This window comes from Helianthus annuus, chromosome 7 (assembly GCF_002127325.2).
Source record: "Helianthus annuus cultivar XRQ/B chromosome 7, HanXRQr2.0-SUNRISE, whole genome shotgun sequence".
NCBI lineage: Eukaryota > Viridiplantae > Streptophyta > Magnoliopsida > Asterales > Asteraceae > Helianthus > Helianthus annuus.
This window is the reverse complement of record NC_035439.2, coordinates 70,664,998-70,737,086: the sequence shown is the minus strand read 5'-3', so window position 1 is coordinate 70,737,086 and position 72,089 is coordinate 70,664,998. Positions and strand designations below refer to the sequence as shown.

Genomic DNA, 72,089 nt, shown 5'->3' with positions numbered 1-72,089 from the left:
TAAAAGAGGCAATTTTGAAGCAGGTCGACTCTCAGGTTTCATTTTTTCCATTTGATCGATTTTGTTTTTCATTTCATTAGTTTGCGATTTCAATAACGTTATTTAATGCCATTTTTTTATGTGTGTTGTGGTACTTGACGATGATTCTATTCAAATAATCTACCATTGTGTGAATTCAGTGATCTTTGGTTGGTTCATTCCATTTAGGCACATCGAGTATTCATTTTATATGTTGAATATGATGTTATTAGACTGCACATGAGTTGCTCGATAAAATGCTTAATTAAAATAAGTTAAATGTTGTAGACGCCGTAACTTTGTTTATATAGAACTTCATAATGATATACCATTTCAGTTTTAATACAAATTATTTTGTTAATGGTCGATCTGGTGACCCTGCTTCGCTTAGGAATTTCTCATATGGTGGCGGTATGTGAATAATACTAAAGTATGTGAATATGGATTGTTGCCTGACACTTTGGATATTCAAATATTTTTTTATGTTTATGATATATGGAGATCAGAGGTCGTTCACATGTGATTGTAATTCAGATTTTGTTGATTTCTGTGATGTTAACTGGCCAGACCATCTAACTATCATCAAGGTACCGTGTCCAAACATTACCATAATTGCCTTTGGTGTTAAGACACCCAATTCTTATAATAGCGAAAGTCTGAAAATTTGATGTCCAACCATTACCAAAGTGTCACAAAAGGCTTATTGGCTAGCTTTTTTGGTGGTTCAAAATGGCTACTTTATATAAAACACGAGTATGTGAAGTTGTTTCGGTCTGAGAACAACATGATGCCATTTACTTGGATTTTGATATGAATAGATGGCTCTCATTTCCACATGTATAACCATATTATGCAGAAGGGTTATATATTAATTTAAATGATCGTGTATTAAATAGTATTTTTATATAACATGTTATCAATCAAATACAAGCTCAATTGACATGTTTTCATCATATAAACGCGTTAAAATGGCCTCATCTAACAAAACTTGAACATGAAAATTAGCTACTGAACATTTTTTTTTGCACTAGATTTTTTGAGGTTCAAGGATTTGAGAAGCGTAATGATGAGCAGGCGCTGGAACTTATGAACGCATGCCGTTGCTGTCTTAAATGAGTTAACGACATTGTATTTGCATATCGAGTTAGTGATGAATACAGTTAAGGTTGTTAAACCAAATTGTTTATTTTTTAATTTTGTGACATTAATGCTATGTATAGTTACTGGTGAATTTTTTCTAATTTTCAGCTTTGTTTTGAAGAAAAAAGACCAGCTCGATCAAAGAGGTGCCAGGTCCGTCTTCCATCATTTATAAAACTTATATGATACTTGTATAGCTTTATCATTTTATTTATAGTGAATATGTTTATAATGTTGTTAATGTTTTTAATTGCATTATCCATATTTTTTGGTGCCAGCAAATATTACTGAAGAGCTGCACTAAAAATCTTAATTCCTTGGCTCACCTGGTGAGTTATTTTTTTAATCTCTACTCAAGTTAATATATTATTTTGAAACTTTCTGCATGCTTATGTTTCTTCCCTTGGTTTGATTGGGAGGTCGTTATTATTATTTACCGAAAGATATAGGCAAAATGAGATTTAGGTGACCTGTGATCATTCACTTGCAATTTGCATGTGCTTTAATGCTTTATGGTTAACTCTTTTTATTATTCTAAATCTTGTATGGTTTATATATTGACACACTTTCTCTTATTTGTAACTTTCTTTTTAAAACTCAATCTTCACTACAAGTGCTGTTGAAGGAGCTACTTTTTTCATTCGTGTACCAACAAAGGTATTTCATATATACTGCTAGAAGTGCATAAGCTATATGATGTCAAAGAAAAAAAAGGGCTTTTTGTTGTATGCGATTTAATAGTAGTAGATGGGTTGGTTGAGCAACGGGTCAAAGAGGTCGGGTTGAATTCACCTTAAATTATTTTTGTTAAAATATTATCATTTTTACTAAATTGTGAAGTGTGTTTAATTAACCCATTGATAGGTAGATTTGGGCCGGGAAACAACCAACAGGTCAAAACGGGTAACTTGGATACAACTCAAAACAGGTCACATGGGTTAATTTATGAACAACGACGACGCCGCAACTAAGAGAACATAGGTAATTCGAATGCTCTAATTTTAAATTTAAGAGTAAATTGCCATTTTAGTCCCTGAGTTTTTGTCCAACTTGCTATTTTAGTCCAAATACTTCTTTTTCTCCTTTGGGTTCCTGACTTTTCCTTTTTCTTGTCATTTTGATCACATTGCCTAACTTAGTCTAAAAACAAGGTTAAAATCAGGGGTATTTTTGGCATTAAATTATTATGAGGTTTATAAATTATGAAGTAAACTACCACTGGTTATCACTACACAACAGTTATGCCAAAAATACCCCTGGTTATAACCAGATTTTTAGACTAAAAAGGCAATGTGATCAAAATGGCAAGAAAATGGAAAAGTCAGGGACCCAGAGGAGAAAAAAAACCATTTGGACTAAAATGACAATTTGGACCAAACCTCGGGGACTAAAATGGCAATTTACTCTAAATTTAAACTTGAAGTTGACTCTGACTTTCAAGCCCGGATACTTGACTTTTCAAGGAAAATATCTAGAAATAAATATATTGTTATTTTGATGTTTAAAATCATAGGTTTGAGCCAAGTGATCAGAGGTGGCAAAATGGGTATGTTGGCTAATGGTTCAAAATGGGTTTAGATGAAAACACTAACTTTTTATATGGGTTGTGTTGACCTGAAACTTTTTAGTGTGTCAAATGTGATTACTAAACGGGTCAAAACATCTATTCAAATGTAAAATGTCTACATATTGAATAACAATATTTAAAACACTTAATTTCATCTTAGCACTCATTCATTATTATAAAACCTTAAAAGTGCACAAAAATAGTGCTGGTGGGTTGACCAAATCACTTTGATAAGAGGTTTTCAGCCTATTTTAAATATCTAACATACTATGGGTGACTTTTCACCCATCTCCTTTTAAGCTACTCAATTACCAGTTTGACCCGTAAAGATAAGACAATCTGAATTGACCCCTTGATCATAAGTTCATGGGTCGAAATTGCCACCTCTATTCGCCTACGATATTTTATGTCAGGTTCATGTTGATAAAAGAGTTCCACCTGGTGCGGGCCTTGCATTATCAAGTGTTGAACTAATTATAAATTTACTATTTATTGTAGTTCTTATCTCTACAACTTGATGTCCATTTTTTTTTTGTTGCAGCACTTTATTGTACTCATCAAGATATATATTCACCAGACATGTAAGCATACTTTTGCTAATTATTTATTTCAGTAGTTGTTTGATGATTTCTTAGCATTTTTTATATACACTGTGGGCGATTTTTTCATTTTCTTTCTTATAAGCCAATTTATTTGATTTGACATGCTTGGCCAGCTAAAAGAATAACCAAATCGACCAATTTGTGTTGAGAGTTATGTAGAATCAAGAATGGTGTACTGAATTTTGATTTGCTCGAGTCAAGATGTAAAGAAAATTAATTGTGGAAGCAAGCTGCAACTTTGTTTCTCCAATGACAACGAAGTCTCTGGTTTTAGCTTGGAAGCTACTGAAAATTAACAACATTTGTGCCTTATTACCAAGTGTTCCCTTCTTTAGGTTTGTGAGTGGAGTTTTTATTTTTATTTTTTTAAGTCAGTTTGAAGATCAATGAAAGGAAACATGGTAGGATTAGGATTTGTGTGTGGTAGTTGTTGAATGTTTAATGTAAGAAGTGTTATTTTAGGCCTCCAATTGGAAAGTCAAAAATCTCTGAATATCTTTGTAAAGTCAACTACAGTTAATGTATAGATATGGGCTTGAAGATAATTTATGATTCAAGAAATATTATTTTTTATATTATTGTTTAGTTGCAAGTGATTTGGCATATGAATTATTGTAGCAGTGTATTGTTAGGTTAAAATGTCATTGTTGACGTTGTCAAGAAGTTGAAGTTGACTTTGATTAGAAGTCAACTATACTCAAATGGGCTAAAGTGAGGTTACCATGTAGACTCAAGAATCTAATGTCTCAAGTATAATGGGGTCTTAGAATGGGTCGGGTTGATTAGCGGTGGCTTGGGCTGAATAGCGGGTCGAAACGTTATGTTTGTATTTATTTTAGAATTATACATAATTGTTAGACGAAAAAATATCGTGAAGACGACAAAAATATAACTCCTATTGCAAAAGTTAAAAATGATGACGCTAATACCATCGATGATAAAAATTGTCTACAGTTTTCTAAAAATAAAATAAACAAGCGTAAACTGGTTGATGTTTACAACTTTGATGGAGAGTTCATTGTGTCTAATTCTACAACTCAAACTAATATCAAGGATGTGGAGGATGTTAGCAACAAAGAGATTCAACTTCGTTTATTTGGTTATTTATTTTTGTTGACGTTATTGTTTGACGTTTATCTATTTTTGATACATGTATGGTAACACTGTTTTTTAATAGAAATTGTTTGTTTTCCTTACATCTATCAACTTTAACATTTTAGGTTATCGAGTCATGTTTAATGTTAATAAACAATCTTCAATATTTGTTTCTTACAAATTGGTTTATAGGTGCCCCTCACATACCTCCATATACACAATGTTTGTGAAAAAAAATCGCATAAAAACCTAATCCAAAATGAGATGTCATAAAACTCGTGGATGATAGTTTCGTTATTACCGTCCTTCGTTGTAAATTATGTCATCCACACACGTCAATTAAATTAAAAAACAACATAAATCAATAAAGCATTTGTAAAAACATATTTTTATGTCATTTTACGACATAAATCTATTGATTAACATTAAATTTTCATACCCGCGAAGTTCGTGGTTGATAGCCTATCTATATAATATAATAAATAAGATGGATTTGGTCCACATGTCATTTTATAACTGTTTAATTTTACAGACGTTGTGATCATTGATTAATCTACCGATTTCATTATTAATATATATGTATATATTTATCTGTAATGAATATTTTTTAATATTTAAACTGATGATTAGATTTGAAATGATTACAAAGAAAACTAATTTGTAATGAATATTTTTTTTTATTAAAGATGGTATTGTTTCATCATTGCAGAAAGTTGTTTCTACCACGCCATTAGATGATGTCATAGGTGAAGTCTTGAAAGCTAAGTGGGATCATGAGAGGACTAAATTTTCCTTGCCACCATTAATGAATCTGGTGATTAAACTACAACTCTCATGCTAAAAACTGAATTGCTCCAGAAACCATATATTATATATATAACTGTATGTCGCATTATCAAGAATCAAAAGCAAAAACCGTGTTAAATTACTAATATTAGATAGTGATGGTAATGCTTGATATGCGCAAAATGCAACATATAAATTATATCAATTGTGGCATAAAACTAACCCTTTTTTAGTACTAATGTTGGAAAAAGTGTGCTTTTGTCTTCCTTTTGTATTTTCAGGATTAAATGAGCTCAAATTAACAAAAGAAGCAAAAAGACAGCTAAATCTAACATAAGTACAAGAAAAGGAACAAAAGTGGAATGCCCGACCCCTCAACAGCATCTTCCCAAGCAAAACTAAGAAAGCAGAAGACTGAACACGCCCCGTGCTCAGCGAGCACGGGGCCGTGCCCAAGAAGTAGCAGAAAAGACAAACCTATAGAAGCTTCTACTGCCCGCCACGGGGCCGTGCCCAGCGGACACGGGGGCGTGGTCAACTTGCTGCATGCGCATTTATTGTAATTGCGAATTACAATTAATGAGGAGAGAGAGTGTCAGATGGACACGGGGCCGTGCCCGAGCTTCTATTCAGCCTATAAATAGGAGTGTTTGGAGCACTTGCAACTCATCCCTTGGCACACCACCTCTCTCACACTTCACCCACCACCTACCACCACCATAACACCATCATCCACCACCATCATCCATTGTCCATCATAGAGTGTGTGAGTCGTCTCAGGATCCAAGATTGATCGTAAGAGTTCTTGACAATCAAAGGCCATGTTTGCCTAAGTCTCTTACATCACTTGGTGAAGACAAGTGTTTAGTGTAATACTTTTTATTTTTAATATTTTTCACTTTTTAATTGGTTTTGTATTAATGACTTTAATTACTAGTTTCTTATGTTGAAGGTGATTCTTCCTTATCGTTTGTCTGTGGTGTCTTGGCATTATTTTACTGTCTATATAAAATAAAAGATTTTCACCATTCATATCTCCACGGTCTATATGGAGGTATGTTGGCTACCTGGTCGGGGGTTATTGGAACGGTTTGGTAAGAGTCTTGCCATTGTTCAGTGTATAGATCCTGCAAAGGACCTGGGTCAAATTTAGTAGGACCTCCTTCAATACCCAAAGGTAATGGATGGCGGGGGTCCAAACTCTTTGATGCCCTCATAAGTTAAACTACTATTAAAACTTTAACCCAGTTTCTTAGGACTGTATCCCTGCTGACTCAAACTACTTAGCTGAGGGTAACGTCGCCTTCAAAAGAGGGGTCTTCCACATTATACATTAATAACTTAATTAATTATCTTTCAATAATCCGACCCTTTAGGATTGTATCCTTGCTGACTCAAACTACTGGGTTGAGGGTAACGTCGCCTTCAAAAGAGGGGCCTACTACAATAACTAAGATAATCTCTTAAACAAGTGCAAAAGTGCGAAAATAATCAAAGGTTACACTAACACACGAGTCGGATCCAAGTGATTCATCTTGTCTATCTGTTTTTATTTTTATTTTATTTTCAGCATTTTAGTTAGTTTTATTTTCTTAGTTTAAAAATCTTTTTCTAACATTTTGATTTGATTAGACGTTGAGGATAAACCGGTACTAAAAGCTCTTGTGTCCTTGGACGACCTCGGTATCTTACCAACACTACACTACGTCCACGGTGGGTGCACTTGCCCATATGTGTGTTTAGTGTTAGTAAATATCGTGTTTTATAAATTTAAAACTTGGCTAAAAAAAGTGTAAAAGGGCTTAAAATACATACCTAAAAATATAACACACTTCACGCACATCAATGCTACAAATAAAACCTTCAATTTTGCATACAAAGAGATATATAGAAATTCATGACATGTTTTTATTTTTTCAGGAATTTTAACATATACTAAAATTTTCAGTTTATTTAAATTAAGATGTAACCTCAATTACTTATCTCTATCAAGGGTTTGGATTGCATCTGAAATACCCAGTTTTCTCACATGGTCAACTTTGCGTTGCATTATCAAGAATTAAAAGCAGAGCCGGTGTGAAGTTGCTTATACTAGACAAAGATGAGAAGGTAACGAGTAAAACAACAAATGTAGTCAGTCTACAAGGAAGTTTTTTCCAGCATTTGAATAGTTTTCTGTTTTTTTCTTGCAATGTATGCGTTTGTACAAAATATTATATTTCAAAGTAAATAATATGGTTTTGGATGAAGCCGCGCATCGCGCGGGCATTAACCTAGTTACAATATAACTTAAATATTACAACTGATGTGCGTGCGGGTGTATATATTTTTTAGTATATTTTTTTAGCTCTTTTTACTCGCCGATTTCAAGTTTTAAATTTATAAAACACGATATTCTTCTATTACTCTACACACACGCTAGGGCAAGTTCACCCATCGCGGACGTAGTATAGTGATGGCAAGATACCGAGGTCGTCCAAGGACACAAGAGCTTTCAGTACCGGCTTATCATCAACGTCTAATCAAACCAAACTTTGAGAAAAGATTTTTAAACTAATAAAAAGATAAAAACAGAAAATAAAATAAAATAAAAACAGATAGACAAGAAAGAATCACTTGGATCCGACTTATCTTTCATGTACCCTTTTGATGATTTCCGCACTTTGGGCATTTTAAGAGATTATCTTAGTTATAGTAGTAGGTCACTCTTGTGAAGGCGACGTTACCCTCAACCTAGTGGTTTGAGTCAGCAAGGATACAGTCCCACTAAGCCGGATTATTGAAAGATAATTAAGTAAGTTATTAATGCAAAATGTGGTGGGCTAATGTGCTAAAAGTGGTCAAATAAATATAAACTAAATTAACCCCAAATTAGACATCTAAATTTAAATTTATAAAACTAATACTCTCTAATCTAGACCACACAACCGGCAAGTGTACCGGTCATTGTAGTATAGCCAAAGTAAGTCCGAGTATCGAACCCATGAGACTCTATTTAATTACGTTAACGACTCTATCTAGACTGAAACTGACACGGACTCTAATTGTTTTTATGTTTGGGGGGGTTTCTAAAAATCCTAAAAATTACAATTTAAATTAAATAAATTAACTAAATTAACTAACACGAACTAGCTTTGGACTTTTACTCAGATGGTGAAGACACTACCTAGACTGGAATCCTGGTTTGCTTTTTGTAATGATTTTTATTAGGATATAAATTATTATGGAACCGGGATCTTAGAATTCTAAACCTTTTGAGATACCGAACAAGACCTTCAACCCTTCTCAAAAGACACTTATGGCACCCTAGAGGTCGTTATGAACACCGGTTGGTTAGACGCTCTCTCAAGACATCTAAGGGGTTTGTGAAAGTACCCTAAAAGATTCACTCCCTCTCATGACATAAACCTAGGTTAGACTTGGTTTCTTGATTAGACTTGTTAGACAGCAGTCAAAAGGGTTACTCCTTTCGAAGCTCCTATCTTGCGATTTAATGACTTAGACCTAACAATAATCTCGCACCTCACAGCTATTGAGAATTAGTAGAACACTTAATTTATTTGATTACCGAATATTACTTCTAAGGTATATTGCGCAATTTAACCCTAAAGATTAAAAATTTATTACGTGATATAGACACTTACCAAAATCTAAAACCTAGCACAACTCTATTATGTGATAAAGACCGTCACCAAGATTCATGCGAAGCAATAAACAATTTTCAAACAAGTTTAAGCATGCATATACATCTAATCAATAATCAAGTCGACTACAATTCATAAACAAACCGTAAATATTAATTATCCATTATAAAAATCGAAACTTTCTATAACATCCCAAAACGCAAATTTTAAAATTCGTTAGAATGGTACCATGTTTAATTAAATAAATATAATAACTAAGTTATTAAACTTGGTTAAATGTTTAAGAAAACAATCAAGGGAAGGAAATTGTTACATTTGTGATCAAGTAACAACTAGAGGGGCCAAGGTTGTCAAAAAGGAGGAAAGTTTATGTTTAATTAAAATAAAAATTAAAACCCCAAAAATACACACTCAGTGTGTGTGGGTCGATGTTCGACCAGGAGAGAAGGGAAAATGGGGTAAAACTCTAGATCACCAAAATCCATCAAATTGAAGGAGGATTGAAGGGCTAATCGAATGCATGAACCAGGAATGTCGATCATTTAAGTGTTTCTACCATCATGTAAGTCGAATTTGGTATTTTAATGATGTTTGATCAAGTGGGTTTTATGTAATCTGTGATTATAGTGTAAGATTTAAGAATGAATGTTAGTTATAATGAATGTGTAGATGCCAAAGTATGTTTAATTTTGATTATGATGAAGATTGGGGGAAAACCCATTTGCTATAGGTAGGGTGGCGACATGGGTATACTACCCATGTCAAATCGTATGCAAATTCTGATGTGTTATGATTTATGTTATTGGTTTTTGTTAGTTAGATTTAGTATGGTGTGAAGTTATGCGATTTTTATTTAGATGTTAATGGCAAATGAGCACAAGAATTAGGAAGATGAACATGAGAATATTTGTACATTATGCTTTAAATGCGAAACCCGCCAAGTGTTCGATGAAATGGTTAAGAGAACAAGAATGTGGGTTGCTAGTAAGAATGATGTCGGATTCAAGGATAGTGATTTTGAATGATGTTGTTAGTTGTGAAATTATGAGATGAATAGTATGTAAGGAAATTGTTTAAGATGCGTGCGTATATGCTCTTGTGATTTTAAATGTGTTACTATGTGAGTATGAAATGTAAACGATGTCTGTAGTGTAAACGACTATAAAGATGTGGATGTGTGAAATTAGATCTCATTAAGTACATGCTTTATCAATATGTGCTATATGTGACGACGTGAAGAATTATGTGGAATGAAAATATGCGACTCTAGTTGTATTTTGAGTTGTTGGAAATTGACGAGTAAAGTTAAAACGAAGCCAAATGTGAAATATAATTTGACGTGATCATTCATATGTATAATTTTATATGCTAACAAGAATGTGGATGCAACGCAATGAAAGTATAGGGATCATGTCAAGATGGATGGAAGCATAAAGGGCTAACGGGTCATGAGGACGTGAGGAAATGAGAGCGGATATGGATGCGTAAGGTAAGTAAACTCCCGGACTCCCTCTTTAGTAATAAAAGAGATTAATTGTATGATAATTGTTAGAAGTTATGTTGAAATGCGTTATTGTTGATGATATCAAGTAAGTAGTATTAAGTAAGTGATTTCCGAATCACTTCTTAGTTTATTTAAGCAAAGTTATGTGCTAGTTACTTGAGCATGGTAATCGAAGCTGATTAAGATTTGGTTATTTAGAAGCGAAGCTTTTCGCTATGTAGACCAATGGGTCAAAATAAGGAAGTTTTACTAATGAAGTTCACTTACGTATAATTGATTGAAATGAATGAGTTTAGCGCATACCGGGAATCGGGTTCATAAACCCCATGTACGGAACTCCGGATAATGTAAAAGTGTTATAGTTTAATGTCATGTGAGTTTGGAGTATAAACATATGAGGTTTTTTTTATAAAAACATAAACGGTTCGAATAATTCGTAAATGAATATTAAGCTGAAAGCATATAAGTTAAGAATTTCCTTAGTTCGGGTGTTAGATTTTGAGTCCATATGATAGAGGACGAATTTACGGTCACGTGGGAAGAAACAGGAGGTTAAACGGTTAAAGGGTTTTGAAAGTTACGCAAGTTTTAGCGTAAACGGACGAAACAAAGACTCAGGTGCCGTAAATTACGGCCCAGACCGTAATTTCCGGCTTCTCCTGCATCAGAAACATGTTTGAGGCCCGTAAACAGTAGGCAGGCTGTATAACGAACTCGTTTAAACACGTGTTAAGTTACGTATGACTAATCCCTCTTATGTTTTTGAGAATTGTAAGGCTTAACCACCTGGTTACAATTGTAAATGTCTATATGTATTCCGTCAGGAAAAATAATTACCTTCTGTTAGTCGGAACTGTTAGGTAATTATGAATAGAAGAAAGAATGCCTGTAGCCTCTTACGTACATGATCTTTTCATTGGGAAGTCTTATATTTAGGGTGTCTTAGCAAACCCTTTTGGAGTGTCTTATGTAGCGTGTATGTTTGTATAGTTTGTACATTTGTTTATGTGTACATATTCATGTATTGAAGTACGTGTTTAACTTATATATATGATTGCGTCTGTGTACGAAGTGGGAATTATTGCTTACGAATGAATGGGATATGGGTATATGTTTGAGTGTTAAGTTACTAAACCGGGAACTTAAGTATGAAATGAGAATGCAGGTACGCCATAAGGACCTTGTGAAGGTTCAAAGAATTGGAATGCATTATTATACAGGAAAGCTTATTCGAAGAGACTGGCATGAGAAGAAGGAATATGGAGTGGTTATTTGATTGCATATATTTAATTTAAGAAGGACGTCACCAAATCTTAATGATGTTTATGTATGTGGTGAATGCAGGTTGGGAGGACATAATATTATTATGAAGGATAAGAGGTGTGACACCTGTGTCACTTCAACCATCAAACAAACGCCAAACCAATGAAATATTGTATTTCATACTATGGACTTGTATAAATATGTGTATCGTTTGCACATATCAACTCTTGTTCGTTTTCGAGCTCTACATCGCTTTCTGGAGAGTTATACGCAAACTGGTGTGTAAACGTACTCAGTTTAATGTGATAAATACTTCGGAACAGCAACATATACTCAACATACCGTAAATAACCTTTACATAACTTAGAAATAAGTTTTGAAGGCTTTGGTATGGCAAAAACAAGTTAATTCGCTTACAGGGACAAAACTTGACAAACTGCGAAAGTATGCCAATTTGAACTGTAACGAACATTCCGGAACATGTCCATAAGTTAGACATACCATAAATATCCTTTACATAGCTTAGGAATAGGCTTTGAGGGGTTTGGTATGCTAAAACAAACTTTTGGATCATTCAGGGGCTAAAAGTGTCAAAAAGTGCACAAGTTTGCACTTTCGCGCATAACTTACGTTCTGAATACATCCGGACATCCAAAAATTTATGTAAGGATCCTTATATTATGCCTTAGTGCATGGCATGAGAAAAATCCATTCATCGTGCAATTTGGATCGTCTTTCGCGCTTATGCGCATGCCGTCGTAATTAACCGAACATCGCGACCGTACGGCCAAACGAGCCAACATCCGGAACATTTTTGAGCATGTTTCATGTCCACAATGTTTAGGCATCATTTTAGGGCCTTAAAGTTGGCTTTACGGGCCTTAGAAGTGCCGGAAATGGCTTAAATACGCCACAGGGACCAAAACTGCCAATTTTGAAAATATGTGCAGATCAGACGGGGCCAGGCGGCCCGCGTGAGTTTGGCCTGCATATTGAGGCGGGCCGCGTGGGACTATCAGACCAGGTTCAATGCTTGCATTCAATGCAGTTGGCCTTTCGTTCGATCAAGGGGCAATGCCCTTTCACCCAATCAAGAGCCAAGGGCCAAGTTCTGACTTACCACAATATTTTGACAAGTGTACGCACAAGATCGTGGCACGATATTCGATAAACGATCCTAACGGTTATGCTTTTCCTATAAATACCCCCCCCCCCTTTGTTGCAAAAACCCACACAATCTGATCAAGAGCTCTAAGTTGGAACCTTTGTTTCATACCTGAGCCATTTTGATCTAGATTAGCATTCGGGGACCCTCCGTAAGTATTCTTTCGCTCTTTTATTCGCTTTTCGAGTCCTAAAGTCAACGTTTTCTTGACTTTCTGCATTGACCAGCCTATGGTCAACACGAAGTTCATGGAACTTCATAACGTGAGCGTGATCACGATGGTTATAGTCCGTAGTGACTATACCTACTGATTACCACGTTATCTAGGCTCAGTGACGAGTCGTAGTTTCGGCCAAAATGTGCATTCTTGCATATTTTGTAACCAAACTACTCGTGAGCATCAAAGCCGTTTGCTTTGATACCAAACCTGTTTTCTAAACTTAGTTAAGCATGTTCTAACATGCTTAGCTCGTCACTTTTAGTTTAGTGCTTATATAGGGTCGTAAGGTGAGCGATCTAAACCATCGCTTGTACTTTCGAACCCGACCCATTTGGTCGATCATTAGGATCCGACCAAACACATTAGGTGACCATAGCTATAACCTTCCGAGGTTATACCTTGTGGTCACGATGTTGGGCGTTCCAGACGCGTTCTACGCGAACGACGCGTAAGGTAGCATAAGCTACCTAAACGGGTCGTAATGGGTCGCAAGCACTTAGGTTAGGTTTCATTTTAGTATGTAGGCTTTGTTAAACCATATTTCACGAGTCTCCATACTCGTTTGGTTTACGAACCCGCATGCTATCCGATCCTTCCGATTTTGGTCCGGTATATTAATATAGCTACCTATTAGGTGCCGTTTGATATTCCGTGATCTCTAGCATTATCTGGTTATTATACAAGAACTCCAAAGCAATCTCAGGTGAGTACATTGAACCCCTCTTTTACTGTTTTCTAAACTGTTTTGGGGTGAAACACATGTGCCTATCTGTTACATTCATGCTTTCCATGTTTTCACATCATATGCCTGCTATGTTGTTAGTACATTATAGTACACGATTTCATTACATTTCATGCTATGTATGCCCATTGTGTGCGTACTTAGTACATTGATTTACATTACATTTTTGTTGCATATGTTTACTCAGCATATGGACACATTGATTTACATGAACATTTCTGCTGCATATGTTTACTCAGCATATGGGCACATTGATTTACATGAACATTTCTGCTGCATATGTTTACTCAGCATATGGGCACATTGGTTTACAAGAACATTTCTGCCGCATATGTTTACTCAGCATATGGGCACATTGATTTACATGAACATTTCTGCTTCGTATGTTTACTTAGCATACTTAGTACAATTGTTTACATCACATGCCTTCATTTTGTTATGACATTTGGTTTGTTTAACATGGGACAATACATTCATTAACATTAGCTACGCCGTTCGTTAGCAGGTAGTGGTACCATAGGAATTGACAACTCCCGTTCCTGAAATCCTGGGTTTGATAGGATTGGAAGGAATGACCGAATTCGATATACATAACTTAGATAAACCTTTAATTTGTTTAAGGGTTTATCGCCACAGTCTCAAGGCTTGGATGTATGCATAGTTTACAATACCGCATAAATGTTAATATCAATAGAGCATGCATTTTTCCACAGAACATAACGTTGATTTAAACCACGTTTTACTTCCATGACTTGTTCTGTGCATTTTACATATGGTTTAAGTTGATACATTTCGCTTACCATACATGATACATTTTGGTATACACATTACATGATTTACATTGAACATAAACACGTTGACATTAACATACACATTTGGTGATTTACATTGAACATAGACATTTGACATGGTTTACACAATAAACAATTGAGTTATACAAGAACAATCTTACATGGTGGATGGTTTGGGTAAATGATTAAGTAACGAGGCGTGTGTAATATGATACAAGCATGGTGGATACGCCGCTGGTACTTCCTATATATAAGTGTTTGTATGGTATTACATATCGTAGCGTTATTTGAATCATTTCAATTTGAGACATATGACATTTTATACAAATAACACACTTTTTACGAGACATTGTTTTACAAACGACTTATCTTATACAAACACATTTTTACATGGTTATCCGTTTAACCATACAGTGTATTCTTATTTATACATATCATCTGATTTTACCGTTTTTCAAATGATTTACAAGATAAAGCAAATTACAAGGTTCATGACCAAACATTTTCTCAAACACAAGTCATGAATTCCATTTTCATAAAACCAATGTATCTCACAGGCATTTTTATGCTGACGTACCTATTTTCACATGTGTTTTCAGGAAATGATGCATAGGACTTATCAAGACATACTTAGGCGGACCTGTGCCTTAGTGACCTAAAACAAGACAAGAACTAGTTAATTAATGTTATGTACTCTTTAGTTCTTGTTTAAACAATGTAAACTTTCATGTTTGATCAATAAAACAGAACTTCAATTGCCATGGATTTGAAACAATTAATTCTGGTACAACACTCCCCGACGTTTCCGCCACGTTTTGTATGTTCCACGTGGTCGGGGTGTGACAGAAAAGTTGGTATCAGAGCCAATGATTATAGGGAATTAGGTTATTAGTAATGCTTTGACCTAGTCTATAACCTTCCTAGGACCCTAACGCGAGTTCACTTGCGTTTAGTCATAAAACAATACCGTCACCTATCCTTAGGCGACGACCGCAACAAGAACATAAATTTCAAAACCGCTTTGAAAACCAATCATCTGTTCTAGGATGATTGATTACTAGGTTTTGAACCCTCTGTTATAAGGTTTTGAACCCCTTTGAATTTTCAAAACTCTCGTCAAAGTTTTGGGTCCTAAATAGTGTGAACACGTGCGAACTGGAAGAGTGAATGCCTGTACCCTGGGTTTTCTGTCTAAGGTTAGAATGTTCGTACAAATCCACATAATCGGACCAGTCACTCTTACCTGGGAACTCTTGGGGTGAGTGTCCACTTATAGGCGAGCATGTCTTCGCGACACACTATGAGGATCTATTTGCTTTGATTCAGCCTTGGTGTTGTTTGTTTGATTCATGATTCAAACAAATGACCATCAACCGTGATTACGGTCGGTGATTGTAACATCCTATTCTTACCCAATACCATTTTATTTGTTTCCTTTCATGTTTTCCTCTTTTAGAATGCCTCCTCAACGCGAACACCAGATAGCAACTGCCGAGCTGGAAGAAATTATTGCGCAGCAGATGGCTGCTCAATTCCCAAATCTCTTTGCTCAATGGAACCAAGCCAACAACAACAACAATGGTACATGCAGTTTCAAGAACTTTAACTCGGCTAAACCACTCAAGTTTAGTGGTTCTGAGGGAGCAACTGGGCTTCTTCAATGGTTCGAGAGCATCGAGAATACTTTTCGCCACGTGTAGTGTCCGGATAATCGCAAGGTCGAGTTTTCTTCGAGTGTGTTTCAGAAGAGGGCTCTTACATGGTGGAACGGGGTAATGAGAGACCGTGGTGCAGATGTTGCTCTAGCACAGACATGGGCTGAACTGAGAGCTCTTATGATGAGGGAGTTTTGTCCTCGTCATGAACAACGAGCATTGGAGAAGGAGTTTGATGATTCGAAACAAGATAGTGGCGAACACAGGGCATATACTGATAGGTTTGAGGAGTTGAGTCTACTTTGCCCGACTATGGTCGCCCCACTCGACAAGGCTATCGAAAGGTACATCGACGGCCTGCCTGACTCGATACAAGACATTGTCACTGGTAGCAACCCTACCACACTCCGTCAGGCCATTGAGCTATCTGCAACCTTGACTGAATCACAGATCAGATAGCATAAACTTTTACGAAAGGGTGACAAAAAGCCAATCGAGGAATCAAAGACCATGGATGAACAGACTGGATCCCCTGAGAAGTCTAAGAAGCGTAAGGCTTCGCAGAATTTTACGATTGCTGCTCAACCCAACCAAAACACCCGCAACCAACCAACTCAACCTCCTACAAAGAAACCTTATGCCGGTACTGCACCGATATGCGACAGATGTAATGCACACCACTTAGCTCACTTACAGTGTCGTTTATGTGCATCGTGTGGGTGACTCGGTCACCTGGAAAATGCTTGTCGATTTACCCCAAACCAAGGTGGTCCAAACCAACCTCAAGTAAATCCTACTCAAGCTCGTCTTCCACTAGGTCCTTGCTTCAACTGTAACGAAATGGGCCATTTCCGGAGAAATTGCCCAAAGATTGCTAATGCGAATCCAGCGCAAGGATGAGCATCGGACCAACTGGAAGACAATGTTGTTTAGAGATAATCAAGCCTTATGTAGTATTTTCTTTTGTAATCAAGGCCCATGAAACAGTTGTTGTTGTTTATAAATAAATCTTTTTTTATTTTACATTGCAATGTTCAAATGTGATGTTATGTATAAACAACGTATCCTCTTCAATACCGACAATCAAGGGACCGTATTCCTTGAAGAACAGACTACCCCGTAATTTTTTTTCCATTTTATCATCTCTTGTGTTTTCCACGAATACCCAGAGTACCACTGTAAATTCTTAATAGGGTACCTAAGGGTATTTCCGTATATTCAAAAATTATTGTACCTTAATTCGAAAATTGCGTTTTCTTGAAAACGAAATCGAATTTATAGGAGATCTTTCTATCTTCATAGTTAGATTCTTGCTAATGTTTAAAGTACCGAATGAAATCCATGAAATGGATTCCTAGTGTGCTTTAAATGCATGTACGTAATCAACAAAAGAAATTAACAAATTAAAGATCTAGATAAACAATTTTGTGGTTATGTGACTATGTGTTTATGCATCTTGTCTTTCCATTTATGCATTTTGTGTTTTTGTATACTCTGGATATTCGCTATCCAAATCCGCGTAGAATCATTCATACCTGCATATGAGGGATTCGTAGTAGGATTTTCAAAAAGGTACTATCTTAAATCCTTAATGGACTTCTACGTTGTAGTTAAGTCCCTTGGATTATAAAGTACTATTCCAAAGTTTAAGGACAATATGCGTCGATATAGTTGAAGAGATTGGTTCGACAATCTAGTTAAAGACATCCTACATCGATGTAGTTAAATATTCCCCGTGGGTAGTTTAATTAAATATTCCCCGTGGGTAGTTTAATTAAATATTCCCCGTGGGTAGTTTAGTTAAATAGATCATTCGTTGATCTAAGTTAAAGAGATTGGTTTGACAATCTAGTTGAATATATCATGCGTTGATATAGTTAAAGAGGCCCTCGGGTGGTCTAGATAAAGAGATCCTACATCGATCTAAGTTAAAGAGATTGGTTTGACAATCTAGTTGAATATATCATGCGTTGATATAGAGGCCCTCGGGTGGTCTAGTTAAAGAGATCCTACGTCGATCTAAGTTAAATAGATTGGTTCGACAATCTAGTTAAAGACATCCTACGTTGATGTAGTTAAATATTTCTCTTGAGTAGTTTAGCTGAAGAGATTGTTCGTTTGATATTTTTCCCATACGCATTATGAAATGAACTGTGGGTGACTGTGCAAGGAAGTACGTAATTATGGAGGCCTACATAATTATGGAATTCAGTGCACAGAAACCACAGGAAGTTTTGTCACGTGTTAAGACCTACAGTGACAAGAGTAATGATACGGGAAAAGTCTTGGATTTTGACCAATGTCATTTATCCTTACACTCCCCAATTCTGATTTCAAGCACACACAAGTTTCCTATGATAACTCTTCAAGGGAAACGTTCTCCTGCTCGTAGTTCGAAACCCCATGTTTTGTTACTACAAGGACTTCACTTTGTGGGTTGAAATTTTCGCTATGGATCCTAACATGGCCCAGAGTTTTACCTAAGGGTTCAATGGATTTGTCTGAAAGCGAAACCGTCACAGCTGTCTTCATAAGTTTCCTCTAAAAACTAAATTTCGGGACGAAATTTCCTAAAGTAGGGGAGACTGTGACACCTGTGTCACTTCAACCATCAAACAAACGCCAAACCAATGAAATATTGTATTTCATACTATGGACTTGTATAAATATGTGTATCGTTTGCACATATCAACTCTTGTTCGTTTTCGAGCTCTACATCGTTTTCTGGAGAGTTATACGCAAACTGGTGCGTAAACGTACTCAGTTTAATGTGACAAATACTCCGGAACAGAAACATATACTCAACATACCGTAAATAACCTTTACATAACTTAGAAATAAGTTTTGAAGGCTTTGGCAAAAACAAGTTAATTCGCTTACAGGGACTAAACTTGACAAACTGCGAAAGTATGCCAATTTGAACTGTAACGAGCATTCCGGAACATGTCCATAAGTTATACATACCATAAATATCCTTTACATAGCTTAGGAATAGGCTTTGAGGGGTTTGGTATGATAAAACAAACTTTTGGATCATTCAGGGGCTAAAAGTGTCAAAAAGTGCACAAGTTTGCACTTTTGTGCATAACTTACGTTCTGAATACATCCGGACATCCAAAAATTTATGTAAGCATCCTTATATTATGCCTTAGTGTATGGCATGAGAAAAATCCATTCGTCGCGCAATTTGGATCGTCTTTCGCGCTTATGCGCATTGCGTCGTAATTAACCGAACATCGCGACCGTACGGCCAAACGAGCCAACATCCGGAACATTTTTGAGCATGTTTCATGTCCACAATGTTTAGGAATCATTTTAGGGCCTTAAAGTTGGCTTTACGGGCCTTAGAAGTGCCGGAAATGGCTTAAATACGCAACAGGGACCAAAACTGCCAATTTTGAAAATATGTGCAGATCAGACGAGGCCAGGCGGCCTGCGTGAGTTTGGCCTGCATATTGAGGCGGGCCGCGTGGGACTATCAGACCAGGTTCAATGCTTGCATTCAATGCAGTTGGCCTTTCGTTCGATCAAGGGGCAATGCCCTTTCACCCAATCAAGAGCCAAGGGCCAAGTTCTGACTTACCACAACATTTTGACAAGTGTACGCACAAGATCGTAGCACGATATTCGATAAACGATCCTAACGGTTTTGCTTTTCCTATAAATACCCCCCCCTTTGTTGCAAAAACCCACACAATCTGATCAAGAGCTCTAAGTTGGAACCTTTGTTTCATACCTGAGCCATTTTGATCTAGATTAGCATTCGGGGACCCTCCGTAAGTATTCTTTCGCTCTTTTATTCGCTTTTCGAGTCCGAAAGTCAACGTTTTGTTGACTTTCTGCATTGACCAGCCTATGGTCAACACGAAGTTCATGGAACTTCATAATGTGAGCGTGATCACGATGGTTATAGTCCGTAGTGACTATACCTACTGATTACCACGTTATCTAGGCTCAGTGATGAGTCGTAGTTTCGGCCAAAATGTGCATTCTTGCATATTTTGTAACCAAACTACTCGTGAGCATCAAAGCCATTTGCTTTGATGCCAAACCTGTTTTCTAAACTTAGTTAAGCATGTTCTAACATGCTTAGCTCGTCACTTTTAGTTTAGTGCTTATTTAGGGTCGTAAGGTGAGCGATCTAAACCATCGCTTGTACTTTCGAACCCGACCCATTTGGTCGATCATTAGGATCCGACCAAACACATTAGGTGACCATAGCTATAACCTTCCGAGGTTATACCTTGTGGTCACGATGTTGGGCGTTCCAGACGCGTTCTACGCGAACGACGCGTAAGGTAGCATAAGCTACCTAAACGGGTCGTAATGGGTCGCAAGCACTTAGGTTAGGTTTCATTTTAGTATGTAGGCTTTGTTAAACCATATTTCATGAGTCTCCATACTCGTTTGGTTTACGAACCCGCATGCTATCCGATCCTTCCGATTTTGGTCCGGTATATTAATATAGCTACCTATTAGGTGTCGTTTGATATTCCGTGATCTCTAGCATTATCTGGTTATTATACAAGAACTCCAAAGCAATCTCAGGTGAGTACATTGAACCCCTCTTTTACTGTTTTCTAAACTGTTTTGGGGTGAAACACATGTGCCTATCTGTTACATTCATGCTTTCCATGTTTTCACATCATATGCCTGCTATGTTGTTAGTACATTATAGTACACGATTTCATTACATTTCATGCTATGTATGCCCATTGTGTGCGTACTTAGTACATTGATTTACATTACATTTCTGTTGCATATGTTTACTCAGCATATGGGCACATTGATTTACATGAACATTTCTGCTGCATATGTTTACTCAGCATATGGGCACATTGATTTACAAGAACATTTCTGCTGCATATGTTTACTCAGCATATGGGCACATTGATTTACATGAACATTTCTGCTTCGTATGTTTACTTAGCATACTTAGTACAATTGTTTACATCACATGCCTTCATTTTGTTATGACATTTGGTTTGTTTAACATGGGACAATACATTCATTAACATTAGCTACGCCGTTCGTTAGTAGGTAGTGGTACCATAGGAATTGACAACTCCCGTTCCTGAAATCCTGGGTTTGATAGGATTGGAAGGAATGACCGAATTCGATATACATAACTTAGATAAACCTTTAATTTGTTTAAGGGTTTATCGCCACAGTCTCAAGGCTTGGATGTATGCATAGTTTACAATACCGCATAAATGTTAATATCAATAGAGCATGCATTTTTCCACAGAACATAACGTTGATTTAAACCACGTTTTACTTCAACGACTTGTTTTGTGCATTTTACATATGGTTTAAGTTGATACATTTCGCTTACCATACATGATACATTTTGGTATACACATTACATGATTTACATTGAACATAAACACGTTGACATTGACATACACATTTGGTGATTTACATTGAACATAGACATTTGACATGGTTTACACAATAAACAATTGAGTTATACAAGAACAATCTTACATGGTGGATGGTTTGGGTAAATGATTAAGTAACGAGGCGTGTGTAATATGATACAAGCATGGTGGATACGCCGCTGGTACTTCCTATATATAAGTGTTTGTATGGTATTACATATCGTAGCGTTATTTGAATCATTTCAATTTGAGACATATGACATTTTATACAAATAACACACTTTTTACGAGACATTGTTTTACAAACGACTTATCTTATACAAACACAATTTTACATGGCTATCCGTTTAACCATACAGTGTCTTCTTATTTATACATATCATCTGATTTTACCGTTTTTCAAATGATTTACAAGATAAAGCAAATTACAAGGTTCATGACCAAACATTTTCTCAAACATAAGTCATGAATTCCGTTTTCATAAAACCAATGTATCTCACAGGCATTTTTATGCTGACGTACCTATTTTCACATGTGTTTTCAGGAAATGATGCATAGGACTTATCAAGACATACTTAGGCGGACCTGTGCCTTAGTGACCTAAAACGAGACAAGAACTAGTTAATTAATGTTATGTACTCTTTAGTTCTTGTTTAAACAATGTAAACTTTCATGTTTGATCAATAAAAGGGAACTTCAATTGCCATGGATTTGAAACAATTAATTTTGTTACAACACTCCCCGATGTTTCCGCCACGTTTTGTATGTTCCACGTGGTCGGGGTGTGACAAGAGGATTGAAGATCGGGTCAAGAGTAAGGATTGTACGGGAAGCATCGATCACATTGTTTGACAAATATGGATCTTGAAGCATTAATATAATGGAACGTGGTAAATCCTTTTTAATAAGTGTATGAAATTTTGTATTTGAACTTTCCTGTAAGTATTATGTCGAATAAAGAATGAAATTTTGGTCTCATATTTTCCGCTGTGTGGTATTTAAGTTATTACAAGTTAGTCTTACAGGGAATAGTTCATAATACGAACGGGTCATGTCCGAATTTTGTTAAATAATAGTATGATAATATTACATTTTGGAGTGTGAAATTTAGGCGTTACACTTTCGCAAAACCATTCATCCAATCTAGGTAGTTTAAATAAATTAATCAAGAAACATAATCTTAAATATGATAAAACAAGGTTTAAAATCTGAATTCATAGACATGGAACAAAGAAAAATAGAAAATAAGAAGAATCGGTAACAAAACCCGGTAATTCATTGCTCTTCAAGCTTCTTGTACAACTCCAATGATTCTTGACCCTTATTCCTTGCCAAAGAATTCTTAATTTCATCCTCACTGATCACGTCTAAAGCTACCTTCCAGTCAATGTATCCCACGTCTGATGTTGCCTCCTAATTCGTCCAATGTTGTGCCTAGAATAATCCTCTTCGTGCGTCTCAATAATGATATATATAATACTAGCCTAAGACCCCGCGAGCTTCGCGGGTGGCTAAACACCAACTAAACACATAAAATAATTTAAACATACAAGCGTTAAAGTGTGATTTGTTAAGTCTAATATTTTGAGAGATTTGAGCACGTCCCAATAGTACATCTACACAATTATATAACTTAAAATTGTTGAAATAATCCTTTGAAATAAATAAACGTTCAAGTAACGAAATCCATTCCTCTACCCACGGGTTCGTAATGTATCAAACGAAGTTACAAAACCAACGCACTATTTTTACAGTCCAATTAAACAAACAATACAAATACCGTCAGGCTCTTGCACATGTCCCAACGTATCTGAAAGGTAAAATAAAACACACTATTTTTACGGCCATTAATATTATATGTAAATGACTTGCTTTAATCAAATCTATTATAAAGTCAAAAGAAGAATGATTCCGTAGTCGAAAGAAGATAATTGAACTCTACATGTTTGGTGTAGTTTACATATTGGTTTTTGTATGCTTATGGTGGGTTATATTTACTTATTTTGAAAGGGCCTTTTTATTTATGTTTGTAGAGTTGTTTAGACTAATTGAAATGTTAAGGTTTAGTTGTGGTTTCAGTGTATTGGCTATTGTTTACATACAGGACCTTGTTTGTTTAAGGCACATTATTTTTGAGTTGTTTTTCACTTTTTGTGGGTAGGTGGAGGTGCTTCAACATCAGTCATCAATGATCTTATTTTAGTTAGGATGTGTTTTTCTAGTATCTTTTGGTGGTTAAATATACAAACTATTTTTTAAAGCATTTTTAAACACCTTGATCTGAAACTTGTTTTGACCTGGACCCGTTTTAACCTGAAATAAAACAACCATTTTTAGCGCATTAACTACATAAATTAAATGTCTACCAAACTTTTTTTTAAACAATTTTTCTCATCTGCAACCATTAAATAGAATTAATTTATCCTAATTGGCAAAATATCAAGCCCAAATCAGCGTTTGAAAACATAAAAATAAAAACCTCAAGAGTGTTTGAAATCTGTTTTTGCCTGTTCAAGGTGATGATGGATCAAATGAGGTTCAACTTATAAAAAAAATCACTTCATCTCCACCTTCTTAGTCTCCTCCAATTCCTTTTTATCATTTGAAGATTGTTCGACGATGTAAGTAATTACTTAGCACTTTAGCATACTTTTTCAAGCCATTGACTCACTGCTTGGCAAACCACAACTACCACTAAACATGTTGGGAATAAATAGTTTAATAACCCGCGAGCTTCGCGGGTTGGTAAAAGAAATTTTCTTCACTAATACCGCTGACATTAAATATTATAATTTTATACACGGTAAAAGACAACCGAATAGATAAGATTACGACGACAAATTGAAATACGTGAATTTTTCCCACTTGACCTGCTATAGATATGATGATGCCAGTTAACATCAACTCGTGTAAAATAATTGAAAATCAAAAGTTTTTGCACATACCGTGCTAAGTACCATTGCCGATAACTCATGTTGATTCAGCAGCATTTTAAGAAACTGAATTCACACTCTCCATCATCTTCAGTAGTGTAAAGATTCAACCGCCATACCCTTTTAAAGGTTCGACATATTCCCACATTTAAGGCTTCACGTCTTTGTCCTTGCATATCTATAAAATCACCCAAAATCATTTAAAAATATTTGAAATGAAAAAAATAATATGCATAGTCAGTAAGAGACTAACTCGCATCCGTCGAATGTTTAAGAGACCAGCGTCAGCGCTGATTATTAGCGATTGGTGTCCAACATTTACATGTTTCTCTCGTTCTTTTTGCAACTTAGGTGCCTCTAAAAACTTAAGAATACGCGTTAGCGCCACCCTTGCTTCTATAAACATGGCTGCAGTATCAGCAATAAGACGAATTAAGCTAAAGGGTCAATACGGTCTTTTCAAAAAGCATCAATTTGGTATGGGTCAAAGTAGGTTCCAAAAAAATAGGCAGCGGCCGCATTGACAAAAGTGATGATTTGTAGGTGGTGGCATTGGAATACATGAATACAAACAAAATAAATATTAATATCATAAACATATTAATAGTGTACCGACCTATCGAGTTATGCGTTTATACATTCAGATGGTGGACCGTATCAAACTGTGATTGATGGTGGTTGACTGTTGTAAGCAAGTTTATCGATGACCCGACCTGAACCATCACTAAGCACCATAATTGACTTTGTTTAATACGCCAGTTCCCAATGGCCTGTTCAATCACCGGCAACTACCATAAATTTGTAATAGAAGGTATATCAAAATATGCATGCTAGATTCATTTTGGTTTAAGCAAATGCCATGTGGCATAAGTTGGATTAATTAATGGTTTAAGCAAAAAATCTCTTGACTTCAAACTGGTCAAAATCCGGTACCTAGGACCTTTGACTGATTTATAAAAACGGTATATTAAAAGTAGAGTTTTGTTGATCGACTAATACTAAAAAAACAGTTTTAGTTAATCATTACTATATTTTGAAGCATCTCGGGCAATTTTATGTAGGTATGCCGAATGGTCTTCAAACTGTTCCTTACTTGGATGATAGACCAGGCACTTCGGCATGTTATCTGTCCAATCAAGATTCAGCTGTGTCAAACTTCTTAACATTTTGCTTTGATATGGCATATCGCCCGTATACAACACCACCAGATTGTGTTAGTGCATTCGTATTGCCGAACAATCCCATACCACAAGATAAAGAACCTCTTAAAGCATTTCCACTACTCCTCGTCATCGGGTTCATCACCTTTGCACTTTCATTTAACTTGCCTGTTTTAAGTCGTTGAAGTCATTTTATGCTTCAAAAGTTCGAGCTTTGCCTTTCTAGTGAAGCAAATCACTCCTCCCCCTCCCCCTGGAATAAATACTTTAAAAAATTTAATATTATCAAGTATAAAACACCAGCAACATTAAAATCATACAGATATAGAAAATCTAGGCACAAAATTTAAAAGTTATAAATCACATGAGTACATGACATAAAAAGTCAAAGTGATGACCAATATACTTTTTACATTCTTCTTAATTCTCCAAAAAAAGACATAAGTTGAAAAAAGGCAAAGTGCAAAAAATAGTTATTCACATAAAAGTTAGACAACGATAACGATTACAGTGCACACTGTGCACATGTTTACTTCTAAGACTGTTGACTTGACTTGCGTTATCTAGAATAGGTTACAAGTTGGTAGGTAAAAATAGCTTAAACATGTCAAAGTGCGTCCAAAGGCTTTCTATTAGGGATGAGCAAATGGTACCGAAAACAACTTAAACATGTCAAAGGTCGTATAAAGACTTTTTATTAGGGATGAGCAAATGGTACCGGTTCGGAACCGGTACCGAATTTCCCGAACCAACTCGATTTTTGGTACCAATTTGATACCGACATTTAGTGTTTTCAGTACCGGTCTGGTACCAGTAGTTACCTTCATATAGGTGTCGGTACCGGGACCAAATTTCTCGAACCGACTCAATTTTCGGTACCAATTCGATGCCGGCATTTAGTCTTTCTGGTACCACTATTTACCTTCAAAGGCCGATCCGTACCAGGTATTATTTTTTGGGATTTTTGGTACCGGTTTGTACTAAGCTCATCCCTAGTCCAACGTGTATTTTAATTGCAAATAAACTTCTAAGTCGTTTAATTCAAAGTTTTATAATATTACTGATTTTATTGATGATACAGATTTATTAAGTAAAACTAACACATTACTAATTTATTAAAACAAAACCAGATAAAATACAGTTTTGGCTGGCCTGATAAGACCGTGTGAGCTAGAATACACTTAAGTTTTATAGTAGTTGCTGAATGCATATCTAGAAAGCAAGAAACCTCTTCTGCATTCTCAAATAAAATATAAGTTGGGAGTTGATCAGGTACTCCTGCACATTATATTTTTTAAAATTAGTTAACATATAATATATTCAAAACACAACATATTAAATAACTAAACCAAGCAACAATACACACCAAGAGAGATTCCAAAATCTTGCACCAAGATCAACTTCTCCAAAAGATATATTTTTATTCGAGAAGCTGTTGTAGAAATATATATAATCAAAATGATGTATAAGAAAACATTTCTTGATTAAATGATTAATAATCAAATTTATACACTTACGTAATAGAAAGTTCAGGGAGAACACCAGAACAACACGGAATACATATGGCTGCCATTGAAAAGATCTTATATTACATTTTTGTGGCAACCGTGAGAAGAGGGAAGCAAAACCCTAATTGAGGATAAACATGAATGAGTAGGATGAAAAAGATCAAAACAAAAAAATAGAGAAACACATCACATACAGTTACCGTGATTTTAGATTCGGCGAGTAGATCTGCAAATGGCAAATTGTGAAGTCGTATGCAAATTCGAACCCTAGAACTTCAATTTTGTGTAAAAAACCACATGAGAAAGGAAGAGCAAATATGAGAGGAAGATTCCAAACCTGACCTGCTGAAATCTTAAACCAGAAAATAAGATTATGGCTGCAACAATGCGATAATTGCAAAAGATCAGACCATCATAACATTCATCAGTATAATTACACCAATACTAATTGTATTATATAACGAAAAAAACGGGATCTTACCATAGTCGTCGGCCGACACTGAAACCCTAGATAGCCACCAGAGCAAACATCTAAACCTATATTTATTATAGTCGTCTTCGTCTTCCTTTAGAATTCAGCAGCTAACTATTGTGAAGTTTCAAGCTGAGGAGATGAAACAATAATTCAAGAAGAAGGAGAAACCCTAACCTAAGAAGATGAAACGACGATCAAGAATGGGCCTGGATGAGATTTAGGGTTTTGGATGCGAGACGGATGAAAGAAACTGGGAAAAAAGGAATGTAGAAAAAGAAGCAGCAGCAGCGGCGTGAAGAGGAGAGGAAGAATGGCTGTGAAGATTATTAGGGTTTAGAACGTGAGAAGGAAAAAGAACGGAGTCATTGTGTGGTTTTGGCGCTCATATTATTTCAAGAAGAAAGGATTAGACGCCAGGTGGCAATAAGTGGTTTTAGAACATGCCATGTGGCTTAAGATTATTTTGTTTTATTAGAAGTTTAACATGAAGTTGCGTAAGAATGTTTGTATATATAGTATATACAGGCACCAGCAAATCCATCGCGATTTACAAGACCCTGAGTAAGGTCAACTGTCCCTTCACAATAGTATTTGCCTACTGGTTGATTATTAACTCACCTCCTCGCTGTTTTCATACGCAGTCTTCATAAGTTTTGAGGTTACTACTCACTTCATCCAAGAACTTAGTACAGACACAATCAATGAGAAATTGAAGATCAAATAAAAGGGTAACAATACTGAATTTACAAACCAAGATTCTGGCAAAGGCTTTTCTTGGGGGATACTTGAATACTTCACACTCTATGGAGAGACACGTACCTTTTTGGAATCGGTTAAAAAACAAATGCCGGATCTTCAAGTTTAAACAAATAAGATAATTAAGATTAAGTAAAATAGATAAATGAGACGAACTCTGCGAGGTGGTGATAGCTTCACATTCTCATCATTTCCAGCAGATCTTATATTTGTAAGTGCCTTGTTTCGTACTGGGTTAACCTGTCACAAATCCTCAAGTTATAAAAAAAAGTTATAATTTCTGAGCGAAATTAACATAGGTTTCCTCCTTACATCCAGATCTGTGTCTCGTGAGTGTTCGCCAACAATCATGCCATCATATGTCTGCATCAATCATAAAAGAACTTAGTGAACAACAAGAAAGATAAAAATTTAGCTAGATTCATTTTGGTTTAAGCAAATGCCATGTGGCATAAGTTGGTTTAAGTAATGGTTTAAGCAAAAAATCTCTTGACTTCAAACTGGTCAAAATCCGGTACCTAGGACCTTTGACTGATTTATAAAAACGGTATATTAAAAGTAGAGTTTTGTTGATCGAGTAATACTAAAAAAAACAGTTTTAGTTAATCATTACTATATTTTGAAGCATCTCGGGCAATTTTATGTAGGTATGCCGAATGGTCTTCAAACTGTTCCTTACTTGGATGATAGACCAGGCACTTCGGCATGTTATCTGTCCAATCAAGATTCAGCTGTGTCAAACTTCTTAATATTTTTCTTTGATATGGCATATCGCCCGTATACAACATCACCAGATTGTGTTAGTGCATTCATATTGCCGAACAATCCCACACCACAAGATAAAGAACCTCTTAAAGCATTTCCACTGCTCCTCGTCATCGGGTTCATCACCTTTGCACTTTCGATTAACTTGCCTGTTTTAAGTCGTTGAAGTCATTTTATGCTTCAAAAGTTCGAGCTTTGCCTTTCTAGTGAAGCAAATCACTCCTCCCCCTCCCCATGGAATAAATACTTTAAAAAATTTAATATTATCAAGTATAAAACACCAGCAACATTAAAATCATACAGATATAGAAAATCTAGGCACAAAATTTAAAAGTTATAAATCACATGAGTACATGACATAAAAAGTCAAAGTGATGACCAATATACTTTTTACATTCTTCTTAATTCTCAAAAAAAAGACATAAGTTGAAAAAAGGCAAAGTGCAAAAAATAGTTATTCACATAAAAGTTAGACAACGATAACGATTACAGTGCACTGTGCACATGTTTACTTCTAAGAGTGTTGACTTGAGTTGCGTTATCTAGAATAGGTTACAAGTTGGTAGGTAAAAATAGCTTAAACATGTCAAAGTGCGTCCAAAGGCTTTCTATTAGGGATGAGCAAATGGTACCGAAAACAACTTAAACATGTCAAAGGTCGTATAAAGACTTTTTATTAGGGATGAGCAAATGGTACCGGTTCGGAACCGGTACCGAATTTCCCGAACCAACTCGATTTTTGGTACCAATTTGATACCGACATTTAGTGTTTTCAGTACCGGTCTGGTACCAGTAGTTACGTTCATATAGGTGTCCGTACCGGTACCAAATTTCTCGAACCGAATCAATTTTCGGTACCAATTCGATGCCGGCATTTAGTCTTTCTGGTACCACTATTTACCTTCAAAGGCCGATCCGTACCAGGTATTATTTTTTGGGATTTTTGGTACCGGTTTGTACTAAGCTCATCCCTAGTCCAACGTGTATTTTAATTGCAAATAAACTTCTAAGTCGTTTAATTCAAAGTTTTATAATATTACTGATTTTATTGATGATACAGATTTATTAAGTAAAACTAACACATTACTAATTTATTAAAACAAAACCAGATAAAATACAGTTTTGGCTGGCCTGATAAGACCGTGTGAGCTAGAATACACTTAAGTTTTATAGTAGTTGCTGAATGCATATCTAGAAAGCAAGAAACCTCTTCTGCATTCTCAAATAAAATATAAGTTGGGAGTTGATCAGGTACTCCTGCACATTATATTTTTTAAAATTAGTTGACATATAATATATTCAAAACACAACATATTAAATAACTAAACCAAGCAACAATACACACCAAGAGAGATTCCAAAATCTTGCACCAAGATCAACTTCTCCAAAAGATATATTTTTATTCGAGAAGCTGTTGTAGAAATATATATAATCAAAATGATGTATAAGAAAACATTTCTTGATTAAATGATTAATAATCAAAGTTATACACTTACGTAATAGAAAGTTCAGGGAGAACACCAGAACAACACGGAATACATATGGCTGCCATTGAAAAGATCTTATATTACATTTTTGCGGCAACCGTGAGAAGAGGGAAGCAAAACCCTAATATAGGATAAACATGAATGAGTAGGATGAAAAAGATCAAAACAAAAAAATAGAGAAACGCATCACATACAGTTACCGTGATTTTAGATTCGGCGAGTAGATCTGCAAATGGCAAATTGTGAAGTCGTATGCAAATTCGAACCCTAGAACTTCAATTTTGTGTAAAAAAACAACATGAGAAAGGAAGAGCAAATATGAGAGGAAGATTCCAAACCTGACCTGCTGAAATCTTAAACCAGAAAATAAGATTATGGCTGCAACAATGCGATAATTGCAAAAGATCAGACCATCATAACATTCATCAGTATAATTACACCAATACTAATTGTATTATATAACGAAAAAAACGGGATCTTACCATAGTCGTCGGCCGACACTGAAACCCTAGATAGCCACCAGAGCAAACATCTAAACCTATATTTATTATAGTCGTCTTCGTCTTCCTTTAGAATTCAGCAGCTAACTATTGTGAAGTTTCAAGCTTAGGAGATGAAACAATAATTCAAGAAGAAGGAGAAACCCTAACCTAAGAAGATGAAACGACGATCAAGAATGGGCCTGGATGAGATTTAGGGTTTTGGATGCGAGACGGATGAAAGAAACTGGGAAAAAAGGAATGTAGAAAAAGAAGCAGCAGCAGCGGCGTGAAGAGGAGAGAAAGAATGGCTGTGAAGATTATTAGGGTTTAGAACGTGAGAAGGAAAAAGAACGGAGTCATTGTGTGGTTTTGGCGCTCATATTATTTCAAGAAGAAAGGATTAGATGCCAGGTGGCAATAAGTGGTTTTAGAACATGCCATATGGCTTAAGATTATTTTGTTTTATTAGAAGTAGTAGATATCTCTTCGTGCCTTCTTTTGTCGCATATGTATCTATCTATACTATATAATAAAAGAAACCAATAAAATGACACTTGTCATTATTTTAGACCATCTACCATTACTTAATTATAGATAATTACTATTTAATTTAAATTATTAAATTTAATATATGTTTCAAACATTTAAGAAATTACAGATAAAGTTCCATAAATTATCTTATTATTTATCTATATTAAGTACTAGGTTATTATTCTAGATCATCTAATCTTACTTAATTGTAGATAATTATTATTTTATTTAAATTATCAAATTTAATATTTGTTTCAAGTATTTAATAAATTACGGATAACGTTCCATAAATTATCTTATTATTTATTTATATTAAGTACTAGGTTAGAAATTATATCTTAATAATGAAACAAATATCGAGCATTTTTATAACGAGAGTGGGGTGAACGATTTTCTTGCTTAACAAATAATTTATTTGTTTAATATATTTAAAATACAAGAAGAAAAAGAATAATAACGACATTTATCATACTAATAAATTTATCCAAAAACAACCATTCTTTTAAGATGGAACTCAAGTCCATATATTTAAATTTTAAAGTTATATAACTTAATAATTACTAAAAATTTATACTTATCTAATTATTTTAAATATTATTTTGTAGCTATAAGTTTATCTAATTAGCTAATTGCTATATGCCTAATCTAAACATTTCAACAATATTTTTAGAACTAGTAAATTAAGACCACTGTTATTTAAATAAAATTTGGGTTCACGTTATGAGAAAGTCGATGATACAGTTTGTCTTCTAATCGATGGTTCAAATGCCTTCATATTTATAAACTTGACAAACATCACAAGTTTTGATCATACATAAAACAAAATTTTGTTCGAATATTAGAAAAGTGTCTTAAAATATCGTTTTATAATTGTTAAATATTCGTTATTAACTATTTGATATTTTATTTACTTAACCCGTGTAATACACGGGGTTATAACCTAGTGTACGTATATATTGTACGTGCGTCCCAGGGTTAATAATAAAGGCCTCCTGTTTCTTTCTTGGTCGATTAAAAACATGGTTGCAAAAGTCGCAAGGCGCTCCCTAGTCGGTCAACCGGGGAGTTGAGAGTACTCGGCCTAGGCGGAGAGTACTCGGACATGTTAAATTATAAAGAAGTTGGTTTTCGGAAATTAAATATATGTCAGATAACATAAATTTACTACTATTTATAACAAAATACGTGAAAATGATATTATTCTTTAATGTGATAGGCATAAAAATTATACTTTATTTTTTTAAGTTAAACTCGACCTGAATTGACCTACCAGATCCGATTCTAGCCGAGGTTAACCGCGTTTGATCGATTCCGAGTAATTAGGCGGAGTTAAGGAAAGTCGCATCGGCACCCAACCTTGTAGCGACCACTCGAAGAGTACTCAGCCTTGGAGACCTTATTTTACTACCATGATTAAAAATAGGGCAAATTACTTTTTGAGTCTCTGTGTTTTAGTAGTTTTAACTAGTTGAGTCCAAAAGCAAAAAGTTTAACGACCTGGGTATAAACATTTTCTTTAACCATTTGAGTCCTTTTGAGTCCAAATTTTAACCTTTTGAGTCCAATTTTTTGGACTCAAATCGTTACAAAATGAACAAGGACAAAACATTATAAAATAAATGGCTAAGGACTCAGGGCGTTAAACTTTTTGATTTTAAACTTAAATGGTTAAAACCACTAAAACATAAAGACTCAAAAACTAATTTACTTCCAAGATTCCATTAGGTTTTGATAATGTTTTATATACTTATCAACATTCAAAAAAAACCCAATATCCCACTTCAGGTAAATTTGTTGGACATCATGCCTTCCATTTGGTCCATTGAATTTCATCCATAATCATTTGGCCCATGTGGCATCAGTAGTCCACTTCAAAATTAATATCGCAGCCTCTAATATTTCGTAATAAATGGTACTCTAATAATATCGCAGCCTTTGTTAGATAAGATAGAGATAGCGGGTTCGGCCTACTCACAGAAAATAGCTGTAATTTTAATTCGGTCCCTGACGGTCTACTCTATTCAACTATTTGGATATTTCTTTATTACTCTTTTTCGCTTCATTTGCACCAGGGCCTGACAAAACACAAAATAATATAATATAATACTAAAACTAAATAAAAACAAATAAAAATTATACAATTTACACGAGACAAATACGTGTATTTTACCCCACATCATGGGCCCCCTTCCAGGCAACGGGCACTCTCAACCCGTTGGTCTGAGTCGGCAGGAATACAGTTCTCGCGGGGTTGGTTTAAAGTTTTAATAGTAGTTTATGAATAAGGGGTTCAAGCGGTTTCTTATTCTCAGTCGGGCTAGTCATTCCCGACCAATCCATGGAGTAATACTAAACTTGAACCAGGTTCTCGCAGAATCTATACACTGAACGAGACATATAATTACCCAACCACCCTTCTAACCCCCTTCCAAGTAGTTAACGTGCTTTATATAGACCGTAAAGACACGAATATGTGAATAAACGACATATGAAGAATGGTTAAGTAGATTCGCTTTCAATATAAAAAAACTAATTATTAAAGTCATTAATACATACCCAGTTAAAAAATTGCCAAAGATTGGAAATCATAAAAGAAAATACATAAAAGATATGTCTTCACTAAGTGATGCAAGAGTTTAGCCAAGCATGGCCTTTTTTTGACAAAGACTCTTACTATCAATCTTGGATCCTGAGACTACACACACACTCTAAAAGATGGAAAATGGATGATGGTGGTGAATGATGGTGGTGGATGATGGTGTTGTAGTGGTGGTGGAGTGGTGGCAAGTGAGAGAGAAGTGGTTTGACAAGGGATGAGTAGAAGTGAAACCAAGCATCCCTATTTATAGCTGAAAACAGAACGTCCACCACGGCCCGTGCCCGCCTGGCACGGCCTCATGGCCATCAGTCTCTCTCTTCTACATTAACTGCAGTGTCAGATTTGTACTAACACGGCCCCGTATGTCAATGGCACGGCCCGTGGCCAATGTACTTGTTGTACTTCTTCAGATTCTGGAAATCCAAGAGTTGACCACGCCCCATGTTGCTTTAGCACGGCCTCGTGTTGAGCTTGGAATTTGTCTTTTGTTGTTGTCTCTTTCTGCTGCAGTGAATTCTCACCGGGCACAGCACGTGCTAGATGAGCACGGCCCAGTGCCAGAGCTTCTGTTTTTGTTATTTCTGGGGTTTAGATGTGGATGGGGGTTCGGCAAGTTGCGTCAATCCTTCTTCATTTATGTTGGTTTTTGCTATCTTTTTGCTTTTTTTTGTTCATTTAAGCTCTTTTAACCCTGTTTATTAAAAAGGAACAAAGAAACGAGCTTTTTCCAACATTAGTATTGAAAAAGGGTTGATTTTATGCCGTATTTGATATAATTTATATGTTATCTTTTAAGCATATCAACAACCTAAACACGTGACATAGCATGTTGATAAAAAAAGAAAACACTTAAATATAATTTTACAAAATTTCAAACACCGAAAGGTGTTCAAGAGGCCCTGCTCGACTACGCTATGCTTTACGGGGAGGACTTTGAACACCTTTCGGTGTTTGAAATTTTGAAAAAATATATTTAAGTGTCTTCTTTTTTTTAATAACATGTTGTCACGTTTCTAGGTTGTAATATTTTATTAAGTTATGTTATAATGTTTTATGTTATATTTCTAATTTTTAAGTTATGTTGTAATGTTTTATGTTAAAATGTTATATTAAATAAATATAAATATTTGATAGAATTAAAAAGAAATGTGTGGAGTCAGTCGAGTAATGGGAAAGTCAGCCAAAATATGAGGAGTCCGCCAAGCCGTTGGGAAGAGTCAACCGAGCCAATAGGAGGAGTCTGCCAAGTATATGGGAGGAGTCTGCCAAGCCAATGGGAGGAGTCTGCCAAGTATATGGGAAGAGTCGGCCGTCGACTCATCAGCTTTGTCGGACACGTGTAAGCTCCTCAATCATGGACTCTTCAAGGTTATAAACGGACGCATCCCATGTTGCAGAAGTCTGTCCAAGAACGCATGAGGGTGACATTTTATTTATGAACTCTATTGGGACGGCAGAGTTTCAATAAGATCATAATTCTTTCGATATTAACAAAATATGATCACTGGCCATATCGAAAGTACAAATATCATAACCCTTTTTATAAGCCCTCCAACAACAACGTTGATATAAAATGAATACACCACATATGTAAAATGAAAGAAAAATAAAGGAAACAGATAAGGAAGGGATCATGGAGCAAAAGGGAGCACTTCATGGAGTTTCACTCCCGGTTCCAAATGTACAAGAACTAGCTAAGGAACCGCTTACGAGGGTTCCATCACGGTATATTCGCCCCAATCAAGACTCTCCGATCATATCATCCCTGCCGTCTTCAAGGCCTCAAGTACCAGTCATTGATATGGAGCGCTTATCATCTCAAGATTATGTTCACTTGGAAGTCGAAAAACTACACCTCGCTTGTAGAGAGTGGGGCTTCTTTCAGGTACGTGTATGGTATGGTATGGTTCGCATATACTAACTTAAACATGATTCTCTAGAAATTTTAATTAGTAATTGAACGCAACAGTTGATAAATCACGGGGTGAGTTGTTCATTGCTGGAGAAACTAAAGGAAGAAACACAGGAATTCTTTAATTTGCCGTTAGAGGAGAAACAAAAGTATGGACAAAAGCCGGGAGATCTTGAAGGATTTGGACAAGCTTTTGTTGTTTCAGAGGAGCAAAAGCTAGACTGGTCTGACATGTTTGGCATCGTCACACTTCCTTCTCATCTTCGAAAGCCACACTTGTTACCTAAGCTATCTCACCCATTCAGGTTAGGCCCCCACACCCATATATGTCTGTGTGTGAATATCTATATCCATATCTCTCGACTTCTATATGTGGTGTTACATCTCCTATACTTTCTTTGTTTAGAACTAGTGATAAACATCCGGGCGTTGCGGCGGTTTAAAAATAAGCACGACGCGATGGTAATTACAATGTTGCACAAATGAGCGTTAAAGAAACACTAAATTTTAGCATTTCAAAAGTTATTTAGTAAAACAACAAATGAACTTAGAAACATAAAAAATAGAGTAAATTACAAGTTTTGTCGTTTATCTTTACAACAAATTGCAGGCGTTGTACTTTAGCGCGAAAGTTGACGAGTTTTGTACTTTATGCTTCAAAATCTTGCACGGTTTGTCGTTTGAGCCTAACTCAGTCAGATTTTTTGGTTAAGTATGGTCATGTGCCTTGCACATGAGTACATACTTGTCATTTCACTTTTCCAGGGGTTATTTTGTAACCACTTATTATTGAGGGACTGTATTTACAAAACTGAAAAATAAAATAAAAAAATTCTAAACTCTTTCTCTTTCTTTGTTGTAATCTGAACCCACCACCAAAACCCAATCTCTCTCTAATCTCTCTCAACCCACCACCACCCCACAACCTTCACCGCCGCCACCCACCCCACCCCACCTCAGCCTTCACTGCCTCCACCCCCACCTACCGACCACCCCAACCCTACTGCACCAACCATCACCACCGTACCCACCTCCACAATACCCACCTAGTGACCATCTTTGTCAGTGACAACAACCATGTATTCAGAATCATGTAGTGAATCGAACCTAATTCCCATCAAGGTGAATATGAATATTATGTTGAATAGAAATCCCATAATCCCATTAACATTAGGCTGCATTCTGTTCGTTGTTGTAAACAAAATAGGATTTCTATTCAACATAACGCCCAGATCAAACCTAATTCGCAAACATAACTTATGAACCCTAGATCCTAATCCTAATCCCATCCAATTGAACCCGCAAATGATACTGTAAACTAAAATAGGTTTCTACCGATGGAAACCAACAAAAATGTGCATATAATTGTACCGTATTATGATGGAAACAGGTTGTTCGTTGCTTGGACGGAGTTCAAGTTTTCCGACGAAGTCCGAGTGCACATAGAGCCTTGGAAATCTCGAATTTGATCGAATTTGAATGGTGGTTTGGAGGTGATGAATGGTGCTTGAATTATCTAATGGTGACGGTGGTAGTTGGGTGTTGGTGGTGGTGGTGGGCGATGGGATGTGGCGACTGAAGGTTGGTGGAGGGAAGTTGTGGTGGCGGCTGAAGGGTAGTGGTAGGAGGTTACGGTGGTGGGTGTTGGTGGTGGGAGGTGGGAGGTGGTGGTGGTGGTGGTGGTGGTGGAAAGTGGTGGTAATGGGTGAAGAGAGAGAGAGAGAGAGAGGAGGGAGAGGAGAATGAGAAAGAGAGAAGAGAAAGGGAGAGAGAGAGAGATAGATTTCAGGTTTTTTAATATTTATATTTTTTTTTTATTTCTTACACAATAGTCCCTGGAATATTAAGTTATTTACTCAATAGTCCATAGGGAGGTAAAATGACAAGAATACTCTCATGTACATGGCACGTGACCATAATTAACTAAAAAAACTAACTGAGTTTGCCTAAAGGTTAAAACGTGCAAGATTTTGAAACATAAAGAACAAAACTTGCAAACTTTTGCACTAAAGGACAACGTCTGTAATTTGGTGTAAACTTAAAGGACAAAACTTGTAATATACTCTAAAAATATATATATTTTGTTAAATGAGCGCACACCATCAAGCCACACCTAGTTTTTTGTTTAATATTTGCCACATCTCATTCCAAGCCTATGATATAGATATAAGGTATATTTACAAATAACTAGATTGTTTTCATAAGTCGTGCGTTGCGGCGATGACGCCTTAGTTATTTATACCTGGCACACAGTATGTGATACGTTAACCATATGAAAACATGTTCTTTGACGCATCTGATCTAACTTAATTTAACTTATATAAGAATTGTGGTTACAATGTGCGATGATGACATTAACATGTGGTGCCCGCACACGACATTACGCGTTTTCTACCTTGTTACACATGTTACGTTCATGGCATTAACATCTTAGACATAGATAAAAAAGAGTATGTCTTGGTAGTTGCGGTGTACAGTCGTAAAAGTAATTTCGGCATTAACGTGGTTAGGCATAGATAAAACAAAAGTATAATATAATGTGTCGCACGTTGCGGTGTAAAGTCGTTAAGGTAATTTAAACAAAATGAAGTGTCAAGTTATTAAGTAGAAAATTTTGGAGGGTCAAAGTTGTCAGTTATCAAAAGTTGTGTAACTTAGAGAACAGGCAGTAGTTGTGAAAGTTTGGGGGTATTTTGATCCTACTATGAAAGTTTGGGGTGTTATCGTCCTATGTTGAAAGTTTAGGGATGTTTTAGTCGGTGACAAACATTTTGTTTTAGGCTCAAACTATTGGCACACCCAAGCTGCATATTTGCACACTTTAGAGTTTACGTACGCCGCGTACAGGTTCGTACGCGACGTATAGGGTTGCATCAAAATCAGTGTCCAACTTGTGTCAACTCTAGTCTGGTTGTTCCTATACGCCGCGTATAGGCCTATATGGTGCGTATATAAGAGTTTTTTTTACAAACATTTTATAAAGTATTAATCGTTTTAGCAAAGTTTTATAAAAAATAACTTTTCTATTTTAAATAAATAAAAAATAAGTATTTTTTACAAACATTTTTATACAACATGAATCATTTTTATACGTTATTACACCTATCGTATCGTATAGGTGTAGTATAACCTCATATAGGCCTATAAGTGTTATATCGTATCGTATAGTTTAGTATAGACCTCGTATAGGTCTCATATAGGCATATAGGTGTAGTATCGTATAGTATAGGTCCCGTATAGGCATTGTATAGGACTATAGGATAGGATACGACACCCGTATATGCCAATACGTGTAGTATAGGTCCCGTATAGGACTATAGGTGTAGCTTAGGTCACGTATAGGCCTATAGGCATATACGTGACCTATAGGGGACCTATACGAGACTTCTACTACACTATACAATACAATACAATACTATACTATACAACACCCGTATAGGCCTATAAGTGTAGTATTTTTCTCGTATAGGACTATAGGTGTAGTTTTGGTCCCGTATAGGCCTATAGGCTTATACAAGACCTATACGAGACTTATACTACATTATACGATATGATACTATATGATACGATGCAAAACCATATGATACTATAGGATACGATGCAACACCCGTATAGGCCTATAGGTGCAGTATAAGTCCCGTAACTATATGTGTAGTTTTGGTCTCGTATAGGCCTATACAAGACCTATAGGAGACTTATACAAGACTTATACTACACAACACCATACCATACTGTACGATACGATACTATAGGATACGATACAACACCCTTATAGGCCTATAGGTGTAGTATAAGTCCCGTAACTATATGTGTAGTTTTGGTCTCGTATAGGCCTATACAAGACCTATAGGAGACCTATACAAGACTTATACTACACAATACCATACCATACCATACCATACCATACCATACCATACCATACCATATGATACTATAGGATACGATACAACACCCGTATAGGCCTATCGGTGTAATATAGGTCCCGTATAGGACTATAGCAGTAGTTTTGATCCCGTATAGGCTTATCGACCTTCACGATATGATATGATACTATACGATATGATATTGCATCCATCGGCCTATACAAGACCTATATTATATTATACGATACGATAGTTAACTATGCTTTTTATTTATTTTTTTAAAGTACTTATAAAAAAACTTTGCTAAAACGATATATATTGTATAAAAATGATTGTAAAAAAAACCTTATATACGTCGCGTATAGCCCTATACGTGGCGTATACGTAACCCAAACCAGGGGTAAAATGGTCATTTTATACAATGTTTATCGTTTTAGCAAAGTTTTATAATAAGAACGTTTTTTTTTTAAATAAATAAAAATCATTGTTAAGTATAGTATAATATAGGTCTCGTATGGGCCTATGAATGTAGTATCATATCATATAGTGTAATATAAGTCTCGTATAGACCTATATGTGTAGTATAGTATAATATCTTGTCTTATCTTATAATATTGTATAATGTAGTATTGTATCGTATAGTATGGTATCGTATATTATCGTATAGGTCTCATATAGGCCTATAGGTGTAGTATGGGTCACGTATAGGCTATAGGTGTAGTATCGGTCTCTATAGGACTATAGGTGCGGTTTAGGTCCTGTATAGGCCTATACAAGACCTATAGGGGACCTATATGAGACTTATACTACACTATATGATACAATATGATACTATATGCGATACTATAGGATACGATACAACACTCGTATACGCCTATAGGTGTAGTATAGGTACCATTAGGACTTTAGGTGTAGTTTAGTCCCGTATAAGCCTATACAAGTGTCGCAACCCCTGTCCCCTAACAAACCCGGGAACGGGCGGCCGTGGCCAGTTTTGGTGGTATCCGTATTTTATCTATTTTAGCAGCGAAAATTTACATCAGGACCGTAGTTAGGAAATAATTTATCAGAGTAAAATACCACGCTTTTACTATATTAAACACGTGGAAATAATCCCAAGTTTTAAGTACACACATTTTCATAGGGATAACCCTATTTCATTTAATGAAAACATCTATTTATTTTAGGTAACTTTATTGCCACTTTTCCAAGCCTTCAGTGCTGTCCAGCTGGCTTCTATTTGGCTTTCACATTTTGTTACCTGAAACGCGTTTAAAACATTTTTTCAGTGGGAAATACTGGTGAGTGAATCCCAGTTTAATCAAGTTTAATAAAGACCATTGTACAGTATTGAGGGCGGTCGCGCAATTACATTTTTTTCCATCTATTCAATTACCACCCACGGTACTGTCAACCCGACTTGTGGAAATGTTACTCCTCGCAAGGTAGTAACAAATTTTGTATACAAAACCCCAACATACCGACGATAATTGTAGAATACAAATACTCAATCACTGTTTAATATAATGTTAATCATCTGAGATTTTGTAAAAACAGTTTGCAAAAAGGAGGATTACTCACATTATTGCCTTAGGTTTTCTATAATGGTTTCATGGTGATTATCTATAAATTACACAAATGCACACGCGTTAGTATAATAACCCATTTTAACATTAGTAATACCCTCCCCGAGACGGCATTCCAACGACTACATCGGGCAGCGTATCTAATACATATCCAGGGGTTATGATACTTACAACAGAGCAGAACTTCGTTATTTAGGGGTGTATTATACCCAAGAATTATGCCTACTGTGTGAAATTTGAGAGAAAGAAAAGATCGTGAGCGAATTCGAATGAACTGCCGAGGCCTCCTTTATATAGGGCCTGAATTCGAGATCCTCGCAGCCCGCGTAGGATTTAACCGGGGCTTACGCGGCCCGCGTAGTAGACTGGGTAGGCCCTAGCCTGGCCCAGTCACCGGTATAGGTTTGATGAGTGGCTGCCACGTGGCAGCCCAGGGTCTTGCCGCGTTGATGATCGCTCGCGGCCCGCGTAAGATCCCTAAGGGGTTTACGCGCCCCGCGACAGACCATAAAATTTTGTTTTTATTTTATTTTTAATTATATAATGTATTCGGGGCCCGGTTTTTACATACGGGGTATGTTTTAAGACATATTGAGGTATTTTAAAATATATTAGGGTGTCGGAAAAAATTTCAGGAGGGTTGTTATATCCTCCCCACCTTGTTTTAGAGCTCATCCTCAAGATCTACTTGAACAAGTGCGGGTATTTCCTTTGCATTTCCAATTCAAGCTCCCATGTGTATTCTGGTCCTCTTTTGGAGTCCCATTTCATTTTGACCAGAACTAATCTCTTGTGCTTGAGGTTCTTAACTTTCCTGTCTTCAATTTGTAGAGGTTTTTTTACAAATTTTAACTGTTCATTTACCTCTATATCCTTAAGAGGTATTACCAGCGATTCATCAGTTAAGCATTTCTTGAGATTAGATACATGAAATACATTATGTATCCCTGCCATTTCCTCTGGCAGTTGTAGCTGATAGGCTACAGGTCCTATTCTTCTAATAATCTCAAAAGGTCTAAAATACCTGGGACTTAGCTTTCCCTTTTTGATGAATCTGACTACTCCTTTCCAATGAGAGACTTTCAATAGTACTTTGTCTCCTACCTGAAACTCTAGCTGCTTGCGTCTGTTATATGCATAGCTCTTTTGTTGAGCACGTGCTGCTTTCAGTCGTTCCTTGACTTGAATGATCTTGTCAGTTGTTTCTTGCACTATTTCTGGTCCGGATAATTGCTTTTCCCCAATTTTTGCCCAACAGACTGGGGTTCGGCATTTTCGTCCATATAAAGTGCTTCGAAGGGTGCAGCGTTGATACTTGTGTGATAACTGTTATTATAAGAAAATTCTATTAAGGGTAAGTGATCGTCCCAATTACCTCCAAAATCAATTACACAAGCTCTAAGCATGTCTTCCATTGTCTGAATTGTCCTTTCGCTTTGACCGTCCGTTTGAGGATGGTAAGCTGTGCTTAGATTTAACTTGGTTCCCATTGCTTTTTGGAAGCTTGCCCAAAAATGAGAGGTAAAACGGCTATCCCTATCAGAAACAATTGATAAAGGAATTCCATTTAATGAAACTATTTCATTTACATATAACTTAGCTAATTGTTCCATACTGAAAGTTTCCTTCATTGGTAGGAAATGGGCTGACTTAGTTAGCCTGTCTACAATCATCCAGATTGTATCATTACATTTTCTTGTTTTGGGTAATTTGGTAACAAAATCCATTGTTATTAATTCCCATTTCCAAACTGGCATTTCTAACTGCTGTAACAAACCTAAGGGTTTCTGGTGTTCAGCTTTGACTTGTGAACAGGTTAAACACTTAGAAACATAAGTAGCTATATCCTTTTTCATTCCTATCCACCAAAAATTCTTTCTTAAATCCTGATACATCTTATCACTTCCAGGATGCATCATATATTTAGACTTATGGGCTTCTTCTAATATACGGTGGTGTAGGTTTCCTAATTTGGGTATCCACATTCTTCTCTTATGGAATCTCCAAATTCCATCTTTTCCTTGTTCTAATTCCTTGATCATTCCTTTTAATTTTTCAGTATCATCCTTGATTACTGATTCTTGTGCTTTTCTAATCTGTTCATTTAGATCTACTTGCAGATTTAATTTAAGAGAACGTACCCTTTTTGTCTTTTCATGATACTTTCGACTTAAAGCATCTGCCACTACATTTGCCTTTCCTGCATGATACTGGATATTACAATCATAATCACTAAGTATCTCCATCCAGCGTCTTTGTCTCATATTCAACTCCTTTTGCCCGAAAACATACGTTAAACTCTTATGATCAGTGAAAATAGTAAACTTACTACCGTAAAGGTAATGTCTCGAAATTTTCAGGGCAAAAATTATAGCTCCTAGTTCTAGATCATGGGTTGAGTAATTATCTTCATGATTCTTAAGTTGTCTAGATGCGTAAGCTATAACCTTTTGGCGTTGCATTAATACACATCCATAACCTAACTTAGGAGCGTCACAATAGACTATAAAGTCTTCAGTTCCTTCTGGTAACGCTAGTATGGGTGCATGGGTTAGTCTTTGTTTAAGAATTCTAAAGGCTTCTTCATGTTTTGGTCTCCATTCAAACTTAACAGATTTACAGGTTAACTTAGTTAAGGGAATGGCTATTCTAGAAAAATCTCGAATAAATCTTCTATAATAACCGGCCAATCCTAAGAAACTTCTAACCTCGGTTGGTGACTCAGGGGTTTTCCATTTGGTAATTGCCTCGATCTTGGTGGGATCTACATGAATTCCTTCATGATCGACTAAATGTCCAAGAAACTGTACCTGTTCTAACCAAAACTCGCACTTTGAAAACTTAGCATAAAGATTTTCTTTTCTTAGTAAACTTAGAAGTGCGTGCAAATGCTCTGTATTTTCCTCCTTACTCTTAGAGTAAATGAGAATATCATCTATGAAGACAATTATGAATTTATCCAAATATGGCTTACATATTCAGTTCATCATGTCCATAAATGCAGCTGGGGCATTGGTTAAACCAAATGGCATGACAGTAAATTAATAATGGCCGTACCTTGTTCTGAATGCGGTCTTAGGAATGTCCTCTTCCTATACCTTTAATTGGTGATATCCTGACCTTAAATCGATTTAGAGAAAAATTGAGCTCCTTGCAATTGATGGAACAGATCGTCGATCCTCGGTAATGGGTACCGGTTCTTAACCGTGACCTTGTTCAATTGCGGTAGTCAATGCACATACACATCGATCCGTCTTTCTTTTTGACGAACAGTATTGGTGCTCCCCATGGCGATGAACTTGGCTGTATGAATCCTTTCTCCAATAATTCGTCTAATTGTTTCTTCAACTCCTGCATTTCAGCGGTGCCAAACAGTAAGGTGTTTTGGCAATTGGTGCTATCCCTGGTAGTAGGTGTATTCTGAATTCGACTTCCCTGTCTGGAGGTAGTCCTGGTAACTCTTCTGGAAATACATCTGAAAACTGAGATACTACTGGAATATCTTTCAGTTCTTTTCCTTTAGTGTTAGTATTTATAGAAATCAAATACACTAATGACCCTTTTCTTATATAACTTGTTGTTTTCATCACAGAGATGAATTTTGTGGATCTGGATGGCTTATCTCCTTTAATTGTGATCTTTTCACCTGTTGGTGAGTTTACTTGAATTGACTTTTGATCACATAAAATACTGGCTCTATTGGCTATTAACCAATCCATCCCTAATACAACATCAAATCCTGCCAGATTCATTGGCTAGAGGTTTTCAATAAACTTTTGATTTAAAAATTGTATTCTTGCTCCCTGCAAGATTTCAGAAATCTTAATGGTTTCTCCATTCGCTGTTTCTACTAGACATTCTTGTGGGAGTTTAGTTAATGATTGATTAAGAAGTTTGCAAAACGAAGTATTAATAAAATTTTGGTTTGCACCAGAGTCAAATAATACTTTAGCAAAAACATCATTAACTAAAAATGTACCGGCTATCACGTCTGGAATCATCTTAGCTTCATCTGCCGTTAGAACAAATGCTCTAGCATTTTTAGTGTTCTTGTTGCCCATGGCTGGAACTAGTTTCGGACAATTTGGCTTGATGTGACCTTTTTCTCCGCAGCTGAAGCACATCCCATTATTAGGTTTTCTCCTGCAATCTTCTTCCTTGTGTCCTTGTATCTTACAGAAATTGCAGTAAGTGGAGCATTTTCCCGAATGCTTCTTCTTGCAAGCCTTGCAGTAGGGTGCAGAGGTAGAATCTACATTCCTACGGTTGGAATTTCCAGAACGGAATTCCTGGGTAAGCCTCTAAGCTAGATTCCTTCTCTGGTCTTCTTCTTGTGTACGCACTAACTCATCTGTCAAGGTATTTGCTAGTTCTATGGCTTCTTCTATGGTTTGAGGTCTAGCTGCCTTGACTACATGCCTAATATCCCCGATTAATCCCCAGATGTAACGGGAGATTAATACTGGTTCAGGTGATGCAAGGGTTGGTACTATTCTAGCATATTCAAAGAATGTGATAGTATAACCCTTACTATCTACCCCGGTCATTCTAAGGTTCAGGAACTTATTCGCTATATGTTCCTTTTCATTAGGAGGGCAGAATTTCCTTTCTACCATGTTCTTAAATTCTTCCCATTCCATATTGTAAACCCTGTCACTTCCTCTAGACTGGAGGATAGTGTTCCACCATTCTAAGGTTGAGTTCATAAATAGATTGGAAGCAAACATTATCTTATCCTCTTCCGCACATTTGCTTATTTTTCAGACAGGCTCACTCTTTTTCTATCCAGCGTAGAGTTGCAATGGGTCCTTCATTGCCTGAGAATTCTATTGGTTTACAGGACCAGACTTCTTTATAAGAACAACCATAAGGCATGGTTCTTCTTCTTTTGGGAATGGGCGCTTGAAGTATAGGTCCATTGTTTACGTTGTGTTCCGGTTCAGTTGATCGCTTACTGCTATGTTTACTTTTATTATCTGTTTCCCTAACTGTTTGGATAATAAATGGCATTGCGTCTATAATTCCTTGTGCCACTATGTGTTGGATGGCACTATTATCCACTTGATTTCCATTGTTATTGTTGTTTGGATTCTCATTAATCGGGTTATTGTCATTCTGGTTATTATCGTTCTGGTTTCCCTGGTTCACTTCGTTGTCCATCTGAATTTTAAACATTTACCACGCATTAATATCACAAAATAATAGTTGATACAACCATTCACATAACACGCATATTGATCAAAAACGTCGAGCATTGCGACTTACTCTTTTCTTATATATAATATGCATCTAATACAAACCAGTACTGAAATTAAAATTACAATACAACTGAAATAAAGATTATACTACTAGTAGGCATCCATAGCTATGATTTTTTTTTCATACACGCATATTATATATTATTATATTATTATTATTACTACTATTACCATCTCCACTGTCACCTTCATGGATATGGATTCATCCAGAAATCCATATTACGCTCGTCGTACTTCCAGACGAGTCGCTCTCCAACCTGTCTCATCCTCTCGCTACTTTCTAAGATTTCCTCACCAAATGTCCTGAGTTCTTGCACGTTTTCTGCACTCATTGGGGGTGCAGGTTCTGGGACTGGGTTTGGAATCTGGGGCATGGGTTCCTGGTACGGGTAAGGATTCTCTAAGATCTCGCTAATGTATTGATCACGGTCATAGTAGGGATCTAGAGGGTCCAAACCTGGGTATGCTCCTAGATTCGGCATGGACACGCCTTCTGGTATGGGGTAACGTTGCACATAGTCCCTATTGTCGTCCCACCACGGGTCGTAGTCTGGATCTAAGGGATTGGGTGCTGGTACCCTAGGTATCTCTTCTGGTTTAAAATCATGCATTTCAACTTGATTTTCAGGGTTGTTTTCTATCTCCATTGGCTGGTTGGGAAATGGTGGTTGTGGTTGGGGTGCTATCAGTTGCTCCGGGTTATGGTCGGCTGCTGTGGTTGCTAGGATATGGAAATTGGCTAAACCCCTATAAATCATGTCCAGGGCATGGGCATCTATCTCTCTTTTAGCGGCTGCTAAGGCTCGCTGTTCTTGTAACTTTTTCATTCGTTTCCTACGTTCATGTGCTCCCCTACTGAACCATCCTCTCTTTTTAGGAGGGAATGGCTCTTCAGACTGAGCCTTAAACATGAATATTCCTTCTTCATTGTCAGCATAATACCCTTAGAGGGTAGGCTGTGAAGAGGCGCCTTCGCTTCTAGGCGAACCGGACAACTAACAGTACGCGTCGGATGATCCTTGGTCGCTCATACTGTAAACTAACAAATAGTCAAATAACACATAACAATAACATACAATTATGCACGTAGTTCCGTAATTTATTTCCTAACACTTTAGATAAATTTTGGTGTCAGCATAACACTTCTGTGGATGAATCAGTGGCTTAGCTCTGATACCACCTTCTGCCGCAACCCCTGTCCCCTAACAAACCCGGGAACGGGCGGTCGTGGCCAGTTTTGGTGGTATCCGTATTTTATCAATTTTGGCAGCGGAAACTTACATCAGGGCCGTAGTTAGGAAATAATTTATCAGAGTAAAATACCACGTTTTTACTATATTAAACACGTGGAAATAATCCCAAGTTTTAAGTACACATATTTTCATAGGGATAACCCTATTTTATTTAATGAAAACATCTATTTATTTTATGTAACTTTATTGCCCCTTTTCCAAGCCAGCTGGCTTCTATTTGGCTTTCACATTTTGTTACCTGAAACGCGTTTAAAACATTTTTTCAGTGGGAAATACTGGTGAGTGAATCCCAGTTTAATCAAGTTTAATAAAGACCATTGTACAGTATTGAGGGCGGTCGCGCAATTACATTTGTTTCCATCTATTCAATTACCACCCACGGTATTGTCAACCCGACTTGTGGAAATGTTACTCCTCGCAAGGTAGTAACAAATTTTGTATACAAAACCCCAACATACCGACGACAATTGTAGAATACAAATACTCAATCACTGTTTAATATAATGTTAATCATATGAGGTTTTTGTAAAAACAGTTTGTAAAAAGGAGGATTACTCACATTGTTGTCTTAGGTTTTCTGTAAGGGTTTCCTGGTGATTATCTATAAATTACACAAATGCATACGCGTTAGTATAATGACCCATTTTAACATTAGTAATACCCTCCCCGAGACGGCATTCCAACGACTACGTCGGGCAGAACCACGACAGCCGTTACGGAACCCTAGATTAATTGGGCAGCGTATCTAATACGTATCCAGGGGTTATGATACTTACAATGGAGCAAAACTTCGTTATTTAGGGGGTATTATACCCGAGAATTATGCCTACTGTGTGAAATTTGAGAGAAAGAAAAGATCGTGAGCGAATTCGAATGAACTGCCGAGGCCTCCTTTATATAGGGCCTGAATTCGAGATCCTCGCAGCCCGCGTAAGATTTAACCGGGGCTTACGTGGCCCGCGTAGTAGACTAGGTAGGCCCTAGCCTGGCCCAGTCCCTGGTATAGGTTTGACAAGTGGCTGCCACGTGGCAGCCCAGGGTATTGCCGCGTTGATGATCGCTCGCGGCCCGCGTAAGATCCCTAAGGTGTTTACGCGCCCTGCGACAGACCATAAAATTTTGTTTTTATTTTATTTTTAATTATATAATGTGTTCGGGGCCCGGTTTTTGCATACGGGGTATGTTTTAAGACATATTGAGGTATTTTAAAATATATTAGGGTGTCGGAAAAAATTTCAGGAGGGTTGTTATAACAAGATCAATAAGGGACCTATGCATGAATTATACTACACTATATGATACGATACCATACTATACTATACGATTTGACACGATACGATACTACACTATACAATACGATGCTACGTCCATAAGCCTATACGAGACCTATAAGCCTATATGATGCCTATATGGGGCCTTTACAAGACTTATACTACATCATATGATATGATACGATACTATATTATAGCACATCTATAGGCCTATAAGAGACTCATACGATACGATACTACACATATATGCCTATATAGAACCTATACTACATTATACGATAGGATAGGATATGATACTATACTACACCTATAGGCCTATACGAGACTTATAGTACATTATATGATATGATACAACATCCATACACCTATACGAGACCTATATTATACTATACGATAGAATATTTAACAATGTTTTTTTATTTATTTGTTTTTGTTTTAAAATACTTATTATAAAGTTTGCTAAAACGATAAGTATTGTATAAAAATGTTTGTAAAGAATACGCGACGTATATAAAGTGGCAAATTTCCATTTTAACTCTCTTTTGGGTCTGTACGTGGGTCTTTACAGGGGTATTCTGGTCATTATAGGATTAATATACACCATATACAGTGTCGTCCGTCGCGTATATTTCTTTTTTTAATCCTTTTATTAGTTATGTTTGATAATAAATATTAATAACAATAATAAATATATATGCGGTGTACAGATCTGTACGTGGTATATAGGATATGATGTGAATTAGAAAATTCTCTTGAAAATTGTAAAAGGCCGCTATACGCCGCGTACAGACATGTACGAGGCGTATAGATGGGTCCCAATAGGTGTGCAAATAGGCAAATTAGCAAATAGGCAATTGAGTGCGCAAATGTGTAGTAAATAAATTCCATTTATAGATGATAATTAAATAATAACTAAAAACTATAGAAATGTAAAATGCGTGCATATGAAAAAGTTAAATCTATAATCGTTTAAAAAAATGGAAAGAGGGAAGGTTGAGACGTGAATGTGAATTAATTAACTCGATTCGGTTTGCACTTGTAAAATAAATTTATGCGTAACAAGAAAATGCGTTATATATCACCAGAATACGGTACAATTCTCTATAAGTACATAGAAAACGTTTTCATTGTTCAATGAAATAAAAAAAAAACTTTTGTAGTCCATCGATTGAACAATATTAATGATTTTCATTGAACAACACCCAAACATGTGATTTGTATTAAAGCCTAACTAACACAGACAAGCCATAGAAGAATACTCAAAAGAAGTTGAGAAGGTAGCCTTAAAAACACTAGTTTTCATGGGAAAAGCTTTGAAGATGGAGGATGAAGAAATGAAAGTATTGTTCTCCGATGGACTCCAAACGATTAGAATGAATTACTATCCTCCATGTCCACAGCCCGAACAAATCATAGGCTTTGCTCCTCATGCTGATGGTAGCGGGGTCACTTTCCTTCTTCAAGTGGATCAAGTAGAAGGTCTCCAAATAAAAAAAGATGGTGTTTGGATCCCGGTTATACCACATCCCAACGCTTTCATTGTTAATATCGGTGACGTCATACAGGTAACTTAATGTTTTTTTCTCTTGAACGTAGTAGGTTTGAACTTAACATTGTTTAATATTATCATATGTGATGTATGTTCGACTGGACATTGACATCTTGGTTACTTTCAGATTGTATCCAATGGAGAATACAAAAGCATTGAGCATCGGGCAGTCGTGAACGCAGAGAAAGAAAGGATATCCATTGCCACATTTATAAGCCCGAATTTGGGTATGGAGATAGGACCCTCGCTAAGCCTCGTTACTCCTGAGACACCGGCAAGGTTTACAAGGATAGGTTTTGGTGATTTCTTGAAAAACTACTTATCTAGGGAACTTAAAAGCAAAAGTAACATTGACCAATACTACATATAACGTTTGTGTACCAATTAAGTGTGCAATACATTATGAAGCTACTTGTACTATATTAAATTACACGTTGTGTTAAGTTTATATCAGAAACTATCACTGTTAATCTAGACTATGGTCGTCAACACCTCTTAATGAAATTTGATTCCAAAAGCATTTGTGGGAATTTATGGATATCCATAGCCCCTCAATATATGTTATGCAAGAATCGATTTATGTTCGTAAAAGGGCATTCTAGTTACAGATTAGAGAGTTATAAGGTTTATTCATAAAACAAGCAAAATTCAGAGACTTACCCATGAAATCATAAAAGTTAATAAGGGTTGAAATCATAAAAGTTAATAAGGGTTTATCTCAAAACTACACTAGCCTGTTCTTTTAACTTGTTGTGGTCAAGAAAAATATCTCCAATTTCAGACATACAAGCATACAACAATATATTGCAACTACAAAAAAAAAACCGATGAGACCATTTATTAAATGTTTTAAATACCAAATAAACCTATAAAACTCGGTCACAAGTCTTAAAAAGTTATCCTATCCGCAAGATGCTTTAAACGAATACCATCATCCACAAGAGCAGAGCACGATGCATCAATTTCATAAACGGTTGTACATCATATCATCATCATACCCTATAGAAAATAAGTACTTAAACATATTAATATATTATATAGGGAAAAATCCATATTTACCTTGTAACTTCCACATTTTAGCGAGAAAAATGAACAAGTATAATCTTCGGTACATGCAAAATGTAAAACATGTTTCCAATCAAGAAAAGATGAAACCATCCTAGGGTTAAACTACAAAGAAGTTGATTAAATTATAGCAAGAAATTTCAGGCAGCACAAAACAAAACTTTATATATTTGAAGTTAAATATCAAACTAAACAAATGAAAACAATAAATCGCAAACAATATTTACCTTATAACTGAAAACAACAAAAATTCACCGGAAATCAACAAGTTCAGAACATACCCGCGACGGATTGTGACTGCAGGGTGTAGTATGACAGAGATGACTGGGGATTGTAGGCGACCAACATAATTAAACAAGCTCTGTCATTTATTGAATTGTAAAAACCCTAATTTGAAGATACAAATTCATTCAAAAGAATTAAACAATGTCCACAACCAGTTGAATCGTGCAAATCCTAAATTGAAGAAAAACTATGTAATCTGATGAAAATTGGTCGTACCTGAGGATGAATTCGAGATCAAAATTAAACAATTAGGCAACACAAATTGAATCAAAGAAACTGTCTGAGAACTCTTGGCCTGCTCCCCTCTCTTCATATCCTTGTCCTTCTCTCCGACCCCTTTCTTTGCAATGCATATAAATGCCAAAGTGGATGAAAGTAAACGATTCAATTACCAATTGCCTGGGGGTTACTAAGACAAGGGTAAAGGTGGAATTGGTGAAAAATATTTATAGATCAATTTACTAATTTATCCTTGAAGTGTCTTAAAATGTTGAGCACTTTGCCATTCTACCCTCTAAAATGTGTTGCATTCCTTTGTATATGTTGCTTCAAAGCTTGTACGCATTGTAAAAGTACATTCATATCCATCACATTTTTTTATATAGTTATATAGATAATGTGTACCGTATATTAAAGTTTTTTAATAAGAATCAAATTAACAGTATGAACCTTAATTAGAGTGTACAGTAATTTAATCCTAAAATAATTAACACGAAAGAATGGCTAAGAATTTAGAATGACACACATGTTTCTTCGGCTTACATTGTGCCCCTCTTCTGAAAAAAATCTGAAACCGTCCCCTCATATAACTTTTCTTCACATCGATTAACCTTTACTTAAATATGCAAAATTATTAAAACTAGAATTGAGACCCGCCGCAATGCGGCGGGGATTCTTTAGTTATAGCTAAGTCGACCTAGGACCCGCACGTTATGTTAAATCTGTCAAACGGGAAAAAATAGACGATGTAAAAACGTTCACCCATACACGCACGTTGCGTCATGTTAACTCGCAAAATTTAGAACGAAACGTAAAAACGTTAAACCAAAGACGCACGTCGATGCGTTAAGTCACAAAATTTAGAACCAAGCATAAAGCGGAAAATTTATGAAAAATGAAAACTATAAAGGATCAAAGTTGAAAGTAAAAAAAGTTGTGAGAATAGATTGCAAAAGATAAAAAGTTTCGGGTTAAAAGTAAAAAAAAAACAAATAGTTTTGGGTTAAAAGTAATTTATGAAATACTTTTGGTGAAAAGTAAACAAAAATCATTTTTTTTTTTTGAAAACCCCGAAAGCCAAGGTTACGACAACAATATGCATAACCATTTTTTCTTTGGAAAACCCCAAAGCACACCCCGTGTTGCGGCGGAGCGTAAAACAATGTCAAATAGTACTAATGTCACACAACCGTCATCGACTACCAATACTGACTCGACCTAGAATTTGCGTGTTGCGACGAATCTGTCAAACATGAAAAAATAGATGTAAAAACGTTGAACCAAACATGCACGTTGCGCCGTGTTAACTTGCAAAATTTGAAACAAAACATAAAAAGTTGAACCACACTCGTACGTTGCGTCGTATTAACTCGAAAAATTTAGAACTATACGTAACGAAACGTAAAAACGTTAAAGCAAAGATGAAAAGTATAATTGACAAAAGTTATGAAGGTAAATTGCAAATAAAGAAAAAGTTTTGAGTTAAAGTTAAAAAAACAAATTTTGTAGGGTTAAAATTGCAAAAGGTAAAAACCTTTGGGTTAAAATTAAAAAATCAAAATTTTTTTTTTTTTTTGAAAACTCTTAAAGCACATGTTACAAGTGCTTATGCACAAAAAGTTTGCTTATTTATATATGGAACTATTATTTATATATGGAACCACACTCGTACGTTGCGTCGTATTAACTCGAAAAATTTAGAACTATACGTAACGAAACGTAAAAACGTTAAAGCAAAGATGAAAAGTATAATTGACAAAAGTTATGAAGGTAAATTGCAAATAATGAAAAAGTTTTGAGTTAAAGTTAAAAAAACAAATTTTATAGGGTTAAAATTGCAAAAGGTAAAAACCTTTGGGTTAAAATTAAAAAATCAAATTTTTTTTTTTTTGAAAACTCTTAAAGCACATGTTACAAGTGCTTATGCACAAAAAGTTTGCTTATTTATATATGGAATAATTACCCATACTTAGTCATTATTTGTACGGAGAGCAAAGATGCTTACACATCTATACTATATAATAAAAGAAACCACTTTAGGGACACTTGTCATCATATTAGGCCGTCTCTTATAGATAATTATAATTTTAGTTTAATCTCTTCTAATTAATTATAGATAAACTCTTAACTCATATAATGATTTTTTTAATAGGCAAATATTTATCAACTATATGTTTACACATGTAAATGTGGCTAAGGTGCTGTTTGTTTTTTCAGATGTAAAATGTCTGTAGTCTGCGGACCACATCTGCAGGCAGTGGCGGAGCTTGACCAAAAGTTTTGAGGGGGCGTAAAGTGATGGGACCCAAATTCTTTTTCCTATCGTTATGTTTCGGGTCGGGTCGGCTATCGATTCGGGTCAAGTCAAATAATAATAGTTCCAAATAAAACTAAAAAATTTCATTCATTCAAAGGACCCGTTTTTAGACATAAAAATTTGTGATTAAGTTTATTGTGTGGTGGGTAACCTAGGGTTAAATAAATAGGAGTTAAAATATATTTACAGAACTACCTATCACTTATATACAAAGTGGTAACAAACTTTACTTTAATTTATATACTGGATAAATATTTAGGAAAAATAATTGGGGGGAGGCGATCCTATATAATTTTTAAAATTTCTGGACGAAAAACCGGAACCTATACACTTCCAACCAAAATATTGGGGTGGGCGGGTGCACCCCCGGGCACCAACAAACCTTCGCCCCTGTCTACAGGCATCTGCAAGAGAAGATGTTGCCCAAATGTCTGCAGTCTACAAGGAGAAGAGGGTTTGTTTTTTTTTCTTCAAAAACAACTTCACACACACACAACACACACAAGAGTTTTCTCTGCTCTCTCTCTCTCTACAAACACACTCTCTCTCTCTCTACAACCACCACCACCTTCACCACCACCATCACAATCGTCCGCCACCACTCCTCCACCGTCCACCTGCCACCACCACAACCAACAACCACCGCAAACCCTAGCCCCCACTCCAAGAACCCACCGCAAACCCTAACCCCCTGTCTCCTGCCGCGAAACCACCACCACCGCCGTCAGATCGAACCACCGCCGTCATCGTTCTCATCGTTCTCTCTCTCTCTCTCTCTGTCTCCTGCCGTCATCGTTCAAACCCTAGCCCCCTGTAACAAACCCTAGACCGTCATCGTTCGCAGACTACAAACGAGCAATAGATCGGAACCACCGTCACGGAACCACCTCTCTCTCTCTCTCACAGCTCTCTCTCTCTCACAGCTCTCTCTCTCTCTCACAGATCTATCTCTCTCTACGGTCTCTCTCCCTCACAGCTCTCTCTCTCTCTCTCTCAGCTCTCTCTCTCTAACATATCTCTCTCTCTCTCCGCGGTGGTGGTGGCGGAGGTGGTGGTGGCGGAGGTGGTGGTGGTGGAGGTGGTGGTGGTGGCAGGAAGAAGAAGAAGAAGGGTTGGTGGTGTGTGAAGATGTGTGTGAAGATCTTGAAGCAATATTCCATAGCTTTTTTTTAAGCAAATAAAGACCCCTTTCAGGTCTTCTTTTTTTTAAAAAACAAACAGTCTTTAACCACTTATGTCTGCCCGCCCGCATACATAAGCCCTTTGAAGACACTTTAAGCAAAAACAAACATAACCTAAATCGTATATACACCCACCTTTAATCCAAGAATCTATTTAGTCAAACAAATTTATTATTAATATACCAAATTTAATAAATCAATTATCACTAATAAATATTGGGTATTATGATTAAAATTTCGGATATTATATCCTAATTTTATAATAGTAGGTAATTTTGATTTAATGTTAGATTGAATTGGACCAATGATAATGGTTCAACTTAATTAAGAATAAAAAAAATAATTCCCTGTTTTAGTTGTTGATTTAGAAGAAAATAAATAGAATCACATTTTTTTTATTTCACTCTTTCTTATCACATAATAATAATTTAAATTATTATATGCATCCTCACCTTCTTGTATTCTTTTACCCTTTTGTTTTTTATTTATAATTTCTCATGCCTTTGCTTTATTACACAATACTAAAACTAATACTATGTTGCAAGAACCGTATTTAAGTAACCACAAAATAAGCATAAATAACCTTATTTTTTAAATTAAAATTATAATTGAACATATTTAAGTAATAACAAAATAAGCATAAATAATCTTTTTCTTAATTAAAACTATAAATGAAAATACAAGTAACAATAAAATACATAAATAATCACATATAACAAAATAATATACATAATATAAAACTAGAGTTAGACGTTCTTAATTAACTTGACATTTCGTATCAAACATATATAAAACTAGAGTTAGACGTTCATAATTAACTTGACGTTTAATGATAATTCATTTGGCATTCAAATTTATTTAACAATTTAACCTTAGAATAAATAAAAAATAAAATAAAATGTTATAATAAGCAAATAGTATATCAAAGTCTAATTTTTATGTTTATATTATGATGACTACATGTTTTAACCAATTACATTATATTTATTTATCCATGTAATATACGGGTAAATTCAACTCTGTAATACATATGTTTTTTTTAAGATATAACATTTTTTATTACTTAGTATATAAATTACTTTTATTCAACCCGTGTAATACACGGGGTTCTAACCTAGTAGTTAAATAGCACAAACAACTTACAAGAGAATTATTATTTTTTATATCTCTCATCCATATTTAATTTAAATTTAAATTTAATTTAAACATTTAAACATTTAAATTTAAACACTATAAATTATCAACACTTTTATGCATATTAGTGTTGTACTTAATGCTTAGAGGGTTTTTCAAAAAAAATTGATTTTTTTACTTTTAATTCACAAGTATTTGATAAATTACTTTTAACCTAAATTATTTGCTTTTTTTTTACTTTTAACCCAAAACTTTTCATCTTTTGTAATTTAAACTCACAACTTTTTTACCTTCAACTTTGATCACCTATACTTTTCATCTTTCACAAATTTTTCGTTTTACGTTTTTTTCTAAATTTTTCGAGTTAATACAGCGCAACGTGTGTGTGTGGTTCAACGTTTTTAAACTCCGTTCTAAATTCTGCGAGTTAACACGACGCAACGTGCGTGTGTAGTTCAACGTTTTTATGTCATTTATTTTTCCTGTTTGACAAGTATGTTGTACCGTGTGGGTCCTAGATCAACTTAGTTATTATTTTCTATGTTTTACGCTTCGGTCTAATCTCTTCGCATTAACACGTCGCAACTTCATTGTTGGTGAATGTTGATGGTGATGTGGCATTGGTGTTATTTGACATGGTTTTGCTCCCCCGCCGTAACGCGGGGTACTTAATACTAGTTCTAATTATTTTTTATATCTATCATCCTTATTCTAATAATAAATCCTTATTCTAATAATAAGTTATTTCAAATGTCATATATATCACATGTCACCACTATATTTATTTTTATCATTTTCTGTTATTTATTTTACATGTATTCAATTATTTGTAGTATCTTTTAAATTTTTTATAATTAGTAATAAAAAAGTTTGAGATTTAAAAAAAAAAACAATGACTAAAAAATTGTGTATTTTATTCTCTTTAACTTAAGTAAACAAAATATTAATATTGACTTTTCTAAGATTGATGTGTTGTACATAAATCATGCTTAATTATGTATATTATGCTTAATAGGTTGTGTTCCGTAATAATAATATCACTTGTGTAATTGTAAGTATATGTTTGGTAATTATCTCTCCACTTGTGTTCTAGTGGTAGGAGACTTGGTTTTCCAATAGAGACTCAAGTTCAATTCCTACTTGTGTCATGTGGGATTGATATAGGGAATGAAGGAGTTGAACTAAGCCTTGTTAGTTCGATTCCTACTAGTGGTAGGAGACTTGGGTTTTCCAATGGAAACTCAAGTTCAATTCCTACTTGTGTCATTTGGGGTGGATATAGGCAATTCCTACTTGTGAGGTTGTTAGTTCGATTCTCGAGCCCAATCGGGTTTTCGTCCCATCATGTGTTATGCCAGAGAGTTCTGCTCTTGTGGTTGCACAACGACTGTCAAGTGGCAGCTGACGGTGTGGTTTCCCAGGGGAACGCCCAAGAAAAGGCAAACTCTGAAGCCAGCATGAACCCAGTTTAGATAACATAGTCTGGTCAGAGTGGGACAAAATGAGACTTTCTATATTGAGGAGTGTGATATAGGAATGGCAATGGGCCGTGTTTGGGCCGGGTATTGGTAATCCCAGGCCCATACCCGGCTGTAATTCTTTGTCCCATACCCGGCCCGTTCCCGTCGGGTATTTGTCAGGTAATTACTCGTCTGGTATCGAGCATACCCGCGGGTATCGGGTATACCCGTTAATTTCTTAAAAATACCCGTTGGGACAAATGTGCTTAAAAATAAGCTAGTACTTCCATATCCATATGAAGTACTAACTTCCATATCTAATATAATTTTGAAGAGATGACTACTGGTAAAGAGAATACTAGACCCTAGTACTATAGAGAAGGTAATAAGTGCATGCACTAAGTTCATATATATGGAAATTTATATTATAATACTTTCGAGTATTATTCGGGTAAATGGGCCGAATATTGTTGAGTTGATAAAGTCAAATTACTATTTTACCCTTTTATATTTATTATGTTAATAGTTTGTTAGTTAGTTAATCAGTCGGTTAGTTAGTTTTCGTTTGTATATAATTAGGGTTTGTTTCATTTAGGGATAATCAATCAAGAATTTCATTTTATCAATCTTTACATGGTATCATCCTGATTCGATTCTGATCTTCGTTTCCGCGTTCGTTTCTTCAGTTTTCATTCAATTCATCAATCCAATTCGTGATTTCTTCGTTCAATTCGTTCTGATATTCATCATGCCTGAATCGATTCTGTCTTCTAATGCGATCAATTCCTCCAATCCTCTGTTCTGACATCCTTCTGATCATCCTGGGATGCTTCTTGTTTCCAAACCGTTTGATGGCTCAGGATTTAGTGCGTGGAAACGTGCCATGACAATCGCTCTATCTACGAAGAACAAATTGGTGTTCGACAATGGTGAATTTGCTTCTCCTATTGATTCTTCTCAAGTTCCTCTCTGGAATCGGTGTAATGACATGGTGATTTCTTGGATTTTAAACACATTATCTGGAGAAATCAGTGGCAGTGTTCTTTATGTTGCGTCTGCTCGACAACTATGGCTTGAACTCAACGATCGATATGGCCAAGACAATGGTGCCAAGTATTATCAATTACAAAGGAGCCTAACTGATCTTGTTCAAGGTAATTCTGACATTGCTTCCTATTTTACAAGACTCGAGACTGTTTGGGATGAATTAATGTCAATTAACACCATTCCAATATGCACATGTGGTACTGCTCATCTTCTGGCTAAGAGAGATGAAGATCAACGTCTTATGCAGTTCTTGATGGGTCTAAGCCCCTGTTATGAGACGGTTAGAGGTAACATTCTTATGATGAAACCGTTACCTACTATTAGTCAAGCTTATGCTCTTGTTGTTCAAGATGAGAAACAAAGGGAGATTCATTCTTTATCTCCCTTTTCTTCTGAATCTGCATCTATGAATGTTAATACTCATCCTTCTTTTGGGAATAATGATAATAAGAAGGTGCAAGTCTGTTCTCATTGCAAGAAATCTGGACATCATTTAAGTAAATGTTACAGAATCATTGGCTTTCCCAAAGATTTCAAATTCACAAAGTCAAAGCGTGGAACTGCTAACAATGTGGAACTTGAATCTGACTTGCCTTTTCAACATTCAACAAATCCTTTTGCTAATAACACTTCTCATGAATCTTCAAATGGTTCATCCTCTATCTCAGTCACACAATACAATGAGTTGATGGAACTGTTGCAGCAACACAATTTAGCAAAAGATACTCAATCACAGCCTACTTCTTCAATTCATGTTGATAATTTTGCAGGTATTATGGCCTGTAATTCCACTAATGTTCATACAAAGTGGATCATTGACACTAGAGCTAGTGATCACATGTGCAATGATCCAAATTTGTTTTCTAATCTTCACTACATTTCATCTCCTTTTTTGATTGGTCTTCCTAATGGTCATGTTATATCAGTTCATCAAGTTGGAACTGTTATACTTCATTCTAATCTGATTCTTCATAATGTTCTTTTTGTTCCTGAATTCAAGCATAACCTGCTTTCTGTTTCTAAACTGTGTCATGATAATCAGGTCAATGTTTACTTTTCTAATAAAAATTTCTTGTTGCAGGTCCCATCAATGAAGAGGCCACTAGTTCTTGGTGATCTCCTAGATAAGCTCTACATTGTCAAAGCAAGCAATCCTTCTTTCAATTGTTTCAACACTTCTTTGTTTACCACTTCTACTTGTAATTCTACTGTTTCGAATACTATATGGCATCATAGGCTTGGACTTTTACCAACCTTAGATGTCATTTCTAATAAAAATGTCTGTTCTTGATCATTGTTCAATTTGTCCTAAGGCTAGGCAACAATGTTTGCCTTTTCCCACTAGCACACGTTCTACTAATGCTATTTATGATTTGTTGCATATTGATGTTTTGGGACCATATAAAACATCCACTTATAACGGCTACAAATATTTTTTGACAATAGTGGATGATTTTAGTCGAACTACTTGGACCCATTTACTCGCAACTAAAGGCAATGCTTTTGCTGTTTTGCAAGCCTTCATTGAAATGGTTGAAACACAATTTACTATCAAAGTAAAATGCATAAGATCAGATAATGCATTTGAATTGGGCAGTAGTACAGAACATGCTTCTTATCTAAGATCTAAAGGCATTGTTCATCAAACCATTTGCCCTCATGCTCATCAACAGAATGGGGTGGTTGAGAGAAAACATAAACACCTTTTGGAAACTTCAAGGGCTTTATTGTTTCAATCTAATCTTCCTTTAAAATTATGGGGAGATTGTGTTTTAACTTCTACTCATTTACTCAATCGTTATCCCACACCTTTACTTGATATCGAAACTCCTTTGAAGATTTAACACAAAAGCCTCCTTCATATTCACATCTTAAAGCCTTTGGATGTTTATGTTATGCTTCAACTGTTAAACAAGGAAGAGACAAGTTTCAACCTCTAGCTACACCTTGCTTATCCATTGCGTACCCTATTACAAAGAAAGGTTACAAATTGTATAACCTAGATACTCATACTACATTCGTCTCTAGAGATGTGGTATTTTTTGAACACTTGTTTCCTTCTTTGCAGAATCCTAACAATTCTTCAATTTTTCCTTTAATTCCAATTGAACATTTCAATTCCTTCTTTGATGATTCACCTTCTTCAATTCCTGATTCTCTTCCATCAGATTCTCCTCCTCCTAATCCTCTTAATCCGCCTTCTCCTCCTCCTGTTAGAAGGTCCACAAGATCTTCTAATCCTCCATCATATTTGCATGATTATGTATGAAATCGTGTTCATACTTCTGATTCACATCTTCATTGTTTTCATACTATCACCAATGAATGTTTGGCCACTGCTTCTACTATTTCTGTTGATCTCTCTAAATCAAGTCAGCTTATTGCTCATCATCTTGATATTCTGCACGAGCCTACTTCATACAAACAAGCTGCACAATTTCCTGCTTGGCAGGAAGCTATGGATAAGGAATTTACTACCCTTCAAAATAATAACACTTGGTCTATAGTTGATCTTCCTCCTGGAAAGAAACCAATTAAGCATAAATGGGTTTATAAGATCAAGTATCATGCTAACGGGACCATTGAAAGACGCAAGGCCCGTTTGGTTGTTAGGGGAGACACTCAGAAACATGGCATTGATTATAATGAGACATTTTCTCCAGTAGTTAAGATGACTACAATTAGATCTCTCATTGCCACTGCAACTAAATTGAAATGGCCACTATTTCAGCTTCATGTAAACAATTCCTTTCTCCACGGTGATTTAGATGAAGAAATTTATATGTCTCCTCCTCCTAGTATGTCTTTACCATCTAATCAAGTTCTTAAACTTCAAAAATCACTATATGGCTTAAAACAAGCCTCTAGGCAATGGTATGGAAAACTTTCAACTGTCTTAAAATCAAAAGGTTATGTGCGATCTACCAATAATTATTCTTTATTTACCAATTCTGTGGGATCTTCCACTGTTCATGCAACAGTATATGTGGATGATATTTTGGTAACAGGAAATAATCTTGAGGAGATCACTGCTCTTAAAGCTTTTCTGCATGATGTTTTTCAAATAAAAGATTTGGGTTCTTTGAATTATTTTCTTGGCATAGAGGTTCGTACTCATCCGAATGGGCTTATATTGGCATAGAGGTTCATACTCATCCGAATGGGTCCATACTCTAACGTCTCATTTACAATTGAAGTTAAAAGATGGTGATTCTCTTCCTGATCCTTTGAAATAAAGACAACTTATAGGCAAGTTGAATTATCTCACACATACAAGGTCGGATCTTTCATTTGCAGTCCAATTTTTTTTAGCTAATTTATGCAAGATCCTCGTTTGCCTCACTGGTCTGCAGCCTTACACACATTGTCATATGTCAAGGGAACTATTACACAAGGGTTATTTTTCAATAAGTCAAATTCATTTGATCTTCAGGCTTACTGTGATTCTGACTGGGCTTCTTGTCCTAACACTAGAAGATCTGTTAGCGGGTATTTTGTTACTTTTGGAGGTTCCCCAATTTCATGGAAATCAAAAAAGCAACCCACTGTGGCATTGAGTTCAACTGAAGTTGAATATCGATCAATGCGACGAGTCACTGCTGAATTGGCGTGGTCAACTTGGTTACTACATGAGTTACAGGTTCCGGATGTCACTCCTATTCCCTTAAAATGTGATAATCAAGCTGCGATCTTTATTGCTAAGAATCCCGTGTTCCATGAACGAACGAAACATATAGAGCTTGACTGTCATTTTGTTCGTGAGAAACTTCATGACAGTCTTATTTCTTTGACGCATACTCGTACAAACGACCAACTTGCTGACATCTTTACGAAAAGCTTAGTTGTTCCACAACATCGAGAAATTTTGTCCAAGTTGGGTGTTGTTATACCACCAACTTGAGGGGGGATGTTGACTTGATAAAGTCAAATTACTATTTTACCCTTTTATATTTATTCTGTTAATAGTTTGTTAGTTAGTTAATCAGTCGGTTAGTTAGTTTCGTCTATATATAATTAGGGTTTCTTTCATTTGGGGATAATCAATCAAGAATTTCGTTTTATCAATCTTTACAAATATCGGGCCGGGTATCACTAAATCCCATACCCGTACCCGTATCCAAATTTTTTCCCTTCTTAAGCCCATACCCATTAGACTTCGGATATACCCGACCTGTATGTTTCGAATTTCGAATAGACCCATCATGCTTGGCTTTTTTACCGTCCCTGTGATAACCTTCTTATAGATGTTTTAAAAAAGTTGTATAGATTCTCTTTTGTGACAATTTTATTTTATTTCATCATATCTCGCCTTCTGCAACCTTCCTGCTTGTTCTAGAGTTCACCCGACCTTCCTCCATCCAACCGTTTTAAACTCCACAAAACCTAGATTTCATGTGATCAAATTGCAAGATCGATCGATAGCAAATTGTGTATCACAAAATCCAAGAGTAATGGACGTTAGGTCTGTTGTTGAAGCTGTTTCAACCGATGATGATGACGCACCTGTGTACCAGGTTGAGAGCCTCTGCATGCGATGTGGTGAAAATGTAAGTCACTTCATTATTTATTACACTCAAAATTGTTTCGTTCTGATAATAATTGTGTCGCATTGCGTGACAGGGGACAACGAGATTTATGTTAACGTTGATTCCGCACTTTAGAAAGGTAAATTAAACACTTTGTTATAAACATATTGGATCGTTATCATGTGTGTTATGTTAGCCTATTGTACCCACTTTTCTTTGTTCACGGGCTAGAATTCATAATCTAGTTTAGTTTTTCTATCATTTTCTGAAAAAAAAAAAAAAAACAGAAACACCAGGAAACTTACTAAGGGGCTGTTTGGCAACATTGTTAAGTGCTGAACAGGTCTGAACCATTAAGAGCCTGTATAATGCTTAACCGTTCCGGGGCAAATGTAGATTAGAGGTCTTATCCATTCAGACTCTCTGTATAAATCTTAACCATTCAGAGAGGCAAATGTCTGAACCATTCAGACATCTGCTCGTGAAACAAACAGTCTGAACCATTAAGTATTGAACCAGTAAGAGGTCTGAACCATTAAGAGCCTCATTAAGAGGTAAACAAACAGCCCCTAAGTCAAACTTTTTTCACATGGAATTTAGGGTTTACCAAAGTAAAATTACTTAAATTGTCAAACATGAGCCAAAAAATTACATCAAATTACCAAAGTAAAATTACTTAAATGGTCCCAAAAATTTCAAAACTAGCGTCTACCAAAGTGATCACCAAAAGCTCGGGATGAGCCTGGCACCGGCACATTTCACCCAAAAAGCAGGCTTAGCTGGTGCTTTTTACAATGCCGCCTGCTGAGCTGATGTGGCGGCTTCTTATAGGAGGAAATGAGGGGTGATTACTTTGGTGAAGACTAACGTTCGCTTCACGGAATGGAATGGATCCTGATGGAATTGGAATGTTGTTTTCATTTCTTATTTTGTTGGTTTCAACAAAATAAATGAATTGGAATTGAACAAAAACATAAGAAAGAGAATCGACCAAGATTTCATTCCATTCCATTATGTAAAAAAAAACACCTAAATTCCTAATCAAATTTTAATTCCTGCGCGAATTCCAATCCCATTACAATCCATGAAACGAACGCTTTTCATCTCTATTTTTAAATTTTTTTGGTCAACTTTGACTATTTTAGTAATTTTCCCTAAATTTTATTTGTAATTTTTCTGGTACACAAGCACAAATAAGAAAAATGCACAAAAAAAATGAAAAATCTTTTTAGAAAGGTAAATCGTTGAGCATTCAGTTTATTGACAAATTTGTTACAGAACAATGAAAGCTGAATATTTGGTTTGCAGATTTTGTTGTCGGCATTCGAGTGTCCTCATTGTGGCGAGAGGTGTGTGAATATTGATTTTATCGGTAGATTTTAAAATATGGTTTCATCATGTCTTATTGTGAGCTTGTTTTTTTTGAAGGAATAACGAGGTGCAGTTTGCGGGTGAAATACAACCCAAAGGTTCTTGCTATCGCTTGGAATACTCAGCAGGTGATCAAAAGGTTGTTGTCCAGTGATTTAATCTTGTAGAACACAAGACTATTCATTTATTATGTTGTATTGTTATAGTCTAGAATACTGCAAGTGCAAGTTTACTTGTTATGGCCGGAGTTCGTTAGGATATTGTATTTTCTGGGTTGGTAGAGTTGCTGGTTTGTGATAGTGGGCAAAAAATTTCACTTACACATGGTTTTTAGACCTTTTTGTGTCAACTTTTGTAACAATAATTAGTTAGTCAGTAAGAACTATTCTTGCCAATAGTGCTTATAGTATTGAGTAAATGAACTTTGCCAATCACCAAAATCCCTTGTGTATATCATTTCATTGAAAGATACGTTTTTTTTTTAATGCAGATGCTTGATCGACAAGTGGTGAAATCCGAAACTGCCACAATTAAGGTTTGTAGCTTTAATCTCTCCTTGTGATAATGGCTTATCAAACTCCATCCAACCAGTGTTTATTATTCAGTAACGAGATTCTTATTTCTATGAAATGAAGATTCTGAGATGTACGTTTATCTCTTCAAAAGCGTGTCAAACCTAACTGACCATTATTCACTGTATATGTAGATACCTCAACTGGATTTTGAGATTCCTCCAGAGGCGCAACGAGGATCTTTATCTACGGTAACTTCTTTTTCCAATTTGACCACTTGCGACTCTTTCTGCAACAGAAAAGTCACTTCTGTTGACATTGCTGGCATGTCATGTATATGTTTCAGGTGGAAGGAATTCTGGTCCGAGCCGCAGATGAATTACAAGCACTTCAAGATGAAAGAAAGGTTTGTCAGTTGATCCTATATGATTGTCACTCGCTCTTTTATTATTATAGTTGTGTACTATAACTACCATTTTCATAACCTAATCTTTAGTGATTTTTGGACCTTTTCAGAAAGTTGATCCCCAAACTGCCGAGGCTATAGACGAGTTCATACGAAAACTAAGAGCATGTGCAACAGGAGCTTCATCTTTTACCTTCGTACTAGACGATCCTGCTGGCAACAGCTTTATAGAGAACCCGTAACTTTCTATCTTTGTTGTCTTCCTTTTCATTTTAGCAGCTCTATCGTTTTCCCTTTGTACCAAATACGAAACACGTGTTGTATGTTGTTAAGATATTGCCAACTATGATGTGTAATAGGTATGCTCCATCCCCAGATCCGTCATTAAGTATTGATTTTTACGAGCGAACCCCTGAGCAACAAGCTGCGCTTGGATATCTTGTTGACCAATCACAAACGAGAGAACACGGAAATGATGCATCATCAAATAATCAAACATCTGAACCACATGGATCAGTTGGAGCCGTTGCTGGACGGCGAGCTATTGCTCAGGGTAATAGTGCAGAATTCGCAGAGGCCCTGTTTCGCTATACTGCACCAGAAGAGGTACTATGATCTTCTACATGTCATATGTCCAACATTCCAAAATATTAATTAAGGAATATTATTGTATATTAATAATATATACGTCATCTTGCAGGTGATGACTTTCCCATCGACATGTGGTGCTTGTGCTGTTAGGTGTGAGACTCGGATGTTTGTAACCAGTATCCTCTCTTCTCTCCTTTTTCATGTGGGGGCGCAAATGATTCATTATTCTCTCTTTTCTTTAATAAGAAAAGTTTTGTTTGGCTTGACTATGAACAGAGATTCCTTACTTCCAAGAGGTGATCGTGATGGCATCTACATGTGATGCTTGTGGCTATAGAAATTCTGAGGTTTGTAAGCATTTCTTTGTATGCTGATTTTTGGGCCACTACTTCCATAGGTTGCTTAATGACCGGTTCCTTGCAGTTAAAGGCAGGTGGTGCTATACCTGCAAAAGGAAAGAAAGTGACACTAGTAGTGCGAAATGTTGAAGATTTAAGCCGTGATGTGATTAAGGTATTTATTTCCTTCCCATGGTACGAATTACCCAGTGGATCGTAATTTTTCTCCATGAATGTTTAACATGTCTCTTGTTTCGAAATGGTTTGGTATGTACCAGTCAGACACTGCAAGTGTAAAAATCCCGGAGATCGATTTGGAGCTTGCTGGTGGCACATTGGGAGGTCTTGTGACCACTGTGGAAGGTTTGGTCACCAAAATCAGTGAAAGTGAGTTTATTTTCATGCCTCGTTTTCCCTTCTGCTGATGTCATTTACTAGACTTTTGAGGAACCAAACTTGCATAATCCTGCATTCCTGCTCAGACTTTGAAAGATTTGAAACAGTCCCTGAGCCACTTTACAAAATAGTCCCAGATGTTTTTGAAATTTGGGGATTTGTAGCCTGATTTTAAGCTTTTATCCCTCTGCCACAGACATATAAGTTTGTGTGTATTCATAAACGTTGTTTGTGTTCATTTGCGTTTGGTAAGTGTTCATGAACACGTTCATTTCCTTGATGAATGAACACGTCCGTGAACAGTTTGTGAACATGCCACAGTTAATTTATCTTTGTTAAATATGTTTTTGTACATTTTAGGTCTTGAGAGAGTGCACGGGTTCACTTTTGGAGATAGTCTGGATGAGGATAGAAAAAGCAGATGGCTGGACTTCAGGGCGAGACTCGTCAAGGTATGTAGATTATAGTAATCCTGTGTTCAAGATTTACCACGATCAGAATCCCGTTTACAACATACAAATCTTATGAACTCGTGCTTAAAATTTTATTGTTAGATGGTTGACTTTATAATAACCTAGAAGGTCCAACATGACACTGTTTATCTTTCAGATTACGTTCATGTATACCCTCAACTCCGAGAGATTGACTATATGGTTATTGATTTTCTGTTTTCCTTACCTTAATGATCTGTCGTTTTTTTAAAACAATAAATTTGTGCCTGCAGCTTTTGAATATAGAAGAACCTTGGACGCTGATCTTAGACGATGCTCTGGCAAACTCTTTCATTGCACCGGCTACCGATGATATTAAAGATGACCGTCAGTTAACTTGTAAGTCATTTCAAGTCATTAATACTATGAACCGTCAGTTAACACAAATAGTTTCTAGCTTTCTTCCATCTTTATTTGATCCTATATTTTACTCTTACTATTTACATATAATCGAAAATAAAATCAAATAAAGGTTTCTGAAGCTCACGAGTGAGTGAATTGAGAACTGATTAAAAAAAAGGTCTAGAAACGAGACTGAACTTAATGGGGCTGGTACCGGTCCAATTTGGTTTGGTTCTTGGTTTTGTGGATCTGAATCGAGTTTTGTAACATATATGAAGTCAAATTTGTGATCTTTGTTAACGAGTTTGGTTGTGGTGAAAAATCCAGTTGAAGAATACGAGAGATCGTGGGAACAAAATGAGGAGTTGGGTTTAAATGACATGGACACCTCGTCTGCTGACGCTGCATATGCTTCTGCTTCGTGAAAGGATGTCCGTTCCTAACTTTGCTTGTTTCCTGTTCGTGTGACTGTTATAAACTCTGGTTAGCATTGTTGTAATCCATGAATAAATGTTGCTGCCAAGTGCTTTTTCTGTGTGGTGAAGAACATGAACAAAGGAAAACAGAAAGGGGCAAGTTGTTTTTAAGACAAAGATATAATGATGGAGGTGTTACCATTTTAGTGATAGTTTGACGTTCTGAATAAAATGATTTTTATGCTCATCGTAACACAATTTTGGTTATACTTATGGCATATTTGAGTGGGTTTGATTGGTGTCTATTCCAATTTATTTAACGTGTGAAATTTTGACAGGTGGATTTGGGCTTCGTATAAACGGGTTCTGTTTTGGGTCAAATTCTGGAACATATTTAGCACGTGGTTTATTGAATGTAGTTTGGACAATCACGTGGTTCTTTAGCCACATAGTTGCTTGGCTTGCTAACTTTTTCCAATTTTTTTTAAATGGGAGATGGGTTAAATGTACCTCTTTTATTATTATTATTATTTTTTTTAACCGCCAACAAAAACTTTAATTTATATAAAACAACTAACAAGTTGTTAGAAGGCACCATTGTGGTATACCCTCCAGATTTTACACCAAGTACATAACAAAATTACATGAAAACATTAAAACTTTGCCATTGATTCAAAGTCATGTTCCTCTCCTTTTATTACTTTTTATACCCTAAGTCACATTAAAATTTGTTATATTTCCTGTTTGATTTTTCTAAAGATCAAAATTACTTTAGGTAAAGAAAATTATAGGCGTTTTTTATTTATAAATAAAAACGTTTTTCAAAAATAAGAAACAAATGTTTCTAAATAGAAAAATATACTTTTATAAAAGATTGTATACATAAAACATGTTATCTAAACGAAAGATTCCAATTTAATTGCAAAATAAAATTAAAAAAGTTCCAAATTATCGAAGAAAAAAGTGTGTCGATATGATGAATAAATTGACACAACATTTGATGAATAAATTGAAGAGCAAAGTACATAGATGTTCTCACTGGCTTGTTAAAATTTTGAATTTGGTTCATGGCTTTTCAAAAATACACAGACGGCCTATGTAGTTTACACTTTGTAACGCATTTAGTCCCTAAAGTGCAACCCAGAAGAGATCATTCATGTACTTTACTCTAAATTGAAATTGTTATTAACCCTATATAAATAAGTTGTTAAACTAAGGTGCTTTTTTGTTTTTTCTAAAGTAAAACGTCTGCAGTCTGCGGACCATATCTGCAGACATCTGTAGCAGAAGTGCTGGACCAAATGTCTGCAGTCTGCAAGAAGAAGACTGTTTTTTTTTTTTTTTTTTACTTCTGCAAACTGGTGAAATAAACTGAAATATAAATAAACTGATTTATTAAACTTAAAAGAGTTTTTCAACATTCAAACTTAAATACTAGTTATACAATACTTAAATAATATTCATAAAAAAGACAATAACATTTTTTTTAAATCATTGTATCTGTGCTTTGCATTAACTGCTCAACAATCTCATCTCGTAACTGATTCATATATTCTCGATCCGATTGTAACACCCTTAAATTATTAAACTATATATGTGTTTGCGTACATGTATAAGTTATAATAGTAATAATAAAATAATGAGAATAAAAACTAGGAATAATTAACCTAGTTAAAACCTTGTCAGAAGAAATGAGAAATCAATGAATTTTAACCCTTTTATAAGACTTAGAAACTAGAGGGGCTAAAAGTGCAAATTTTGAAAGATGTTTCATTAAAACAATGGATAAACATCAGAACACACACTTTGTGTGTATGCTCTGATCGATCAAAACCCCATGGACGACTTCAAGCTCTCAAAAACCCTAACTCCTTCAATTCTACTTCAGATCAAGAAAGAAATTCAATTAGGATTCAATCCTAAGCTAGAGTCTTGATCAATAACCTTAGGAGATCAAAAGGTATGCTTAATTTTGATCTTTGGTGAAACTTTAATTCATGGTAGATTTTATGAATGAAATTCTTGGAAGAATTATTGAAGTTATGGTTAAATTATGATGAATACAAGTCTAGGAATGAATATTAGACCATAAATTGATTCATTCATGTCATAATTCATGGGTTTCATTATTTGTCATATAAGGGTATATGGGTTTTGTGAAGAATACATATATTCTTGTGATATTGAATGTAAATTGATGGTTATGATGCAAATTCTAGTGTGATTATAGTCTTCTTGATATATGAATCGAATTACTATGCTTAACATGGTTAAAGTTATTAATCATGAAACATGATAGTGTTAGAATACTAATTATGCACACTAGATGTTTGATAAAATACTTGAATGAATTGGAATACTTGAAAAATATGAAATAATCGCTTAATTGATTAACCAAGAATATGGAATATCGAATATTGAACCATGAGTTCTAAACAATATATTCGAATCGAATTATATAGGTGATTTGGTAGGATCATCAAGTGGGCAAGGCGGAACGGATACCCGCTTAAAAGGAAAGCTCTAAAGGTACGCGGCTATTCGCTTCGTAATATCTTGTTTTAGCACTTTTATGTTTAGTTGTTGAATGATAATCAAATCGTTATAATGTTGGATAATACTAAAACGAAGAATTTCGTTGGTAGTATCCAAATAAGAAAAAGTAGAGATTTTGAGAATATAGAAATGACGCAGGTGGTGGATTCCACTTGAAAGTTTAAACGAGTCAAAGTGACTCGAATACTACATGTTTGATTTTGAAAAAGCGATGGATTTTGCTAGAGAAATCAACGGGTCAAAATCACCAAGGTATTAAACTTTGGTAAAGTTAAAGCGATGAATGAAACTAAATTGGACAAACGGTTGATCAATACGTATATATTTCATTAACGGCACTTAAGTTTTAATAGAGAGTGTCATAAAAATATAAGTATGTTGATGTGTAAGCTCTTATAGAGGTTTTGGAGCTCATAAGTAAATTCCATGATTCATAAATTGAAACGGGTCGAATAATTATGAAAATGTTAATAAT

General features: G+C 35.7%; 2 protein-coding genes and 2 long non-coding RNA genes across 6 annotated transcripts in view; 3 read left to right on the top strand and 1 right to left on the bottom strand.

The window, feature by feature from the left end:
- Positions 1-35,753: 35,753 nt before the first annotated feature.
- LOC110867873 (protein SRG1) lies at positions 35,754-51,435 on the top strand. Its single transcript, XM_022116927.2, has 4 exons — positions 35,754-36,154; positions 36,239-36,486; positions 50,653-50,977; positions 51,089-51,435. The coding sequence occupies exons 1-4, from the start codon at positions 35,903-35,905 to the stop codon at positions 51,329-51,331; spliced, it is 1,068 nt and encodes a 355-aa protein (XP_021972619.1). The 5' UTR covers positions 35,754-35,902; the 3' UTR covers positions 51,332-51,435.
- A 213-nt stretch (positions 51,436-51,648) lies between these two features.
- Positions 51,649-52,922, bottom strand: LOC110867874. 2 transcript variants are annotated; one of them, XR_004863217.1, is made up of 4 exons: positions 52,528-52,922; positions 52,308-52,413; positions 52,021-52,064; positions 51,649-51,960 (listed from the first exon to the last, which is right to left on the bottom strand). It is a non-coding gene; the product is annotated as an uncharacterized LOC110867874 (long non-coding RNA). The 2 variants fall into 2 exon arrangements; XR_004863218.1 differs by lacking the exon at positions 52,021-52,064.
- An 11,009-nt stretch (positions 52,923-63,931) lies between these two features.
- LOC110867875 (zinc finger protein ZPR1) lies at positions 63,932-69,305 on the top strand. Of its 2 annotated transcripts, XM_022116928.2 has the most exons (16): positions 63,932-64,216; positions 64,290-64,334; positions 65,504-65,544; positions 65,624-65,705; positions 66,057-66,101; positions 66,273-66,329; positions 66,425-66,484; positions 66,595-66,722; positions 66,844-67,090; positions 67,185-67,251; positions 67,352-67,422; positions 67,499-67,588; positions 67,692-67,800; positions 68,170-68,261; positions 68,534-68,639; positions 68,970-69,305. In XM_022116928.2, exons 1-16 carry the CDS (start codon positions 64,121-64,123, stop codon positions 69,065-69,067), a joined length of 1,434 nt encoding a protein of 477 aa, XP_021972620.1. In that variant the 5' UTR covers positions 63,932-64,120; the 3' UTR covers positions 69,068-69,305. The 2 variants fall into 2 exon arrangements, with proteins under 2 accessions (XP_021972620.1, XP_021972621.1); XM_022116929.2 differs by lacking the exons at positions 63,932-64,216; positions 64,290-64,334 and adding an exon at positions 65,396-65,431.
- Positions 69,306-70,878: 1,573 nt separating this feature from the next.
- LOC110866237 overlaps positions 70,879-72,089 on the top strand; it is a 1,878-nt gene continuing 667 nt past the window's right edge. Inside the window, exons 1-2 of the long non-coding RNA XR_002551250.2 lie at positions 70,879-71,018; positions 71,521-71,587. This is a non-coding gene — a long non-coding RNA (uncharacterized LOC110866237). The remainder of the gene's footprint in view (positions 71,019-71,520; positions 71,588-72,089) is intronic.

Excerpts from the sequence above, each read along its gene's own strand:
- LOC110867873 (XM_022116927.2), top strand. The coding sequence starts at position 35,903 with ATGGAGCAAAAGGGAGCACTTCATGGAGTTTCACTCCCGGTTCCAAAT. Across the intron at positions 36,155-36,238 it reads GAGAGTGGGGCTTCTTTCAG|TTGATAAATCACGGGGTGAG; the intron begins GTACGTGTATGG and ends TGAACGCAACAG. Across the intron at positions 36,487-50,652 it reads AAGCTATCTCACCCATTCAG|ACAAGCCATAGAAGAATACT; the intron begins GTTAGGCCCCCA and ends TAACTAACACAG.
- LOC110867875 (XM_022116928.2), top strand. The coding sequence starts at position 64,121 with ATGGACGTTAGGTCTGTTGTTGAAGCTGTTTCAACCGATGATGATGAC. Across the intron at positions 65,545-65,623 it reads TGTCCTCATTGTGGCGAGAG|GAATAACGAGGTGCAGTTTG; the intron begins GTGTGTGAATAT and ends TTTTTTTTGAAG. Across the intron at positions 67,091-67,184 it reads GCTATACTGCACCAGAAGAG|GTGATGACTTTCCCATCGAC; the intron begins GTACTATGATCT and ends GTCATCTTGCAG.